Raw genomic sequence first — 72089 nt, 5'->3', positions numbered from 1 at the left:
CGTACCATGCCCAACTAACACAGAACATGGAATTCAAAAACAAAGCCCATTTAATGGAATACCAAGGTGCGATGCAGATAACTAAATAAAGCACTACACAAAGATTGATTCTCAAGAGAAAAGATGCTAAACATTAATCAAGTGGTGATATAAGGAGCTATAAGTTGGTTATAATAAAATAGACTCAACCACCAAAGCAATTAAATTGGAGAGACTTCAAACCGATAGCAGAAAATACTCACCGATTCAAGATTAATAAGAACTTGAGAAAACTAATCAGGTTCAATAAAACCAAACAAAAATCCACACATGCAAACAGAGGGAAAAAAAAATACAGCAAACACAAGCCAATTGAAATGGTTAGGAACTTATGACTAAAACCCAATTCATAAAAGCTACAAAATTGAACCAAAGAATACCTTGTGAGGAACTCTGTCATTTGGGCCATATAGAATTCATTATACTCCAATGTCAATCCCACGGCAAAAGGTAAAGCCTCAATCCAATACTTGCGTCCCTAGCAGCCTCAGCGAGCTCACCCACCACGTCACCACCGCCGTTCCTCCACGGGCTGGAGCTCATCCAGTAGTTGGTGTACTCAGTGGGCCACAAGTAGAAGCCATCGTAAGTGTTGGCAATCCATCCTCATCGGAAACGTAGGTCCATTAGTGTTGGCCTACATCTTGCATCTTCGTTTGAAACCCAGAAACAAGCTCAAAACCCTGGAAAAATTAACCGATTAACCGCATGCCTTCGATTTAAACAAACCGAAACACATAGAGAAAGAGAAGAGGAAACAAGTACTGATTAGTAAGCAGATTCGATTGGGTGAGAGCCAACAAGGTTGCTCTTGACGCTGTTAAGACCATAACGGAGCTATCGTTCTGGATCCCTCCAATTTCATACTCAATGTTCTTGGGTGCCTCCTCCTTCAATTTACCCATCAAACCCCCAAATTGAGTACCCTAATTTCAACAAAACGAAAACCCCCAATTTACCACCTTCAAGAACCCTAATCCAGACTTTTAAAAGATGGTGGGAAGACGGTGAGTTGTGATCGCTAAGTGTTTTGAGAAGATGGTGTTTTGATGAGAGACCTTTGATGATGCTGAGAGAGCTGCTCGAAGAAAGCGAGTTAAGGAAACGGCTATTTTGACAGGGTGTTGACGGAGAGATAGAAAATTCAATAGACCTAGCTAATTAAGTTGTCAAAGGCGCGTAATTAATTTTTGCTTTATGAATCAGACAACATAAAGACCAAGTTTTGTTGTCTGATTTTGAACAAATTAAACTTGACCCAAGTTTCAAAGAGGGAGAAGTTTCCGCTATAATATGCAGCCATAGTAACATGCTAGGCAATGCTCATTTACACAACGAAAACAACTTATTTGGTTGTGGGATCATCAATCTGGTGCTATATTTCAATCAAAACTTTGAGGTTTTTAGGGGGCTTGAGTACCATTTTGGGCCAAATAAAGGCACATCCAAATATTTCCCACTTTATCACACAACAAAAAGTAAAAAACCATTGTATCATCTTTTGCATGCTACTCTCATACAACAGTATAGTTGTTGTACTATGTAGTACCAATTTGGAGCCAAATTTGAGTCGATCTAGGAGGGACATCTGCCGTTATTTTTTTTATGATTCACACAACATATTATTCTTGTAACCGTTGTGCAATGACCTTCTAAACAAAAACTTCAGAATTTTAACCACCTTATACAACGTAAGTTTAGTAAAAATGTTGTGTGATTCATTTTTCTTCATCACGCAACACTTTTTTTTTTTCGTTGTGCAAAAAGTGTTGTGTGTTAACGTTTTTGGTGTAGTGAGTGACTACAATGGCTGGATCATCAAAATTGATTTATGGTAGAGGTCCAGCCCAATTTTTGTTGCCCAATGGCACAACAATGTCACCGAAGCTCTATATTCTCCTAGGGCTGAAAGAACCCTATCGAGTTTTAAAGATATAAGAGCCAATGGTTTTCATATAGAAACACATTGTAAGAATGGACAAGAGTTCCTTTGCATAACTTCTAATGACTACGGACATAAACGAGTCTTAGAAAAACTTATGTGTCATACTAGTGAGTTGTATGTAACCACCATTCAAATTATTGAATCTAACCATGTCATGAGAGATAACTTATGAGATTCTGACACATATAGGCTTTGGCATGACCATTTGGGACACCCAAGTCATGATATGATGATCTGTATATTAAAGACTTCACACAAACATCCATTTTTTAGAATAAAAAGAAGTACAAACCGAAATTTGATTCAAGGAACGGCATCTATGCCTCACGGTACCGTGCCTATGCAAGTCCGACCATCTAAGACTCGCGCGGCCTTCCCCTTGCGGCCTAAAAGTGGCTTTGACGCCGCATATGCCTCATTGACTCTGTTTTTTACTTATAAAGTCAATTGTGACTCCATGGCTAAACCAAAATCCTCATTGGTTACTTCTAAAACCCATCTGTCATTCTGCAAAGCTTGCTCTTTAGCAAAATTAGGATTGAGACCATCCTATTCAAAGGACATTAAAGAAAATATTTCATTCTTACAAAGAATCCAAGGTGATATTTGTGGACCTATTCAACCACCTTGCGGACCATTTAGATATTTTATGGTGTTGGTTGATGCATCGACACGCTGGTCACATGTCATGCTTTTGTCCACAAGGAAAGCTGCATTTGCTAAACTCCTAGTACAAATTATTAAGTTACGGGCTCACCACCTTGATCATCCTATTAAGTCAATACGTCTTGAAAATGCTGGGGAGTTTACATCAATTTTTTTGATGATTATTGCATGTCCATTGTGATTAAAGTTGAACATTCAGTTCCTCATGTTCACACCCAAAATGATCTCGCAGAAGCTGCCATTAAAAGACTTCAAATGGTTGCTAGAGCATTGGTAATGCGCACGAATCGCTCTGTTTCTGCTTAGGGCTATGCAATATTGCATGCAGCTGTGCTTATTTCTCTAAGGCCCACTGCCACTCAACCCTTTTATGCTTCCCAGATGGTGACTAGTTATGAGCCTAATGTTTCACACTTTCGCATATTTGAGTGTGTAGTTTATGTGCCAATTGCGCCACCAAAGCGTTCCAAAATGGATCCTCAAGGATGATTGGGCATTTATGTTGGATATGACTCTCCAACCATTATCTGTTATTTAGAAAACTTGACAAGTGATCTCTTTACCGCTAGATTTGCGGATTTTCACTTTGATGAGACAGTCTTCCCGTCGTTACGGGGAAGATAAGAACAAAAATATTCAGCAGGAATGACAGAAATTATTGTGGTTTGTCCCCACTTTGTCTCATCTTGATCTTTGAACTGCACAGTCCAAAATTGAAGTGCGGAGAATTCTCGATCTTCAAAACGTAGTAGATTCGATGCTTGATGCCTTTACTGATATCGCTAAAGTGACGAGATCACACATACCTATTGGAAACGTGCCTGCAAGGATTGAAGTCCCTAAAAATATAGGGCATGACACCATACCTAGGAATATTGGGCATGGTGCTGCACTCCTAATGAAGTTGGTATTGTGGCTAAGGTTGGGCCCCCTGCAAGGAAGCGCGGGCTACCCAAAGGTTCAATGGATTCTCGCCCAAGAAAAAAAGCGAGTTTGGCACAAAATGATCCATTAATCATCGATATAAATAATCCGTCTCATGAGAATATTTCGGATTATGGTTATGTCTAAGAGACATCATTGGGGGAACGCTCTAATGTCAGAACCAGCTCCAGAGAATAGAGAGATCTCAATGAATTACACTAGTGTACATGAGACGATGAATATAGATTCTATTATCCTTGATGATGCCTTTGCATATTCTATTGCTCAAGGAATTATAAAACATGATGATATCGAACCTCGCTCCGTTGAAGAATGTCAACGAAGAGCAGATTGGCCTAAAAAGAAGCAATCCAGGCTGAATTAGATTCACTAACAAAGAGACAGGTATTTGGGCCTATAATGCAGACACCCCTAAGTGTAAAGCCTGTTGGCCATAAATGGGTCTTTGTTAGAAAGCATAATAAGAAAAATGAGGTTGTAAAATACAAAGCTCGCCTCGTGGCACAAGACTTCTCACAACGCCCTGGAATCAACTACGAGGAGACATATTCTCCCGTAATGGATGTAATAACGCTACCTTATCAGTTTGGTAGTTTTGAAAAAACTTAACATGCTGCTTATGGATGTGGTTACAACATATCTCTATGAGGATCTAGATTCATATATATATATATATATATAGGTTCTAGCTGAAGTTCAATTACCCGAATCAAGTGGCTCTAGACACGGAGAGCGTTTTCTATAAGATTAAAAAGCTCACTATATGGATTGAAACAATTCGGACGGATGTGGTATAACCGTCTAAGTGACTACTTGATTGGGAAAGGATATGTCAACAATGAAATATGCCCATGCGTGTTTATTAAAAGGACAAGTTCGGGATTTGCAATTGTAGCAGTTTATATTGATAACATGAATCTGATTGGAACTCTAGATGAGTTAAAGAAAACTGCTAAGTATTTGAAATCCGAATTTGAGATGAAAGATCTTAAGAAAACACAATTTTGTCTCAGATTAGAACTTGAGCACCGTAGTGATGAGATTTTGATCCATTAGTCAGCATATATTCAGAAAATTCTAAGGTGCTTTAATGAAGATAAAACAAAGTCTATGAGTATTCCCATGATTGGCCATAGTCTTGAGCCCGAAAAAGATCCGTTTCGTTTAAAGGATGAGGATGAAGACATTTTAAGGCTGAAGTGCCCTATCTAAGTGCAATAGGTGCATTATTGTGCTTAGCTCAATGAACAAGAACCGACATCTCATTCGCATTGAACTTGTTAGCTAGACGTAGCTCTATGCCAACACGCTTCCATTGGATTGGTGTAAAGACAATCTTTCGATACTTAAAAGGTACAATTGATATGGACTTGTTTTATCCATACATAGAATATAAGAATGACGGAAGTATGGGATCGGACCCCATAAGGCAAAATGCTGCCGTCTAAAATGCCATGATCGGCCAAGTTGCCAGCGCTGTTGCCGCCGTCGTCCATGGTGGCCGGTGTCCTCATCCTCCCCTCCATCAAAACGAGGGTGATGTTTTGATGGATTTTGCTGATGCAGGGTATCTCTCTGACCCTCATAGAGGTCGTTCTCAAACAAGTTATGTCTTTACCATGGGAAGCACTGCGATATCTTGGAGGTCTACAAAATTGAATCTTGTTGCTACTTCCTCGAATCATATAGACATTATTGCTCTACATGAAACTGTGCGTGAATGCAGATGGTTAAGGTCTGTAATTAGACATATTCGAGGAACTTGTAGTTTAAAGTCTACCATAGATGAACCTACGTGCATTTACGAGAATAATGCAGCCTGTATTGAACAAATGAAGTTAGGTTTCATCAAGGGTGACAATACCAAGCATATATCACTTAAATTCTTTTACAATCAGTAACAACAATCATTTCTAAAGATTAAAGTGAACCAAATCCGATCAGAGGATAATATAGCAGACTTATTTACTAAGTCGTTATCTAAATCCACCTTCGAGAAACATGTGAAGAGCATCAGATTGAGAAAATTATCCGAACTCCCAATATTGTAGCAATCAGGGGGAGATGTCAACATCAAGGGGAGGAATAATGTCTACATGTTTGATCTCGAAGAGTGAAGGACATGTTGTACTCTTTTTCTCCTCCTCAAGGTTGTTTTTGTCCCACATGGTTTTTATTACTTGAGTAAGATTTTTAATGAGGCAACGACCAAAGTGTCATCACCAAGTTTGAGCGGCACAAAGGGGAGTGTTGAAGAATATTGACTTTTGGTGTACCTGTCAAACTAGGATTAGTTCTATTATTGTAATAGGAGAGAAGATTCTAGATTCCCAATTTAAGTTAGAATAGGAATCCTTGTATTCCAAAAAATTATATTTTTTCATCCCTATATATAGGACTTCTATTATCAATGAATGAATACACAATTCTCTCATCAATCTCTCTTTGCATCCTATAACATCCTTAAACAAGATAGTATTTAATTGTGGAAGTTTTCATGCTATAAATGTTGATCGATTGATCTTGCACGTTACCTATAAATATAGAATTTGCATTGTGTTTAATACTTTGATTGCTGCCTATTAAACATGCATGGAATTAAGACCAAAAAATTGCTAGCTAGGGAGTAATATTGTGTAGTCAAGAATGAGACATCAAACATTGTGTAAACAAACTGGGGTCATGAATGAAATTTTTTTAACTAAGATCAAACATGTAGACATCATTCCTCAAAACTGAATGTGGGAAATTGCAGTGGCGGGTTGTGAGGTGAGGAAGGGGAAGATCGAGGCGGTGGCCGGATTGTGGTTTGTCCCTCGCTGGCCTGGTCGGCGGATTGGCTTGGTGGTGCAAGGTTGGAGATTACTGGGTGGTGTCGTGCTCGTGGCGGTGTGGTCTGGATCTACTCAACTCAGTTCGATCTAGATCAAGTCTATCCGATCTGATCTGGGGATGGAGTTGTTATGCAGGGGGGGGCGCATTTCCATGGCATGGCAGGGATGGCGAGATGATGTTGGGTGGTGCCGTGGTCATGGCGGCACGGCTCAGTATGATCAAATCGGTCTGATCTAGGTTGACTTTGTTTGATATGTCTTAATAAGCATGTTAGACAGGGACAGTGCGTTCCCGTGTTGCGATAGGGATGACAAAATTGTGAGGGTGGAGGTCCGAGGAATCTGGCAGCGCAGCGCATATGGTGGTTCGTCAGTAATGGCCAGGATGGGATTGCGAGAGGCTTGGTTGGTGGTTTGGGTCTCCCTTATTTCCTGGATTGAGGCTTGGGCTTGGGCCCTCTTTTTGGGCATAGCCTGGGCTGGTGGTTTTATTTATGTTTTTAGTTTTATTTATTTTAACTGGTTAGTGTTGTCACGCTTTTGGCATGTAATAAGTCCCTACATGTATCTTGTAGGACTAGTTGGGCTAAATGTCTATGTATGCACTCTATGTGCCTTGTCTGGTCTAGAGAGGTGTCGATCCATTATTAAATCGTCGCAACCTCTTAGTGGCAGAATGAAACTAAGTGTCGTCGGAATTACTTTCTGGCGGTAACAGACTAGGAAAACTGTGCTTTTGGTAATTATGCTTCTTTGTAATCGAGTTATCTTTCCAATATGTCACCGCTTTGTCAAAGCAAATTGAGTATCCAGTAGTGCACTTTTTGCTAATTGGTGCTTGTTAGAATACATGTATTTTGTAGAGACTCCTGATATTATTTTAGGACAATCTCTAGATGCTTATTGTAATAAGAGGTTTAGGCTCAATGTCCCCACCCCCACCCCACGGTATTCAATAGTTTCATTAATCAAGACTTGAGGACAGCCGCATCAGCCCTATATTCAAAAAAATAAAAATAAAAAAGGTTGGGTATATGAACATTTTTGTTTCAAAATCAACAAAAAATTACATATTGTTCTCGAATCAAATGCAGGTCGATATTGGTGAACTTATCTAGAAGATTGATGAATATGTCACCTCTGACATACCAGTGAACAATAGTGAAAGTTTAGCTAAATGCATTGCAGTCCTAACTTCATCAGTTCATCTATATATGAAGGACCCAGAAAACACTCAAAACATCATATCGTGGACCTCTCTCTCTCTAGCAAAAGTCATGACAGCAAAGGGGCAGGAGACCATGTACTAAAAACACTCTTAAGGGTGGCTGGAATGCCGCCATTTTCATCATCTGTAAATTATTATGCTATTCGAGAGCTTCTATATATCAAACTATGGAGCATGCATGCCATTATATTGATTATTCTACTATTAGATAACTTTCACCCAAACCAACGTTGGAAATATTTGGAGCATGGCATATACACTATGCAAGATATATACAAATATTGTATTTATTTTTATCTCATGTACATATAAACATCGATCTAATATTATACTTTAATGCAGTTGTAGAGGCAGCAGAGAGATCTCGGACAAAAAAATCGATAAACCAAGGAACCGGGATAAACCGACCTGATTTGGCCGGTTCGGTTCGGTTTTGTCTCTTAATTTCAGTTTTCAGTTTCGGTTCGGTTACGGATCCCAAGTTTTGTTTCTTGTTTTACCCGAACCGAGAGAGTGCAGCATATATTTACACTTGCCTATATACTATCTTTTTCTCTAATAAAATACAAACCCTACTCCCATTTCTCTCTCTATGTCGGCCGCCCACCTACCTCCCTTTCTCTTTCTCTATTCTCTTTTTCTTTTTTAATCATACTCCCCTAGTCCCCCATCTCTTCCCTCTTAGCCGCAACCATATTCTTCTTCTTCTTCTCTTCTCCTCCTCCTCCTTCACTTCTTCTTTGTACCAACTATTCCAGTCTTATTCTAGTCTCACTTCATTGAAGATTGAGATGCCCAATTCATTTGGAAAGCCAGAAACTGATAAACCCCCAGTCATCTTCTAATCTTCATCCCCGATCGGCGATTCCCAATTCGAACTTTAGAAGGAGATGGCTTCGAATCCTTCAAGTGATGAATTGTTGTGTTCTTTGATGGAGAAATTGAGAAAATTGCAGAACATAATGTGGCTGGGAAGCTAGGAAACTGGATATCTTTGCTGCTGTTTTGTTGTGTGTATAGGAATCGGTTACAAGCCATAACCAAACCGAACTAAACGGTTCCGGTTTCAAGTCGGTTCCGGCAAAAAAAAGTAACAACACCGAACCGGAAAAACATCATCTGTTCCAGTTCCGGCAAAAAAATCCAAAAAGAAAACCGATCCCAGCCCTAGCAGAGAGGTTTGCATATTATGGCTTGTCTAGTAACCTCATTATGTACCTCACACATTATGTCCACCAGCCCACAGCCATGAACGTCAACACATGGGTTGGTGTGTCCTCACTCTTTGCTCTTCTTGGTGCCATAGTAGCCGACTGCTTCCTTGGTCAGTTCAAGACCATAATTTTCTCCACCTCCATTTATTTGACGGTAAATTTCTTGCCCAATTCCGGAGTCATTTAGGGAGTCCCAAACACCTCATTGTGCTGAATCTTAGTAAATACTACTGACTCTCTTAGTGTACCTTCTAGCTAACGCTGTGTTTTATCACAGGGAATGGTTTTACTATGCCTATCGGTCTCCATGATTCCTATCCATTATCGTGAAGTGGTGTTCTTCGTCGCACTTTACATTTTGTCCGTAAGCGTAGGTGGGCACAAGCCATCCGTCCAAACATTTGCCGCAGATCAGTTTGATGAGGACACTCCTGATCAGAAAAAGACAGAGCTCATTCTTCAACCGGTGGTATTTAGCGATAGTACTTACAGGCACTAGTTCAACACTAGTGGTGATCTACATTCAGGTTATATGGCTTCATTCTCGATACATGGATCTGCGTCTGTGTCTTTTATTCATCATTGTCAAGTGATCTATTCATTCAAAAACCTAACTGTGAGATCCTTATAATTAGTTATTAGTAATAGGACCTAAAAAGTAAAAATTCATGGACAACAACAAGAACTGATATTGTTTTTGGTTAGTAAATGCATTATAATTACAAGTCCTTTTTTATTTTAAAATAAAATATCGACTGCATAATTGATTTCATACGTGAATATATAGTACGTGTTAATGAATGAAAAACCCCTACATGCCAACAGTAATGACAGTCACTAACTAGTAATGAAGTTGTAATAAGCTAGCTAGGTAAGTAAAGCGATCTACATACATGCACGTATAGCTATTATATAATTTTTAGAGGAAACAAATATCAGTTATTTAGGTCATCATACTGTGATTGCACAAACAAATGTAAAAGACGCGGCAAGAACCTATGCTTGTTCTTTGCCCATCCTTCCATGCTATGTCACGGGTATATATATATATATATATATATATATATATATATATATATATATATATATATATATATATATATATATATGATAAAATACTGTTTACTCCCTATACTTATAGGATCTCGACGTTTCAGTCCCTACCGATTCATTTTCACCTAAAAAGTCCCTGAACTTTCCAATTTCATCTAAAAAGTCCCTGCCGTCAATTTTCGTTTACAAAATCTGTTATCTTGCTGACGTGGCACTATTTCAACAGTAAAATGACTATTTTACCCTTATTGACCCCAAAAAAAATACTCTTTTTTTTTTTTTTTAAACTCTTTTTTCTCTATTTTTTTAATTTGTTCTTTTTTATTCCTACTTTTTTTTTAACTCTTTTTTCTCTATTTTTTTAATTTGTTGTCTTTTTTTTTTCCTACTCTTTTTTTAACTCTCTTTTCTCTTTTTTTTATTTATTTGTTCTCTTTTTTTTTTTTTAACCCTCTTTTCTTTTTCTTTTTTCCTACTCTTTTTTCTCTTTTTAAAAAAAAAAAAACTTTTTTCCTCTTTTTTTTATTTGTTCTCTCTCTTTTGTTTTTTTTTTTCTTCTCTTTTCGGTTTACCTCTTCTTCCTCTTCCTCCTCTCTGCTCTTCGGCCTTCTTTTCCTCCCTGATTTCAGCTCCAGTTTTCGGCGAGCATCACCACCTCTCCTAATCACCGTTGGCGTGCCCGCCGCTCCAAGCAAGTGCTGGCCATTCCACCATCCATCCATCATCCCCGTCATGCCAGCAAGCATCACCACCTCTCCCAATCACCCCTCTCCATACAGCGGTTCCAAACCAAATCGGAACACACCCAAATCAAATCAATTCACGTTCCACCTCCCTTTCTTCGGTGCCAAAACTGTTCAAACATTTCTCTCTAAAGTTAAGATCAGAAACAGCCAAATAGACCAAAACATGGAGACTCGCAGGAAAACTCAAATATCTTATCCTCTTTGAATCTCTATTGGCTTATCATCTTAGCAAACCAACACCAAAGAAATGTTATTGACGTCGAGAGAAAGCTTCTGATATAGCTCCGACACCACGAAGGGGCCAGAATCTGAAGGGAAGAGAACCCGACCATTCCGGCTTCCAGGTGTGGCCGAAAACTGGAGCTGCGATCAGGGAGGAGGAAAATAAGGCCGAAGAGCAGAGAGGAGGAAGAGGTAAACAGAAAAGAGAAAGAAATATATATATATATATATATATATAAAAGAGAACAAGTAAAAAAAAAACAGAGAGAACAAATAAATAAAAAAAGAGAAAAGAGAGTTTTTTTTAAAAAAAAAAAAGAAAGAAAGAAAAGAGAGTTAAAAAAAGAGAGAAAAAAGAGTAGGAAAAAAAAAGAACAAATTAAAAAATTAGAGAAAAAAGAGTTAAAAAAAAAAAGTAGGAATAAAAAAGAACAAATTAAAAAAATAGAGAAAAAAGAGTTAAAAAGAAAAAAAGAGAAAAGAGAGTAAATTTTTTTTTTGGGTCAGTAAGGGTAAAATAGTCATTTTACTGTTGAAATAGTGTCATGTCAACAAGATAACAGACTTTTTAACGGAAAATTGACGGCAGGGACTTTTTAGGTGAAATTGGAAAGTTCAGAGACTTTTTAGGTGAAATTGAAACGTCAGGGACTGAAACGTTGAGACCCTATAAGTATAGGGAGTAAACAGTATTTTGTCCATATATATATATACATACAGCCCTTCTTGGCTGCGGACGTCCGTTCCTAAGCTAAGGAACGGATTTCAAGTTTTGATCGTTAAAGCATCCTAAACTGCAATTTACTATTATAACACACGAACGGTTCCGGTTCGACAGATTCGGTTCATTTGTGTAAATTCCAATTTTGGATGCTTTAGCGATCATCAATTTGGCTGAAAATTTGTAGAGATGATCTATACATTAGGACCTAAAAACTGAATGGTTAAGATGTGCAAATATGATCGAAAAGTGGTTCAAATATGGAAATTTGTACATTTTGCTTAGGTAAGGATATCCGCACCTGAGCAAGGTTGTATACGGATATCTGCTCTAGATAGGATATATATATATATATATATATATATATGGATCTGAGCCTAGGCCAAATGTAACCTACAAATGAGTTACTCATTGCAATCCATCGAGGATGGATGGAAGTGGAAGTTGAATGTGATTGTGCAGTTCTTGTAGCTGCAGTGGCACGCATAAGTGATGACTGTTCTGAGGTAGGTCGTATTGTAGACGATTGTAAGACATATATGAGTGCTTTCAATTGGTTACAAGTGCGACACATTTACCGTGAAGTAAATGGCGTGGCTAATAGGTTAGCGCTTCTTGCTTGTTATTCTTATTCTGATGAGTTTTGGATTGAGGAGGCTCCTACTATTATTTTGAATGTACTATTTGAGGATTTATGTAAAGCTTGTTAGAATATTAGAATAGTATATGGGGGCTCAATTTGGTCTTTCCCTGTCACATCAGGGTTAATTACTTCTATCTATCAATTTCTAGTTAATTAGCAACTAATCTACATTAGCTGCATGATTAGGTTGCTCATGCTTTACAGCTCACATACACGTGTTTGTCTTTCAGTAGCTCACATGGTGTATAAATAGGAACCTCTCCTTCTCATTCTGTAACGTTTAGCTCCCTCAGTAATAGATTCAATATATTTTCTCTCTCAAAATATCTCTTCCATTTACAGAACTATCAAAGTTTCTAATGTAGCCCGAAATTTAGGCTCTTTATACTCTCTGAGGCATAATGTTATATTTTCTCATCAATAAAGTTGGGTGCAGGGAACTATATCCCTCACCTATTTCCAGTCAAAAAAAAGAAAAGAAAAAAAGAGAGTTGTGGTGTAGAAGTCCAAGAAGCTTGATAAATCTTCTAGTGACTCAACTATTAAGGGTATTAGAGACCCATAAGGCTACAGTCTAGAAAAACATCTGCACTGTAACCAAACCATAGAAAGATAAGCCATTTGTCTCAAGCAAGTGACCACAATGACGCAACAGAAGATTAAAAGATTCCTCGGTCACTGCCTTGGCCTTTCGTTTTGATGCTTTAGAGAAAAGAAACACTAATGTAAGCAACAACAGCAAAAAACATATCATTCTCTAAGAAATGAGTGAGGATAAAAAGCTCGAAGTTCTTAAAATGAGAAGGTTAGGTAATTGCCTAAAAAGCAGCCTATCAGTTACCTCAGTCTCCATACATACTAAGGAACTGCCTGCATTCTTTTGCCATTTATCCTTATTTGAATTCATATTTTGAACTTTGATTCTCTTGATCTTTCATAATATTTTCAAAGACCAAACTGTTGTTAAGTGATAAATAGTAACTCTTAAGATCTATGGTGTTGAATCATCCCATCTCATTCATAAAGGTGGACAACCAAATCATTCAGAAAAAAAAATGGTTATTATCACAAATGGTACCTGAACTATACCTCAATTTTATCGATGGTACCTGAACTTCAATTTTGATCACAACTAGTACCCGAACTTTTCGATTTCATTTTAAATGGTACCTAGAGCCACCCTCGGTCACTATTCTGACTAAAAATGGCATGGGAGGCGATCGTAGTGATGATTTTTGATGATTTCAAGGGTTGCGATCATATATAGTGATGATTTTTTGGTAATAGACTTGCCTTGAACTTGTTTTTGTATTTTTTATTTTTTTAGATTTGGGTTTTTTGGCCGGAATAGTGACCGAAGGTGGCCTTAGGTACCATTTAAAATGAAATCGAAAAGTTCGGGTACTGGTTGTGATCAAAATTGAAGTTCAGGTACCATCAATAAAATAGAGGATAAGTTCAGGTACCATTTGTATAATAACCCCAAAAAAAATAGAAATAATTTGTATCTGTACCATGTTTATATTCTTCTATTGGTATCAGACAAAGGAAATTAGTATTTTAGAAACCATTAGTTTTAATATTTTCAATTGATCACAAGAAGATTTGAGCCTGCATTAAAAAAGAAAAGAAAATCTCTCTGAACTTTGTAGTATAGATTGGCATGAGGTTAGAGAAGAGCAAAAAAATCAAACAGCACACAAAGCCTAAACAACATCCACTTAAGTGCCAATTTTAACCATGACATTTTAGAAAGAATGCTTGTTTTCATAACAATGCATTATTGTGCTTATTTGCTTTTGCAGGTTCACTGGACTCACAACATGTAGTGATCTTTGTCAAAATATGCAAACTAAAGAAGGGAGACAAAGTATCTGTCCCTGCAACTTCTAATCAGTTGGGAATTTGGTAATATGCTAAGGTTTTCGGTTCCTAGGTTAGTAGATGTGCAGGAAGCAAAGCACTACCTCAACTGAATTTAAACTTGTTATAGGTAGCAATGCATTCAAGGACAAAGAAGAAGCTGATTTAGAGTCAGCTCTCCAAAAGGTAAATGCTAACTTTCATTCTCATCAAGGGTACTTTTCTGATGGGATTAACATCTAATTCAACAATGTGAGGGCTGAAATGCTAGAAGCTGCAGTTGTTAACCTGAACACCTTTGGCAGAGTTTAGGTACATAAAAAAACACTTGTGCTCAACCACATATTCAACTATTGTTCACATTTAATAGACTACTTAATATTCCTAAAAGCTAAGTTAAATGAAGTCAAAGAATATATAAGTTGCAGTCCCAGAAACTATATCTGCTCTCAACTCAGTCCAGTTAACAATAATATGATCCACCAAAACCAATACTCTACAAAGCCTCTGAGTGACTACCCCAACACAATGCAAAACCTCATTCAACTCCAATGCTTTTGAGAACCCAGTAGTTACAATACAGTCAGCTGGTGTACCCCAAAAAACTCACCGAAAGCAAGCTGCATGATAAGCCAATCATAAAATAAGAACAGATATTTCAGAGTTTGAAGTTCAGTCTTTCATTCACAGAACAAATATATTTTAAGCTATATGAAATTAACAGAATACCATGTAGTTTAGCTATAAATAAACAAAGGCTTTCTTACAATGATAATCATATAATTCAGAACATACAACGCCTCTAGCAAATTCTCATGTTTATTTCTTCCAAATTCACATCAAGTGCTATTCACTTTTTCTTCATTTGTAAGCTCATTCACATTCACAAAAACACAAAGAAAAAATAAAGTCAAACAGATATAAATATAGACCCGCATGAAGCAAAAGAACTAATCAGCAGGCACTTAAACAGAAAAACATGAAAATAACAAAACATAGAGCAAAAACACACCTCAGATTAAGGATGGATCTAAAGGTCCAAATCCTTTTTTTTTTGGGGCATCAATTGAGCATAATAAAGCAGCTGTAAACCATTGTGACATCAAATCTCATTTAGCTACTAATCTCATCTCATATCTACTTACAACTTAAACCTCTTATATCCAAAACCACACAAAACTTAAAACCTCGCTTTGTTTAAAGATGAAATATGCCAAAGTTTTTAACTTGTTTAAAACTTGTATCATAATCTCAACAGAGGCATATATGAATCCATCTCCTCTCATCCCTAAACCCATCAAAACTTAAACTGACAACATATAGTATATTTAGAAAGGGGCAACCAAAATCTCCAATTCAGGAGCATAGTTACTTAATGAGGCCATACATAACTACATATAATTAATTAACCTCCCAAACCCAAATATCTACATTTGAAAGGAAACACCTCATTGGGTTTCTCACTAAATCTTTCTACTATGCATCCTCTTCCCTTAAACAACTTCAAAGTTACTGAAAGCATCACAATGGACAAAACAAGGCTTCATGGTGAAACCACAGTGATACATAGGATAGACCAACAATATTCGAACTTTATCTCTCACTTAAAAGCGAGCCTATAAGCTATGGAAAAAACATAGTGAATAGACAAGCAAAACTACACTCGTTAGGGCTCATACTTGTAGCCCTCAACTAATCACTTGAATAGACAAGAGTCTCAACCATTTTAGGGGTCAAACTTACCATAAATGTATCCACAATTGTCTTCCCAAGACTGAATACACTTTCAGAGGCTACTATTAATGCAGGTACAACCAAAACATCCCTTGCGATCTGTAATAGAATTGGATATCTCTGTATATTTTCTTTCCACGAATCCAACAGTTGGAAACTTGCATTTGTTGGCTCTAGCAAGTATTTACCAACTTCGTTATTGATCTCAACAACATCTTTTTCCTCCCAAAGCGTTATGAACTCATGCATACTTGCAACATGGCTATCCTCTTCAACAGCAGTTGCATCTGCAGTGTCAAACTTTAGCTGAGTCATTGAGAAAGTAGCTTGTGCAGCCACAGGATCATTGTCTGCATACTCAATGGAGAGCCACAAAACATGCTCTTGACTTGACTTCATTCACCATCATAGCCACCATCCTCTTGTCTTGCTGCAGTTTTGGAGGATAAAAAAACTAAGTACAACAGCTTGTACTTTTAAAAACAAAGAATTAATTAGTACTGAACCAACTTTGATGTTAAGTAATAAAAACTGAAAGCAAGAAAATGCATTAGCAGAATGCAAAATGTAGAAACTAGTACTAAATTGCATAATGCAGTTTAGTACTAAAAACAAAATGATGTAATTTCATTGTGATTCAAGGTAAATACCAACAATCGATGATGTTCCCGAATACGTTGTGTGCCCTTTGTTGCCGATAACTCTCTACCTGCTACAAATCAAAGTAAAGATAAGAGGGAGATCGAGGTTGCCAGTCTTGAGCCCTCTGAAGCTTAAATCATAATCAATCAAGACCCCATCTTGTTGGTGGCAACATTGTGATTATCGATGAGGATCGATAATGGACCACGTACCAACGTCCTAGATTTTGTCTTGGCAGAAGAAGGTGTGTTTTGCCGGTAGTGATTGGCAGCAGTGTGACCATTCCAACGTTGTGCCGAGTGTCTTTCAAGCTATCGGCACCTAGGTCTATAAACAATTAATCGGATCTGGAGCACAAACGCATTGGTAGGGTGCTTAGTGTCTTTCGGCTCTGTTTGATAGGAGGTCCTACCGACTTTATCTCTTTGAGGTTCTCGTAAACCTTAAGATAACTCTAGTGCTACGTAGGGCATCTCTTTTGTTCTCATACTATTATTCATTGTTCTATTGTTCCTTTCTTTATTGGTTATTATGTGTATCGCCGACACTAAAGTCGTTTTTGTTTTTGCAAGCAAGAAGCCACTTAGAGGACGAAGGGTCAATCCTTCACATGACGACCGAATGGGGAGCTATGAGTTGTTGCGTGGGCTCGTACTGGAAGGAAAGCAGCCAAAGGAGGATTCACAGTTTGAATCCTATTTCAATGAGAGAGTTGGTGGAAACAAGAGAGATGGACATTCGATTGGTATCGATTAGGAGAAGGCTGCAAGGTGTATCGTTCTTGCCAATAAGATTTTTCCGCAAGGTGATTGAAGTGAAGGAAATGACTTTGGAGATTGTTTTAATGTCGAGACCACCTATTGGGCCTTATGATTTAAGTTTGGGCCGAGATTCTTTCATTTAGGCCTAGAAGGTTACCGAAGTTTAGTGAGGTGATTGTTTGTTGAAGTTTCGAATAGGATAAATTGAGTTGTAACAAAGTTTTGGATTTTTAATTTTTATGAAATCGAGTTTTGGGCCTAGGACGAAGTCGAGGAGTAACTTAAAAAAATGATTAAAAGAAAATGTTACGAGCCCAAAACCGAAAGCAATCAGTTAAGAGAGTCTCGTAATTCGTCACAAGGGTAAATTAGGTAATTCTCACACACTAGTATAAATAGGAATAGAAAGCCCTAGAGACCCCAAAACTCTCTTCTCTCCCTCTCTCTCTCTCTCTCTCTCTCTCTCTCTCTCTCTCTCTCTCTCTCTCCCCCGACCTCTCGCACCTCCAGCTACCGCATGCAACCACCACAGTTTCAACCACCATGCCTAGCCGGAAAGACTACTTCCAGTCACTTTCTCCACTCACCGCCGCCACCACTCGATCCAGCACCCAAAATCGACCAAACTCAAGCCTCACCTCTCGACATGCATCTCCTACAGCCACTTTACACGACCATCACAGTCGCGACACCACTGCTCCTCCACTTTCTTCAATTTCCAGCAATTTCCTCGCCCTTCCGCCACCATAGTTCTACTCAGCCAGCAAAGCGGAGCAAAACCCAGAAACCCCTCTGCCAGCCGACGCCGTTCGAGCATCATTGGAGCTCTCGGCTCCGAATGTCTTCGTTTTCCGGCCTCCAGTCCAAATCGAGTGAAACCACCATCAAGAATAGAATCAGCACCTTGTCAAACACCAAATCCTTAGGGCCCCGACCTCTAACTCCGACCAGAGCCACCTCGTCAATCGCACACGCCACCGCAAGCGCGTGAGAAATTTCTTGCTCCTCCGCTCACGTTTGTTGGAGCTTCCGACCGCCTTTATTAGGTAATCTTCATGTTTCACTTTGATTAGAGCTTCTGGTTTGACATGAAATGAAATCCCTAATTATGTCATTTAATTGGGATTGTGTGAGGTTTGTGGAATCTGCGTTTTTGAAGAATTGGGAGAAGAAGGAATGGTTGGGTCAGTTTCGATATGAATCGGAAATGGTAAGGTCTAAAAGCAGACTCTAATTTGATTACAAGATTGATCAGTGGTTGGTTGTTAATCCTTTGGTGCCTTAGGTGTTAAAATGATCGTGGTGGTGAATTGCTGCAGCGACGAATTGGTCTCTGAACTGGAAAAGAAGAATGGTAAGGCGACTGTGCATCTGGGATCTATATAGTTGTGTGCTGTTTGTATTAATAGAAGTTATGGCATTACTGAGTAAACAAAATGAGATATGGTTATGCTGCTTGTGTATTAATTGTTATGTTGGAAACTTGGCATGAATAAGTATGAATCGGCTTATTGAATAGAGGAGAATTGTCTTGAGAATTAAAAGGATGAATTTGTTATCGACGTCGAAATGTAAAATAAGAATGGAATCAGTGGTTTGGTCAAATGCATGAGAAAAGTGGTAAATAAGAATGGACCGGATTTTGATAAGTGAATTAATATGTGGGATGTTCAATTTAAGGTCCGTGAATAGAAATATTCCAAACCTATCATATCCCGGATTTACCGTAGAATGAAATTATTCGGGAATAGTGGTTGCTATTTAATTGCTTAAGGTTTAAAGGCTAAATAAAATGAGGTCAAACCGGTTGACCGAAACTTTAATATGGGAAGAAGTGTGATCACCATATCTCGAATGAGCTTACTACGTTAAGTGATTTGTTCAGAAATGGTTACTATTAATTATTGGTTTGAGATAAATTGATAACTTGCAAAGGAATTGAACAATTTGAAATTGTAAATTAATTACTTATCGGAAATAGTTTTTATTAAAGGATTCGAGCATGTGCACATGGGATTGGATGAAGTATCAAAAGTCAAAAACAAAGCTAAGTGTGGACGAGCACTCCAATTTCAGGTAGGGTGAGCTGTCCCTTCCTTGTTAGAGGCTTTTCAATATATGTGGAATGCTATACTAAGATAGTATGTTGCCTGCAAGTGCGTTTTTGGTTGTTCATTAGTCGATTCCTCATGATACTTGTGTTTTCATAACTGATAATTGCTGATTGCGAAAACCGAGGCTAGACTTGCATGTTCAGACCCATTGTATGTTTGTACTTGTGACCTTAAAGTGAATGGGACCTAGACGCGTTGCTTCCTAGGGATCCCACAGTATCGATAATCATGAACCTCCGGAGGGGGCTGTGCTCCTATGTTTGTCGAGGAAGGGTGGGTACCGACAGTGAACCAGTCATAGGAGACTCAGGGCCAGGAAATGGACACTTTCGCTACTTGTAGTCACAAGGACTACAAAGTAGTTGGCCGGTTCTCGAAGGATGACGAACCGGGTTGGTCATCAATTTGTATAAGTTTAGCCGGCAGGTAAGTATCTCGGAATTCTAAGTTGTGTGAAACATGCTGCATATGTTTTATAAAAGAGAACAAATGTTTGTGGTTGCCTCTTTTTAAAGTATATTCAATAAATGTGCACAATATTATGTAGTAAATATTTTCAAGTATATTATTTTTCAAACCTAGCATGGTTGGGTCGGCCCTTACTGGGCATGCGAAGACGAAAGCTCACCCCTACAACAGTGTGCAGGTCTCGAGCATGTGGTCGGGGAGTGTACAGAGGAGGCACATGGCCCGGCTTGGCGCATTCTTCTTTAATTTTATCAAAAGAAGGTTTTGGTCCTTTATCAGATTTTGAAGTCACTTATTTATTTACTTTTTAATTGTTTCTTACTTGCTTATTTACAAAATTTCGGGAGGCTCGCAATTCTGGGGCGTCTCTCTAATACTTGAATTTACTTAATGATTTGTTATTATTTTCCAAATTGGGCTCCTATTGTAAGCCCAAATCCTTTAGCCCACTTTAAAGTCCGCTTTGAAGATATGTTGTTCGGTTGCTAGAATGATTTGTCCAAGAAGATGTTTTGTAAACCAACAACCTAAACCCAAAAGGCCTTGTGATTTCAGGTTGATGAGTTATCAGGATGTCATTCGTGACATGTCGGTTTCTCATTGGCTGGGGGCTGAGGTGCTGTGGGACCCCCTCTCTCGGGTCACCACAACACACATCTAAAGGCACTATCCTACCCTTGTAGTTAATTATTTCTTGCGCTGCACACTTCCTCAACTTCTCCAACCTAGCAGGACTTGATCTAATGTACTTTACACAGTTTCTAATCCTCTCAATTGAGGAATCCATGCTCCTCCATTCCATCCTTGACAATTAAGTTAAGGATGTGGCTGCAACATCTTATATGCAGAAATTGCCCACTCAAAACCAGCTCTCTTCAATTCTCTATCTTATCTCTCATGTAATCTAAAACTACTTGATTGGGAGATGCATTATCCACGAAAAAAGTAAAAACTTTCTCTATTCCCCACCCAATTAAACAAGTCTCAACTAGTTATTTTATTGTATTTTCCCTATGGTTTGGTATCACTAGGGTTCGATTCACCATTGAACCCAGCCTTTTTATCCTATATCATCTATCGTACTGACTATTGTTGGTACTCCAATTCTGAAACCATTACCGATCTGAGTTCACCGGTATACCGACTAATCAGTAACCGAGATATCAATTTGGTATCGGTTGGTTTTCAGTTTCAACCGCAAGCAAAACCACCATGGAAGCCGGCGAGTTTGAACTTTGTCTGCATATATAGTTGCAAATCTGGAGGAGAAGAAAGAAGATGAAAAAAACAAGGATAAGAAAGAAGAAAGAGAAGAAATCTGAGGAGGAACAACTGAGGAGTTTGGGCAACTGAGATTAGCACTTAAAAAGAAAAATAAAGAGGAATCAAAGAAACTTTGAGAGGTTTTGTGACTGGAAATTTGGAATTGAGAATAAAGATAAAGAAATATGTCTTTCACAGAGTCTAAAACACGAGAAGCAGAAAGATAAAGAAATCTGGGCTAAATGTATATAATTGTTAGAGAAGAAGAAAGAGAATGAAGATTTGGGAGGGGGGAGGGAGTGGGTTCGCGGTTGTTCGATAAGGAAGAGATGGATGAATATGAATGGTTTGTGGCTCAGTGTGTGGATGGGAGAGAAAGGAAAGGAAGTTTAATTAGGCTTATATATAGCGACTAGGGTCTGTTCTGTACACCTCCAAGATATCACGTTATTTTCCTATAGTGAACACTTAACCAGTTTGGGAATGACCTTTGTATGGGTCAGAGAGATACCCAATATCAGCAAAACCTTCCAAAACACATGTCGTTTTGGGATGGGGATAGTGGTCGGAGGCCAGTGTTGGCGGCATTCCTAGTGTGTGATAGGTTTGAATCCATCATCTCTCTGTAAGGATAGAACAAGCCCAAATCAATAGTACATCTTAAGTATCGAAAGATATCTTTTACATCAATCCAATGGCGTTGCGTTGGCGCAAAGCTATATCTAGCTAACAAGTTCGTGGCAAATGAGATGTCTGGTCTTATGCATTGAGCTAAGTACAATAACGGTGCAGAGGTCGCAGATGGTGGCTTGGTAGATAGAGACAGAGAAGAGGAGGAGAAGAAGAAGAAGAAGAAGAAGAAATAAAAAAGAAAGGAAAATTAAAAAAGACAGAGAACAATTAAAAAAAATTCAAAAAAAGATGAATGAGGGTATAATAGTCAATTTAGGTCTATTGAGGACCTGTTGTGTGAGAATTAGAGAGAATAAGGACTATCTAGTTTAATTTAAAAGGCGAGGGACTAAACTGTTTTTTAAGCAAAAGTTTGAGGAGTAACAAATATTTAATCCTTATTTATTATTATTTTTTTTGCAAAACTCATTTTTCATCAATGAATTGGGCTATGAGAACCATGCAGTCGATATTTTGGATTGAGTCCAAGTGCTAGTGGTTAGGGACACTTTCTGACCATAAATGGCTAAAATAATTTTGATTTTAGTTCTCTCCAATTGATAAAGATTATAGATATCCTAGTAACTAACAGGGAGATGGAGATGGCATAGATGGAGGAGGTTCTAGATTCAGATCTATATAGAAGTTTTAGAAAGCAAATTGTTTGTTTCATTTTAAAATGTGCTCAAGATGATTAATTTTAGCACTTTCCAATTTCCTTGTTTCCAATCTCATTGTAGTGCTTTCCAATCTCAGTAATTTAGGTCATCATCATATTGTACTTTTGCAAAAAAAAAAATTAAAAAAAAAAAAACGTTAAAGATGTGACAAGAGCCTATTGCCATATATTAATTATTCGCTGCCCATCCTTCTATGCTAGGAATCAAATTTGCTCACCACATAAACTCAAGTGGTGATACCACCACCATATATGTAGCCGCCACATATAACTCTCACTAACTCTGGTTAACTGTTATTAATAATTATCTTCCTTTTTTTTTTAATATGTTTTTCTCTCACCACGGTTCATCCATATCTTTTCCTTTCTCTCTCTACTATATTCTTTTTCTTCATCTTTGCTATTGATGAGAAAATTTTCTGAGTTCTACTCTTCCACTACCTCTTTGAGTCTTTGGTAATATGAATTTCAAGAAACTATCATTACTACTATGTTTTTCTTTTGTTTTATGGATTTCTATATATTCCGATCTTTTTACGTCCTTCCGGTTTGTTTTTTTTTTTTTTCTTTCGGAGCTTTGAAAAAATTTGATGAATTGATGATAATCGAAATACCTAGAAATTTCATAAACACAGATGATCATATTTCCCATGAATTGATGATAATTGATGAACTGAAGTGCCCTTGGAGTATACCCAGAAACCAACACACAAAAAAAGTGTGATGAATTGATGATAATCGAGATGAATTTTGGAAAGTAGTAGTAGAAGGAAAGAGTGGTTGAAAAAAGATGCGGCTCGCAAGAGAGAAGATGATTTGTTTGAGAGAAATTAATTGCTTGAGAGAGGATTGATTAAGAAAGAAGAAGAAGGCAGAACAGAGAAAAAAAGTGAAATCAATTGGAATGGATGAAACGCCATTCTAAGAGATGAAGAGAGAGATAAATATAAAAGAGTTATAAAACTGAAAATATTTTAACCAGAGTTAGTAAGAGTTACACGTGGCGGCTGCATATACAATGGTGGTATCACCACTTGAGTTTAGATGGTGAGCAAATTTGATTCCTTCTATGCTATGTCACTGGGATTTTATGTGTGGTTATGGAATTAAACTTATGCCTAATGTGACATTTGAGTTACAAATCAGTTGTGGTGTAGAAGGCCAAGAAACTTCGCGCGCATGCAAGACTTTTTTAGTGACTCCAATATTCGTAAGGTGCGGCTATTACCACCCTACGAACCACTTTGTTCACCCTACATGCTCTTCTCACCCTATATGTATTTTTTTAGTTCAAATTTACTTTGTCTACATGCTCTTCTCACCCTACATATATTTTTTTAGTTTTAAGTTTGCTTTGTTCACCCTACATGTTGTTCCCTTTTTTTAGAATGCAAGAAATCCTCATAACCAAGCTTAAAGGATCGACCTCCTCAGGGAGCTCGGCAAAACCCATTATACAAGAAGCAAAGACGAGGGCCTTCCAACTCGATCTTAGGATATATGTTCTTCAAGAAATCAATACTCAATTCTATGATAATGACCTGGAGAAGAATTCTAATAGGTATGTTGTATGCATATGTTTGTTTTCATATAGCAAGAGAATCCAACTTGAAGAAGATAATGACCTGGAGAAGAATTCTAATAGGTATGTTGTATGCATATGTTTGCTTTCATATAGCAAGAGAATCCAACTTGAAGAAAAGAAAACAAAAACGTGATTACATCATTTTCAGGCTCCAAGTAGGTGTTTTCAGACTCCATTACTGTTAACATAACATGAGAATGATTGAACATGATGAGTGTTTTTGTGTTAGGGTTTAATGATGATTGAAATGATTAAGCTTCAAGTTTAAATATGTGTCCTATAGGGAATAAGAAAACAAATTGAAATTTTTAATAATGTTTTAGAGAAATGGGAATTGAGAGAAAATTGTTGTGTGTTCTCATTGATAATAGGGTCCTCTTTATATAGAGGATTACAATGCATAGAATCTGAATTGTACAAGGAAAGATAATCATACAATGAATGGATATCTCTAAGATATTCTCCGAAATTATCTCTAATTAAAACCCTATTACCACAAGGTCAAGTAACCTAGAGTTTGGGCTAGACACATATTTTGGATTTACTTGAACACTCCCCCTTGTGTCGCCCAAACGTGGTGCTTCTCTCGTTGCTTCATTAAAAACCTTGCCAAGTAACAAGACCCAGTGGGACAAAAATAACCTCGGTCGAAGGGGAAAAAGAGCACAACACACCTTTCACGTTTCGAGACCATACATGTAGACATCTCCCCCTGATGTCTGCATCTCCCCCTAATGACTACGGTCATGGGAGTTCGGATAACATCCGCAAATGATGATACCAACATGTTCCTCGAAAGTGGAATTTAGGCAATGACTTAGTGAGCAAGCCTGCCACACTATCCTCAGATTGAAACTAGTTCACTTTGATCTTGAGGAGAGTTTGCTATTGCTGATTATCCTTGGTGTTGTCATTTTTGATGTAGCCTTGCTTCATTTGTTCAAAACAAGCAGCATTATCCTAAATGCTCGTAGGCTCATCTGTGGTAGACTTCAAACCACAATTTTTCGAACATGCGTAATTTTGGATCCAATCCATATACATTCACGAACCACTTCGTGAAGAGCAATGATCTCTGCATTGTTCAAAGATATAGAGACTAGGGTCTGTTTTGTAGACCTCCAAGATATCATGGTCTTTTCCGATGCTGAACACTTAACCAGTTTGGGAATGACCTTTGTATGGATCAGAGAGATACCCAATATCAACAAAACCTTCCAAAACACATGTCGTTTTGGGATGGGGATAGTGGTCGGAGGCCAGTGTTGGCGGCATTCCTGGTGTGTGATAGGTTTGAATCCATCATCTCTCTGTAGGGATAGAACAAACCCAAATCAATCTTACATCTAAAGTATCGAAAGATATCTTTTACACCAATCCAATGGCGTTGCGTTGGCACAAAGCTATATCTAGCTAACAAGTTCATGGAAAATGAGATGTTTGGTCTTGTGCATTGAGCTAAGTACAATAATGCGCCTATTGTACTTATGGAGAGCACTTCCGCCTCTAGCACATCTTCGCCATCATCCTTCGAACGAAGAGGATCCTTTTTAGGATCAAGAATACGGACGATCATAGGGGTGCTTAGAGGCTTGACCTTGTCAAAATGCCTAAGCATCTATCAACACGGTGCTCAAGTTCCAAACTGAGGCATAATTGTATTCTCCCAAGATCCTTCATCTCAAACTCGGATTTCAAGTGTTCAATGGTTTCTCTTAACTCTTTAAGGGCTTCCAATGAAGATCATGTCCAACATGAACCGCGATCGAATTCGAAACTTGTTATGGAAAAGCATGGGCATATCCTTTCCTAATCAAGTAATCATCTTAGTGAGCGTTTCAACCTTATTGTAAATGCGTTCCGTGGTCTAGAGCCACTTGACTTGGATAAGTGAAGTTCACCATGAACCTTCATGTATATTCCGTATCTAGATCCCTATAGAGATACGTAGTGACCACATTTGTAAGCTGCATGTTCAGTTATACGAAAACTACCAAACTGACAGGGTAGTAGAGTGCAATGACTTCCATTATGAGAGAATATGTCTCATCGTAGTCGATTCTAGGGCGTTTTGTGAGAAGCCTTGCGCCATAAGGCGAGATAACTATCTCTTTTTCTCAACACGCTTTCTAACAAAGACTCATTAGTCAATAGGTTTTATGTTAGGAGGTGTTGGCATCACTGGCTCAAAAACCTTCCTCTTCATTAGAGAATCCATCTTAACCTGGATCGTATCTTTCCATTTAGGCCAATTTTCTCTACGTTGGCATTCATTCATCAACGGAGCGTGGTTCGATATCATCGGACTCAACAAACTCATGCGCAACGAAATGCTTGACTACATCATCAATTATAATGAAGTTTCTATCCCACATCTCATGTACACTAGTGTAATTTTCGTAGAGCTCTATATTCTCAGGAATAGGTTCTGACATTGAGGCGTCCCCCAACGATAACCATAACCCGAAACATTCTCATGAGACGGATTCCGAGTATTGATGATAAAAGGATTGGAATGTGCCAAATTATCATTCGAATCCACGGGCCTCTCACACATCCTAGCTGGGGCCATGGCCTATAATGCCAGAGTACCACTCTCTTTAGCATTGGCGCCATGCCTACCTCCGTGTAGGGTGGCGTTATGTCCTCTCATAGGGACGTTCTTCCTTGCAGACACGTTTACAGCATATTTGTGTGATCTCGTCACTTTAACGGGGATCAAGATGAGACATAGTGGGGACAGGCCATGACAATTCTTGTCATTCCTGCTGAACATCTGTGTTCTTATTTCCCCATAGCAATGGGAAAACTGTCTCATCAAAGTGACAATCGCAAATCTAGCGGTAAGGAGATCGCCTTACAAGGGCATTAAGTGGCGGACTATTGTTGGAGTATCAAATCTAATGTAGTTGCCCATTCGTCTGTAAGGACCTGTCATAGTGTGCAGTGGCGGCACAATTGGCACATAAATGGCTCACTCAAATGTGCGTAAGTATAAAATACTTATACCCAGTCACTAGCTGTAACGCAAAGATACATTGAGTGACGGTAGGTCATAGATGAATTAGCATAGCTGCATGCAATATTGCATCACCCTAAGCAGATATAAGGAGATTGGTGTGCATTACCTAATGTCCTGATTACCATCATAGCCGTTTCCGCGAGACCATTTGGGTGTGTTCATGGGAATATGATGTCAAACATCAGTCCCATTGCAATAACCATCGAAAGTTTTCGATGTAAACTCTCTAGCAATGTCAAATTCAATTGACTGAATAGAATGATTCAAGGAGTGAGCCCATTGTCATATGATATGTGCTAGGAGTGTAGCATGAGCAGCATTTACAAGTGGACAATGGCACAACACGTGACCAATGTGTTTGCGTGTCAACCAACATCATGAGATATTTAAACGTCCGCAAGTTGGTTGAATCAGTCCATAGATTCTATGTAAGAACATAATGAATATTTTCATATCCTTTACATAGGATGGTCTCAGTCCTAATTTCCCTAAGGAACAGGCTTTGTAAACGAGCGAGAGGCTTTAGAAGCAACCAATGAGGATTTTGGTTGGGCCTGAGCGTCTGAAACGCTATTTGAAGCAAAGTTGGTGATTGGGGCATCACCTAGGGCGTCATCACCATGATGTACGCTATCCATGGTGTCATGGATAAGGACTATGCCAGCCCTATGCTGGTGGTTGACGGCGGCGGCAGTCACACTTAGTCCAGGAATTAACTTTTGATTCATGCTTCATGTCGCTCAAAGGAAAGGATGGCCATGTGAAGTCTTTGGTAGACGGATCATCATATCATGACCAGGATGACCTATCCTGTTGTGACAAACCCAATATGTGTCTAAATCCAAGAGATCTTCTCTCATGATTTTATTGGATTTAATAGCTCGAATAGTGACATAGAGTCCACTAGAGAGACAGATAAACTTCTCTAAGATGCGCCTTTGTTAGCAATCGTTAGAGGTATTGTAAAGGAACTCATTTTTTCTCTCTACATGTGTTTTCGCATGAAATCTGTTGGCTATTCATAGGTGCGATTGGCCCTAGGAGCGTAGAGAGTTTCTGTCACAATAATTAAGGTGCCATATGGCAAGTGGAACTTGGGCTATTCCATGTCCTTAAATTAATACTGATAGCCCAGCCATCATAGTCACAAAGTAATATGCTCATAATCAAAATGGAGTCATAATGAAAAGAACTTGAAATTTTATTCATAAGCCAACGGAGTACATCATTGTCTCTTAACCATTAGGAGAATCAAATCTAAATGCTAGCTAATGCAAAACAAAGGTAGTTGTTTGACTTCTTTCGGTAACTCCAAAATAAATATGACCAGGTGAGTAGAGAGATGTCGGTGGAGAAAAGCTCGTTTAAGTACCACTTATCTCAAAACCTTCATAGACATCATACTCATTTTGGATGAGCCTATGTGAAGAAAAACTAAACCAATGGCATTTACTACGAAGTATATGGCAATTGCCTATTACATCTCTTGGAAAAATAAAGACGTAAACAGAATTGGCGATCTATTGATCCCAGCCAGATTTGTAGTCTTCAACCCTTCACTCTAGATCATCTTCTTGAACTTCTTGTTCTACATAGTGAGCATCTCTTGCTTCACAATATGCTTTGCAAGTGGTGACAATTTGTTCACGAGCTCTACAAATGTGTGCCTAATTACCGGATACTCCACATCGAGAACATACATCTCTTTGCTCAGACTCCACTGATTGAGGTGCTTTGAAAGCATCATTTAGATGGCTCTTAGTGTTGGGGGCGTCACCAACATGGCCAGAGGCGTTGCCTCCCTCTCTCTTTCCAATTTGACCTCTTCGGTTTCGTGTTCGCCTATTTTGGCTGTTACCTTCCCAAGTACAGCGATTATATGGACCAGAATGTCCAGAACTATCCCTAAGATTAGGGTTTCACTCTTGGCGGGCTCTCTTAGGGGCGCGACTATAATTGGATTCCAGAATATGCTCTGTTTCCACGGATCTCGAATTATAGTTCTTTACAAGGATGTTGTCATGCTTTTCAGCGACATTCATAGCTCCAATGAGCTCATGACAACCTTGTGATCCGTCCTGTAGTAACGTCGATTCGATTGTTCTTAGCAACCATCAATTCAGAGACGGGGAAGGTAGAGAGAGTCTTCTCAATCAACATCGCATCTGTGACCACTTTACCACAGAATTCCATTAAGGATTTAATGCGAAGTGCTTCCGAGTTGTTTTCAAGAACTGACTTAAAATCGCAGAAGCGGAGGCTATGCCATCTCACTTCTAGGTCAGGAAGCAGGGAGTCACGGAAGTTGCCAAATCTTTCTTCGAGTGAGACCCACAGCCTTCTGGGGTCTTCTTCATTCATACACTCGTACTGGAGCGAATTATCCATATGACGAGTCATTAGGATGATGGCTTTCGCCTTATTTGCCTCTAAGGCTACTCTATTTGCTTCCAAAGCTTGAGCTTACTCTACAGTTAGCACGTCCTGGTTAGGCTCGAGAATCGTATCCAGGATTCCATCAGCCTTGAGATGCTGGCGGACATCACGAACCCACCTGTGATATCCAGAGCCAGTTGTTCCCAATGGAGCAAAGTCCAATTTGTTCAGGTTACTCATCTTGAAAGAGAACAAGAAATTAAGGTTAGTTTCGGGGCATAAAAGGCTACCACGAAAACATATAAAGTTTCTGAGCGTAATCGCTGCCAAGAAATTAGGAATTTTTTAGTGTAATTGCTTCCAAGAAATTCAATTCCAAGAGGTATTGGATTAGATCGAAACAATGACGTAAGTGGTCGATCATAAATTCTCTACAAACTCTAAGTTTGGAGATATCAACAAGCTCCAAGCTTGGAGTGAGCACGAACCCCGACAGTTCGGCTTAATTAGGTCTCCCCTATGATGAAGAAGGGGGGGTTAGAAGAAAGGAGTTTGCAAGTCCCCGAGAAAAAGAAGAGAAGAGAAATAAAAACTTCAAAAATGGGATCTTTTAGTAAAAAATACCTCGAAATAGGTAGCAGGAAAATTTGACTGGAAAAAATCGCTTGAAAAAGTACCAGGAAAAGTCGTTGAAAAATGATCGGAAAAGTTGATTGGAAACGGTCAATGGCGTTAACCAGCGTTGACCGGTGCTGAAGTGGCGGTGGGGTCCAGAGATGACGTGGCAGTGGGTCCCTGTGTTGACGTGCCTGTAGGTCCCGGATGCTGACGTGGCAATGGGCTCGAATGCTGACGTGTTAGTGGGTCCCGGATGCTGACGTGGTAGTGGGTCCCTGTGCTGACGTGGCAGTGAGCCGTGTCAGTGGGCCTCTGGGCTTGGGCTTCTGGGCTGCCTTCTTTTCCTTTTTTTTTTCTTCTACCGGTTTTTCTGCAGGCCGGTTCAGCAACTTTTAGACTGGTCTTTAGAGTTATGTTTCCGGTTCCTTGATCCTGGGATCGAGGTGCTGCTTGTGGCAAAATTTGGTAGCAATTGGAGGTCCAGAAGGTGGTGAACTGGTGCAGGGATCCCTTTTTTTCTTCTTGGAGGGCTGGTTCAATACTTCTGGTGGCGGGTTCAGTAGTTTTCCAGCCTGTTCTGGTGGTTCAGCTGCCGGTTCTGGAATCCTGGGATTGAGGGCTTCAATATATGCGGCGGTGGTGGCTAGGGTTTGAAGGCTACGATTTTACGGTTTCAGGGTTAGAGCTTCGTGCTGATAACATGTTTAAGGAAAACTGAAATTGGGAGAGAATTGATGTGTGTTCTCATTGATAATACGAGCCTCTTTATATAGAGGACTACAATGCATAGAATTTGAATTGTACAAGGAAAGATAATCATGCAATGAATGGATATCTCTAAGATATTCTGTGAAATTATCTCTAATTAAAACCCTATTACCACTAGGTCAAGTAACCTAGAGTTTGGGCCAGACACATATTCAGGATTTACTTGAACAAATAAGATATTATCCTTTATTGTAATTCTATTTTAGGGTATTTTGGTCTTTCAATAAATCAGAAAGTTGTAGGGTGAACAAAGTGGTTCGTAGGGTGGCAATAGCCGCACCCTATATATTCGTATTAGAGACCCCTAAGGCAACAATCTAGAGAAACATCACCACTATAACTAAACCATAGAAAGATAAACCGTTTGTCTCAAGCAAGTAACCACAATGACGCAACAAAACATTAAAGGGTTCCTTAGTCACTGCCTTTGCCTTCCATTTTTATACTTCAGAGAAAAAAAATCACTAACGTAACATAAATAAGCATGCCCTTTCACTAAGAATGTGAGGTCACCGGATGCCAAATTGCGTTAGAAACATGACCTTTTTCCAATCCAGCATTTTCATAACCTGGTCATCATGAGTCCTGCTCTTGTTGGCAACATGGGCGTATTCACTTTGGTAAAAATCTTCTAATATATTACACAGTTTTTGCGCCAAAATTTCATAAAGCCATGAATGGTTGAGTTGGCAAAGTGATATGTTGTTTCCCTTTTTTTCTCTTGGAGGTATGAATTCTTTTGCGTTCTACCCCATTCCGTTCTTTTGTTCCTGTTATTTTTTTTCTTGTTCTTTCTCCATTTTTTTTCTTCCTTTTTTTTTCCCTTTTGTTACCATAATTTATATTACTATTTCTTAAAAATTTCTTACTTGTTTTTTCCTCTTTCCACATTTCTTCTCCCTGTTTTTCGTTAGTTACAGCAATTCTATTCGTATTTATTTAAAATTTAGTCTCAAAGTTTTTGAAAGTAATATTGATAGGGAAAAAAAAATTCTTATAAACAAACCGTACATTAGCCCACCCCAAATTTACATCCTGGATCCGCCACTGGTTGGCAACATCACCGATTGATGTTAATTAGCAAGAATTCTAGCTAATGTTATAGTGTGTTATACTTCATTTTCATAGTGACAAGAGTCTTAGCTTGTGCTGATGGACGTTATGGATATTGTTGAGATATGAGTTATGATCATAGGCTAGATAGTAACTTCATGTGTTTGGTATCCATGATATTGGTGGTCACTGAGTTGAGCTTGATCAGTAGGAAACTAGGAATTAACCCCGTCCCACCAAATTTCTATCCTATATATAGCAGAACATCAAAATTTTACGTCTCTTATCCTACCTAATAATCTTTCCAAATAAAACTCTTGAAAGTTACTATACTTTCAACTCAGATAATTGAATGCCCAAAAGTGAAGAGGGCAAGCACTAGCTAAAACCATTGCATTAAAACCAACACCCAATTCCTTAACCAGTATATTAAAGTTTTATGGACAGCTTTCACTCTCCAAAGGGCCATCTTCAAGATGAAGATGTTGAGAAGAACATCAGCAGCCAAAAAAAATCTTCCAGAGGTGGCTGGAGTGCTGCCATCTTCATCATCTGTAAGCCAATTTATAGCCTCTAGCTACTTCTCCATGTTTGCGTAGAAGTAGTCTCTTAATTGTTTTTAATCTTCGTTTTATGGCTGGGTTTCAGTTGTTGAAATGGCAGAGAGATTTTCTTTCTTTGGCTTGGCTGGTAACCTCATCACCTACCTCACAAATGAACTCCATGAACCAATCCCAACAGCTGCCAAAAACGTCAACACTTGGATTGGTGTCTCATCTCTCCTCCCTATTCTCGGAGCCTTTATCGCTGATTCCTATCTCGGCAGATTCAACACCATCCTTGTCTCCTCCATCATATACTGCATGGTAACAGATACTTAATTAATTTTCTAATCAGACCTTTAGTTATGTGCCTCTGATTATTAATATTTTTTATGTCCTTTAGGCAATGAGTTTGTTAACCGTAACGGTTTCAGCTATTCCACTGCATCTGCGGAAATTAATGTTCTTTGTGGCGCTTTACCTACTGTCACTAGGGCTATCAGGGCATAAACCATGTGTGCAGACGTTCGCGGCCGACCAGTTTTCTGAGGATTCGGCGGAGGAGAGAAAGGCGAAGAGCTCCTTCTTTAACTGGTGGTACTTGGGAATTGTAGTTGGTGGCTCTTCTGCCGTTTTGGTAGTTATATATATCCAGGTATTTTTCCTCTTTCCATATTTTAGTGGTTACGTAAGATGACACTTGAAGTCCTATACATAAAATAAACTCTTGCAATGAAACATACTCAAAAGATGAATCAGTTCGATTGTCATATGTGAAAGGTTTGAGTTCAACACAAGAAAGTAAGAAACTATATATGTATTTTTGTATAAATAGAAAAAATAAAATATGAATCAGTTATGAAACAGAATTTTTTTTAACATAAATACTATACTAAAGAGGGGTAAACAATTAATTAAATCACAAATAACAGAAAAAAAAAATTGCATAAATGTTTATACAGAGCAGTCACTTAAGGGATCGTTTTTTAGAGATTGTAAGAGACAAGTGCATTTGTCTACTGATAATAAATGCACAATTTTAAATTGTTATAGTTTCAGCATTTAAAAATTTAATACAAGTGGCTGAGATTTATTTATCCCTCGCAGTTCCTTTTAGAAATATATCAAGTATTACCCCCTTTATTTTTAAATGTTGTACAGATAATTTTTTTTTTTTGAGTAAAACATCAAGAACTTTATTGATTAATCAAGATGATTACAATCAAAAGTCAAAGCATCCAGAATACAAAATGGAGCTTGGTCTATCCATACCTAATCAGTATTGGATTCATAAGCCATAGCAGCTAGTCTATGTGCTACTGCATTGGCAGTTCTAGATGCAAAAATAAAATTCGGGTTCCTTACAAAGTGTCGACTATATATGGTGGATGTCAAGCAGAAGATTGGCATGTTCATTGAGCTCAAAGTCATCATCTCCAATCTCTTGTATGGCGACTTGAAATTTGACAGTCACTTTCAAGGCATGCATCGTGCGCCTCGGGTTGAAATTTTTCATTTAACACATCTTGCTTCCATGTTCTGGTTGCACTACGAATCAAGTCTGCTACCTTGCGATAGTAGTGTGCACCGGTCTGTGTACAAGATACTTTGGGCAAGCAGGAATTATTGTATAGATAAATGAACGTCTACCAAATAGAGAAAATGAGGACGAAAAATTGTTAGAGAAGGGTATATGTATTGGCTGACATATTGGAAGGTTACATTGAATATTTATTTATTATTTTGGGTCTGGGAGGTTACATTGAATATTATTTTAAAAAAATAATTAAAAATGCCAAATTTCCAGACATTTATGGGTAAATTTCTAATGTCAGGACAATGTAAGCTGGGCGGCAGGGTTTGGAATACTCACGGGCTCCATGGTGGTGGCATTGATTCTCTTTCTGCTCGGAATCAAGAAATACCGAAGGCAAGGACCCTTGGGCAGTCCCTTCACCAAGGTGGCCCAGGTATTTGTCGCCGCCCTCAGGAAGCAGCACATGGAGGTCACAACAGGTCAAGATTTAGATGAGTATTGTCAGCAACAGCCACATACTACGTTGGTCCATACCAACCAATTCAGGTTTATACACAAAACTGCATGTATTAGTCTTACTTTAATTTGCTCTTATATACATTTCGAGTTCTGATTTGTTGGCCTTTCGTTTTCTTTCTTTATCTCCCATGTCTTCTCTAACTAGTTGAAATAGGTGACCACACTAAGATAAAAAAATTGACATCTAGATTGATCCCACTAGCTTAATTAGTGACCACCTTCATCTCGTGACATGTCATCATATCTTATCTTATCTTTTTTCCATTTCTGTATACACAGAAACTGCAAACCATCATTATCACATGCTCTTCCGTTTTACAAATTTTGTTAATCATATAAGTTTGACTAATTAAGAACACTGGGGACTCTATGCACCCTCATACTGAAATAATATAAATCCATGATAATAATTAATACCATTAGAAACTCTTTTAGTTACCATTCATCAATTTTACTAGTCACCATTACGAATGGTACTTTCTTACTAGTTACCATTCATTATAGTTTCCCTAAATCATCTCTGTAAAAAATCAATCGAATTAGAAATCGTTTAATTATCTAATTGAATCAAACAAATGAATGGTTCTAACAACAGTATTTACTACTATTATGATGAACCGTCCATGTATTTTATAGAAATGAATAACTAAAAGGTCTTCAATTAGATTGATTTTTTTACAAATCTAATTTTGTATGATGTTATGCAACTTGAATGATTAGATTAGAAAATAGACAATTATTAGGCTCACCCCTTGGGTGAATGAGCATATTCACCATCTTTTGCAATTAAGGCATAATAACTTTATAATTCTAATCTGACCATTCATGTTGTATAATGTAATACAAAGATTAGCTATGTAAAAAATCAATCAAATTGAAGACCTTTTAGTTATTCATTTCTATGAAATATATAGACGGTTCATCATAATAGTAGTAAATGTTGTTAGAACCATCCATTTGTTTGATTCAATTAGATAATTAAACGATTTCTGATTCGATTGATTTTTCATAGAGATGATCTTTAAAGGCTTATTTAAGATATGGACCATTGGATTATGAATTTATTAAGTAAAAGTATGTTAATTGACAATGTGGTGAATATGCTTGTTCATCCTAGGGGTAACCTAAGAATTGTTCTTAGAAAATTATAAAGTTGAAATGCATTAATCACAATAAAGGGTGAATATGCTCATTCACCCCAGAGGTGAACCTAAGAATTTTCCTTACAAACTCTTTTAGTTCATGATAATGTCTTCTTCTTCTTCTTTTTTCCTATGTCTCCTTGAGTTGTAATTAAGCTTACTAGTTGAAAACTCTAGATTTTTGGACAAGGCAATGGTGATTGACCACCAGGATGCATCAAGCGAGACCACAAATCCTTGGAGATTATGTTCACTAAATCAAGTGGAACAAGTGAAGCTCCTCCTGCGCCTCATTCCCATATGGATGTGCTGCTTAATGTTTGCAGTAGTCCAATCCTTTGTTCAGACCTTCTTCACCAAGCAAGGAAGCACAATGATCCGATCAATCGGATCAATTCAACTTCCCCAGGCTTCACTCCAAATCTTTGTTGGCCTCACCATTGTTGTTGCCATTCCAATCTATGACTGTGTTTTTGTCCCCATTGCTCGAAAATTCACAGGACATTCATCAGGAATTACCATCCTACAAAGAATCGGCACTGGCCTATTAATCTCCATCATGAGCATGGTTGTTGCAGCTGTGGTAGAGGCCAAAAGGGTAAAGATTGTAAGAGATCACAACCTCCTGGACAATCCGAAAGCAATAGTACCAATGAGAGTTTGGTGGTTAATTCCTCAGTACATGATATGTGGTTTGTCTGATGCATTTGCATTTGTTGGAATGCAAGAGTTGTTCTATGATCAAATGCCAGAGGCAATGAGAAGCTTGGGAGCAGCATTTTACCTCAGTGTTGTTGGGGTTGGATTCTTCTTAAGCAATGGGATAATAACTTTGGTGCAAGCAATCAGCTCAAAGGGTGGTGAAAAATGGATTACTAACAATATCAATCGATCTCACCTGGATTACTTTTATTCGGTAATCGCAGGACTGAGCGCGTTGAATTTCTGCTTGTACGTTTGGACTGCTAAAGGATTTCTATACAAGAGAATCGAAGCCAAAGAATGCAATAAGGAGATAGAACTGAACTGATATGTATGATCAAGAGCTGATCAAGGCTACCAGTACGTACATTAATTAGTCTAATAAAGACTTCTTTGTACACTATTGTAAGCTAAACTCGGTACCAGACAAAAGAAATGAAGGTCTTACTAATTTTATGCATTAATATTAGTAAGACCTGCTTAACCCTCCCACTCACTCAAAATAAATAAGTAAAAAATAAAAAATTAACTGAAAGTTTCAAATTTTTAAATACAGAATCAATGCTACGTACATATTTTCTACGTACCCAAATCTCCAAGAATAATTCTTAGATTCACCCTTAGGATGAACGAGCATATTCACCCCCATTGTCGATTAACATACTTTTATTTAATAAATTCATAATCCAACGGCCCATATTTTAAATAAGCCTTTAAAGATTATCTCTGTAAAAAATCAATCGAATCAGAAATCGTTTAATTATCTAATTGATTCAAACAATTGGATGGTTCTAACAACACTTACTACTATTATGATGAACCGTCCATGTATTTCATAGAAATGAATAACTAAAAGATCTTCAATTTGATTGGTTTTTTACAAAGCTAATCTTTGTATTACGTTATACAACATAAATGGTCGGATTAGAAAATTATAAAGTTATTATACCTTAATCGCAAGAGGTGGTGAATATGCTCATTCACCCAAGGGGTGAACCTAGCTAATAATTGTCCAATCTTCAATAATATCACAACTTAAATTAATTTTCCATGTAAAACTTCAACTTGTGATCTTCTTACCGGCTTTACATATATAAAACAAAGTGATGCGGAAAGCGTGAACACGATAGCAAGAGGCTCCGTCAAGCGTCGAAATATATATGAGATAAACTCTAATCCACTAGCAATTACGGGCACAACCATAAGAAACATAGAGAAACTTCTCTAATATTTGGTTTATTTTTATTTTTATTGAGAACTTGAATGAAAATTACAATCTAAGAGGTGCCTTATATAGGGCACATAGCATAAACCTAATACAACTAGAAAACAAAAAGAACAATTTATTATATACTAAAACTAGGAAACCTAATTAAACATCATTAAATAAATGTCAGAAATAGAATCCTAGATACTAAAGAATATTACACAAATATGTATTTGGAATCCCAACCAAAATGTTGCTCAAGAATCCTGATATATCTAAAAGAGTAATTTATGATTAATTTCATCATTAAGAAGCCTATTTAAATACCAATTTTCAATATTCATATCAAATGATTCTTCTTAATGCGAAGACGCTTCTTTCTTTTGAGATTTTTTTGTTGAAATTGGCTAAAATCTTGTCCTACATCAGTTTATTATAGACTAAATCAGAAAGTCAAGAAACTTGATATTAGAGAATTGAAGGCCAAGGTAATACCTATTCAAAAGGTTTTAAAAAAAAAATGAAAAACTCTCTTGAGAGGTGGAGAGTCTCACTAGGGTTTCTTGGCGTTGCTCTAGCAGTTTTGGTCGGAGGGACTGGATTTCCTGTCTTCTTTGATCAATCTGATGAGGTGGGTTGTGATGACCTGAATTTTCGTTATTTAATTATTGCAATTACTAATGGACCAGTTGTACGAATTATGGGTGTGATGCTTTATTCGTATATCATTTGTGAAGTGCATTTATTTTCGGACAATTTTTTATTTGAAATGCATAGTTTTAGGGGGGGGGCTTGAAGTTTGACTTTTTATACATTGAGTTTCTATGAAAAGTTCCTTCATGAAAGTTGTAGAGCACGTCGATACAAATTCTTGGACATGTGGTATGTATAAATCAGAGTTCGTATGCGAAAGTTATAGCCATTGGAAGTTTCAAATATTTTTGGAAACCACTATAAATAGAAATTTCTGTTTTCAGAAATCTACTATTTTCATTTTTGGAAAGTTGCCTTTTTTGGAAAACCCAAAACCTCTGTTCTCTCTCCTCAACTGTGACCGACCCGACCATTACCCGGATTTCCAAGCTGGCCGACGTTCCTTTTTCCGGCGGTGAAACCAACCCAAATCGCTTCGCCTCCTCCGTGTGGTCCTCTCTACAGTGGTCTCTAGCGGTGATTCTCACCCACAGTGACGTAGCAAGGCGACGAAGATTGGAGTTGTCAGACCCGACTGGTTCTCTCAATTACGGCGACGAGAGAGCTTAAAACCAATCTTGTTGAGCTCGCATAAGCCTCCGTTATCAATCCTTGGTGGTGGTTTTGGTCGATTCTTGTTATGGAGTTGCAACCATAGGTGAACAGTTGATTCTGGCTTGCGAGCTTGATTTCGGCCGATCTAGGCCGAATTGGCCAAAACCTCAAGTATTAAAGTTTATCCTCGTGGTATAAAGTACATTTTGGACGGTTGGATTGTTGTGGTTTTGAGTTTAGCTGGCGGCGGTGTACCACCACCTGTGGTGGCGCTTGGCGGAGTTTTCGGCCATGTCAGGGGCAGTTTCTAGGTTTATATATCATCTACTCGTCAATACGAACATTTTGATATGTAATACGTAATTTTTGGAGATTGTATGATTTTGTTAGGATTTTTACCGGTTTTGATTGTCTCGGTTTCGATCCATGAGGATCTGACCATTCGATCGACTTGTAGTTTTGACATATCGATCGTAGGAGTGTTCCAAAGACTTTAGGTGGTCTCGAATAAAGTTTTTCCTTGATTGGTGTTACTTTCGGGTTGTAGTTCGATTGGAGGATTTGGAACTTTAAATCACTTTGTGATTCGTGTAGTGAACTGAGACTATATTTTCCTTAGGTGCTTGACAGAGTGCGTTCTGTAAGTTATCTAGTTATGTGAAGACGCAGCACGAATTTCGGGGTGAGTAATCTCATAATGTTCATTTATGAATGAAGTTACCTTTATCGTTTTGGGAGTTATTTATTTAACTGTAAACTTTAGCTGGTATTAGTAGGCATTCCTAAGTGGATGACTACGTGTGTGTGTGTGTGTGTGTATTTATATGTGTTGGTGATTTTGTTGGTTGATGAAAACAATATGCATGATTGTGCACATTTATTGTTTTGAGGTGTGGCTTTTTGAAGAACAAATGATTGTAGAAATGTTGATTTTCTATTGTTTTGAAAACCGTTGAGATTTGTGTAACATTTTGAGTCATGTGCAACTTCTTTAAATGTTTTATTTTGAGGGACAGAAAGGCCTAAGGAATTAAGGTCACAGGGTGACTGTGACCTTACGCAGTTAATCGAGTAACCACGCCTTTGGCCGGGCGAGTGGTTATGATTCAGTTAGAGCTCTAGTCTGTCTGCTAGTGTATCTCATAGGGTAACAGAGTATGGTTATTTCTAACTCATGCGTATGTGTTTTAAGGAATCAAGGAGTGAATTGCTTTCCTTATTTACGATTTGAAAGGAATCAAGGTATGAATTGCTTTCTTTATTTCATGTTGATAGAAACCAAGGTGTGAGTTGCTTTCTTTTATTATGTTTTGAAAAGAATCAAAGAGTGAGTTGCTTTCCTTTATTACGTGTTTTGTAAGGAATCAAAGTGTGAGTTGTTTCCTTCAATTTGTTTTTGAAAGGAATCAAAGAGTGAGTTGCTTTCCTTTATTACGTGTTTGTAATGAATCAAAGTGTGATTTGTTTCCTTCAATTCATTTTTAACAGGAATCAAAGTGTGAGTTGTTTCCTTATTATCAGTGTGAGTTGTTTTGTTGTTGGATTGAGTTTTACTCATACAAGATTTCATAAACTTACCGGGTTTGTTGTGTGGCAACCTGGTGCACCATTCGATGGTGTAGGTGTGAATCTCGCAAGTCAGGAAAATCGTGGCTGAAACTGAGACATTAGATTGATAACTTTATGGTAGGAAGCCAATTTTGTGACTTTACCGTTGGTAAGACTTCCGCTATGTAGTAAGCTCTGAGGAGCATTTATGTTTTATTTTGTTGAGACAATTTAATTCGTAACTTGTGTAATATATGACTCTGCGGAGCGAATCTGTATTGACATAGTGCATTTAGGGCGTCAGTATGTACTTGGTTTAAAAAGGAAAAAGTTTTTAGGTATTTTGTATTGATGGCTGGACCATCACGTCTGTATAATTATGAAAATTATATTGATTTTTAATAATGTTTAAAAATCAGGGCGTGACATGGGTGGCGGTGGAATTTTATTTCGAAGTCAAGAGGCAGTTTTGGTCGGCCTAGATAGAGGTTTCGAGGTCGGTGCTCCTGCACGTCAATGGGAGCTCGGCAGTTGCGAATCTTTGGCCTTCTCTGCCCTGGACAGTCGTGCGTGTAGCCGGCATGGGTGGTGGCTAGGTTGAACAACAACGACCTTGTTTTGGGCTCCGAATTGATATGTTTATGCCGGTCTGAGGAAGACGACCGCTAGTAGAGATCTTCTTGGGTCGACGTCGTCTTGTCTCTGCGTGGTGCTGGCTGCTCTTCAATCGCCGACGATTGTGGGGTCAAGTGTTCAGCTTAGATCAGTGGAGATCTGCGATGGTGTTGTATAGTTTGATAGGAACATTTTAATGCGACGTTTTAAATGTTATTTCCTCATATTTACTTAGTTATTTCCTTAAATAAATCCTTCTTGAATAGGAAAGTTTCAATCTTTAGAAAGTTTCTATTTTTAGTAAGTTTAATAAAAGTTTCTATTTTTAGGTGCACTGGAGCAAATGGAGAAGAAATGAGCTTAAAGGCACATGAGAAGCAACGGAACATTGGAAATGATAGAGGAAAGACACGAGAGCTGCAGAAATGAGCTGAAACGAAGAAATGAAGTTTTCCTGGTCCAACAAGGAAATCCTGTTCAAAATAAGACTCCTGAGTCAACCAGGAAGCATGGTTGGAAAAATAAAGAGAAATGGCAAAAAATGAGGAGTCCTGATGACAATAAGATACCTGGGTGGACTAGGAGAGCCCAAGAACAAGCTCAAAACGTCCTCTACAAAGGTGATATGGATTGGGAGTCATTTTTGGCAAGAAAAGATGGTTAAAAATCAGATTTTGGGTCCGTATTAAACACAAACTAATTTTGGCCGAATTTCAAGAATATATATGGATAATGACATCTCAATTAAATCCTAAATGCATCTAGACATGATTATGGCCAAAGGGAGACTTCGATAGATAAGGAAGGAGAATTTCAAGGGATTGCAACAAGCAGAAAGGTTGAAATTGAGGGGATAAATCAGAAAATAATCATGTAATTAATGCAAAAATAATCTCTCTTAAATCAAGGTGTTATTTTGAAGGTTTCTCATTGGTTGGATGACACAAGAATGCTGATGTGGATTTATCTGATTGGTTGGAGCTATGTGGCGCAAGCAGATAATTCCTAGAAGTTAAAAGAATGATCCAGAAGGCTTGGACATCCTCCTATAAATAAGAGCATCATTGACACCACTTCACACAACACCTCTCTCCCCTCAGAAAATTCCAAAGAAAATTCTCTCCATTCTCTAGTCTTCAGAAGCTCTACGTCTCAACCAAGGAGGAGAAGAAGTCATGCAATACATCAAGATCCTAGCCTCCATTAACCCTTGTGTCGTCCCTAGAAAATTGATTACTTTCAAGGATCTTCAAGTTCTTTGTCTCCAGGCTTCGCTTTCAAGGTGTATTTCATACTTTCTTTTGTTTTCCTTTGTTTGATTTGTGGAGTTATGAAGTCTAGTTAACATGACGTTAGGGTAAAGTTTAAGGCCGGTTTATATGTTTTGAAATAAAGTTGTGATTTTTATATGTTGATTTTTATGTTGCTTATGTGAGATTGCTTGATTGATTTTGGATTACAGAAAACTTTTGCATGTTTGTGTTCTTTGGTGGCCAACTTAGGATATATGCATGTAATTGGTGCTAGATTTAGGTAAACAATTCACCTAATAGTTTTGTAAACCTATTTCAAAAGTAGTAAAGGATTTGTACAAAAGTCGAAATCAATTAAGGAGGATTGCAAATAGATGAACTTTTTCATACTAGGTTGTGCACTTTGGTTGACCTCCTTTCTTTGTTCTTTATGCGTTGAACATGTTTTGATTAGCTAACTTTTTAGACTATGATGACATGTTCAATAGATTTAATTTAGGTGCTTTCACTTAGATTAAATATTGAAGGAAAGTAAAAAATGGGAAATCATTTGCTTTCTAACGTTTAACATGGTCAACTTCTTTCTCATGACATAGATAATCAACTATAGGAATTGTAAATGGATTTCATGCATATGATTGTGGTTTTGATCCTTGTTCCTTGCGTTCCACCCTTGTATATATGTTTTTACATTTGTTTTATTTTTTTTATTTTAATTTTCAGTTTTATAATTCTAAAACCCCATTTTTGTGTTTACTTGTATATATTTTTATTCTTTGTTTTATTTTTGTAAATAATACTTTATACTTTTAATAATTCTTTATTTGTTTTGTTTTGTTTTTGCAATTACAGGCGTACCATCAATCCCCGGCTAGAACGATCTTTACTTATTTTATACTGACAACAACATTTTGCAGGGTTAAATTGGGCGCTTGCTTTAAGCGTGTCACAGTTTCCTCAAGCTGGGATCCAGATTTGGGATCCGTCAGGCGACCGGTGTGCTGGGCTGTGGCTGGGTGCCCATAGCATTTGGAACCCTATTGGGCCTCGAGCTTGGGCTCTCCCTCCTTTTGGGCACCCTAAGGCTAATTGTTGGGCTGCTTGGATGGCGGTTTTGGGACTTGTCCATGGGCCCAGTTTCGTGTTGTTTTGCTCTTTGCAATTGCACCAAGCTCGACTTTTGTTGAGATATGACGCCAAGAGTTGTCACTTCATTTGTGCCTATTTTGATGTCTCATGGGTGATGTTGAATGCTGTTTTGATGTGGTTCATTGTTTTTAAAATGGTTGAATTGTTTAGGTCATGATTTTTTCTGTCAGCCCCACATGGGTCATTATGTATGATTCCGCTGATCAATAAAAGAGTTGTCATTTCTCATCCCAAAAAAATAAAAAAAGAGGCCAAGGTGGTAGACTCAAATTAAACGTCCCGTAAAATACTAGATTATACTCACCTCCATATATTGCAACAGATTCATTAAACCAACACCAAATAGTCACCAATTAAATTCTATGAACAGCTCTGGCTCTCCACACGGGCATCATCATGACGAAGATATTGAGGAAAACATCATCAGCCAACAAAATCCTTCGAAAGGAGGCTGGACTGCTGCCATCTTCATCATCTGTAAGTGCATGTATATATAGATCTAATTTTCCAACTTTTAAGAGAATTCTAATTCAGTTAGTTACTTGTCGATCTTTTTTCTTTTTTTTTTCATTTTCGTTTTATTTGTTTCAGTTGTCGAAATGGCAGAGAGATTTGCTTACTATGGTATGTCTGGTAACCTCATCACCTACCTCACAAACGAACTCGAGGAACCAATTCCTATGGCTGCCAAAAACGTTAACACTTGGACTGGTGTCTCGGCTCTCTTACCTCTTCTCGGAGCCTTCATAGCCGATTCCTTTCTCGGTCGATTCACCACCATCCTTGTCTCCTCCATTATTTACTGCATGGTACTTTAGGTAACACATAATTAACTAACCAACCTTTTTATTTCAGACCGTGATTACCAATTTACCTTTTCATGTGTTTTAGGGAATGAGTTTGTTGACCGTAACAGTTTCGGTTGTTCCACTGCATTTGCGCAAAGCAATGTTCTTTGTGGCACTTTACATATTGTCAGTTGGGCTAGCCGGGCACAAACCATGTGTGCAGACGTTTGCGGCGGACCAGTTTTCTGAGGACTCGCCAGAGGAAAGAAAGGCAAAAAGCTCCTTCTTCAACTGGTGGTACCTGGGGATTATTGTTGCTGGCTCTGCTGCCATATTGGTAGTCATATATATCCAGGTTACTACCACGTACTCTTCCTCTTGGGTCTGTCTATTTTAGTGACTCGTTATTCTTGTCCTACTCTTGCGGGGTGAGTCATACTTCATTTAACGTCTTCTGATAAAAACAAGATCTTCATACTTCTCTAGCGTTACATAAAATGACACCTAATCACGAAAAATAGCTAAAACATTGCAAATCAGTTACCGAAATGCAGTTTTGGTATTTTGATTGTTTGGGTTTCCACCCCCATATAATTGATCAGTCAAACCAACGCAATGGATATGTAGAAGGAATAAGCCAGTAAGGATGAGTAATTCTTAGAGGACTCCACATTTCGTATACCGTGGACACGTAAGAATTTGTTAATTTCAGGGCTGATCATTTCATTAAGAATTTGTTAATGTGATACTCGTTATTGGGTGCCAGGACAATGTAAGCTGGGCGGCAGGATTTGGAATAATGACAGGTTCCATGGTGGTGGCACTAATTTTATTTCTATTGGGAATCAAGAAATACCGAAAGCAAGGACCCCTAGGCAGTCGTCAGGAAGCGGCACACCGAGGTCACTACCGGTGACAGTTCGGGTGTGTACTTCAGAGATGACACAAGTCCGCAACAGCCACTTTCTTCCGTACATACCAACCAATTCAGGTATATTCACAAAACTGCAAACGCACGAACATTTTGGTTTTTAAGTCTAATTATGATATTGCGCGCCTTTGTGTTCTTTTCCATGTTTGCTTGAGTTGTGAGTTTATTAGTTGAAAACTATAGATTTTTGGACAAGGCAATGGTCATTGACCACTTGGATGCTTCAAGCGAGGCCAGAAATCCTTGGAGACTATGTTCACTAAATCAAGTGGAACAAGTAAAGCTCCTCCTACGCCTCATTCCCATATGGATGTGCTGCTTAATGTTTGCTGTAGTCCAGTCATTTGTGCAGACCTTCTTCACCAAACAAGGAAGCACAATGATCCGGTCAATAGGTTCATTTCAGATTCCCCAAGCTTCCCTCCTAATCTTCGTTGGTCTCACCATCATAGTTGTCATTCCAATCTACGACCGTGTTTTTGTCCCAACTGCCCGAAAATTCACCGGACATCCCTCAGGTATTACCATGCTACAAAGAATTGGCACTGGCCTATTAATATCAATAATCACTATGGTTGTTGCAGCTGTGGTAGAAGCCAAAAGGGTAAAGATTTTAGGAGATCACAACCTCCTGGACAATCCGAAAGCAATTGTTCCAATGAGAGTGTGGTGGTTAGTTCCTCAGTATGTGATATCTGGTTTGTCTGATGTATTTGCGTTTGTTGGAATCCAAGAGTTGTTCTATGATCAAATGCCGGAGGCAATGAGAAGCTTGGGAGCAGCATTTTACCTCAGCGTCACCGGAATTGGAAACTTCATAAGCAGTGGGATAATAACGTTGGTTCAAGTAATTAGCTCTAAGTATGGTGAAAAATGGATTAGTGACAATATCAATCACGCACACCTCGATTACTTTTACTGGGTAATTGCAGCTCTGAGCACATTGAATTTGTGCATTTACGTGTGGATTGCTAAAGGATTTCTATACAAAAAAAGTTGAAGCAGAAGAAAGCAATTAATAAGAAGAAACAGCTAATTAGCTTAATTGATACTTTTTTTATTTATTTGTCAATCACACGGTGTTCTCAAAGGCTTCCTAGGTCCAGAGACTAATCCGTGCTCGGGGGATCTTGTCAGAACGCTTCCTCCCCCCTGGCCACCAAGAATATATTGGGATTTAACTCCAATAAGCGTCGGTGGGATTCAAACCCGGGCTTAATTGATACTTGTTGTCGATCAAGAGGTGATCCTAATGGCCTATATATGTAGTTTTTTCTTTTCTTTTTTGGTCATGTGTATATATGTCATGTGTATGCTTTTGTACCATATTGTGCGAGGCTGCGAGCTAATTACAGTCATTAGTCGTACTAATTAGTAATTACCTCATTTTGCATCTCCACGTGCATCTTGTATGAGGTCTTTCCCACTAATTAATATACATAATTAGCATATTTAGTACATGGATATGGTATGAAAGACCAATGTACATATCAGGGCCGGTCCTAAGTTTTTCAAGGCCCTGGGCAAAAAATATATATACATCAATAAAATGAAATGAAAAAAAGAAATTTTCAGTAATTGACATCTCTAAAGAGAAGCCAAACATCAGTCTACTAAACTTTGAATGTAAATACTTGAGCATAGAACAATAAAACGTGGAATCAACTTTGCTCCTTATTTTTCCTTTTCTGCTCAAGATCGACTTGGAACTCCAACTTCCAATTGCACCTAATATTGAAAATTGAAAACGAATTAGCAATCAACAGAACCCAGAAATCAAGTAACCCAAAATCAAAATACGTATCAAAATTGAAAAACACCTAATACGTATTTTGATTTGTACCTCAGCCTACATTGATGGAAACCCGAAGAATTCGTATGAACACCATAGAAGAACATAAGCATAGAGAGGAGAAAGAGTGGTGATGATAAATGATGAGAAGAAATTGAAGGATTGAACAACCATTGAAACCAATTTAAAGAGAATTTGCTTGATTTCAAGGTTTGGGAGAGAGTAAGAGACGCTGGAATAATGGCATCGTGCGTGCAATTAGAAAAAGAAAGAAGAAAAGATGCTGGAATAATTGCGTCTAAAAATCTGCAATTTTTTTTAACGTTCCTTACTTATTTATATATATATATATATATATATATATTAAATCTTATTTTAAAAATCTGGTGCTCCCTCTTTGTTGTGCCCTGTGCGGTCGCCAATGCTGCACAGCAGCAAGGCCGATCCTGGTACCTATGTGTGTGTGTGTTAGAGAAGTTAAAACGATTCAGATATTATAATTCCATGAAAATAAAGTAAAATTTTCCAGAATCAGTCTAGAGAGGCTTAGTTTTTCCTCTACTTATTACTATCATTTTCAGTACAAAGTGCGTGTGCTAACATATGTAACTCATGAAAATGCAGGATAACCGGAAATAAGAAAATACCGAAAATCATTCAAAATATAGTAGGGTTGCATGTTTAATTGAATCAAATTTATAGACATATGAATTCATTAAACAAACTCGTAATAAAGAAACTCTAGCCTCAGAATATAAATTTAAACATTCTGGTTCCCACAAGCTTTGACCGTTCTTCCTTGGCAAGGATGTTCCACGTGTTTGGTATAGGATTCCAGTGTCTCTGTAGGTTTTCTGATTTGAGGAATACTAGCAACCTTCCCCATCTACCTTTCCTTTCTACCTTTCTCACATATTAACTGACACTTGTCCTCTTATTTCACTCAAAACCATGGCATTTAATGTTTTACAAATTGAGTATTATATTTTCCGAGTATAGCCCTCATTATTGCACAAGCAACTCTTTCTCATTTTCTTATATTTTCATTTAAATCATTCTTCTTCTTCCCGATCAAAAAAATAAATAATGTTTGTTCTTCTCTGTTTTCTCTCTCTGCGAATAGTAGAATATTCTTCTTCGTCTTCCACCTTTTCCTTTATCTTTGTATCATTTTTTTTTTGGTTTAATACCATACCAATTCTTCTTTGATTCAATACCAACCTTCTAGAAACAATTGCATAGCCCAGAGAAGAAATTTCTTTTGTAATATCTAGACTAAAAGAAGTTTCCAATGCCCAGATCAAACAAAGCCACCTAAATTCAAATATAATGAAATACCAATTATAGACCTTCTGGTTTCAATTATATAGCCCAAATCAAATAAGTTTCCCACCAACCACTGCAAGTGGCCTAGTGGTTCTTGCCTAGTTGGGTGTGCTCCCCAACCCAGGTTCGAACCCCGAAGCTGTCAAAGTGGTCAGGCACTGTGCTGCAATGCACAGTTGGAGCATTTCACATGCGCCGAAGGGGTTTATCTTGGGCCTAGGAAGCCTTTGGGTTCTCCTTGACAAAGTCAAAAAAAAAAAAAAAAAAGTTTCCCACCCTCTTGACATAGTAAAATACAACAGCACACATTCAGATCTTAGAATCCTTTTGAAGAAAATATAAAACGCAAAAAATAGAAATAATGATTGAAACCTAGAAGCCTTCATTGTTGTCTCTACATTCCTTGTTCTCATATCATGTAGTTTAATTCTAGGTTTTAAACAAAATTGAATCAGTGTTTGAATAATAGGTCATCAATCTCCTTCAATCATAGTGATTTGTTAATTAATAAAATGATCATCTGAATTGGGGGTTTGTGTTGAACCAAGAGAATGAGAGAGGAATTCTCTCCCGTTAGAGAGATAGAGAGAGAAGAGACAGAGTGGAGAAAATTAAGAATTTAAGTAGAAAGAAGAAAAATTGTAAAGTTAGTTAATATGTGGGAAAGGTAGAAAGGGAAGGTAGATGGAGAATGTTGCTAGCATTGCTCTTCTGATTTTGATCCTTTTATATTTGGATTTAAAATCTGGGGTGGTTTTTGTTTCCGATATGGACTGTGGATCCAACTCTATAGTTATTGTTTTTGAACCGGATATGGACTATCCGACTCCTAGTTATTGTTTTTGAACGGCTACAAGTCCAAGAGTAAAACTAGGATTTATAGCTTAAGGGGTCGAGACATAAAAAGAATCTATGGTACTGTAACTGTTATATCATCAAGGTTGAGTTATTGTCTTTTAATGGCCGAGTCCAACCAAATATTTTTTTGACACCTTTAGGGATCGAATTTGGCGAAATATTATAAGTAGGGCTGGCTTTTAAGACTAGTTGCTCATATTCATGTTATACTGTTGCCAAAATACATTTCTTTTGAATGATCAGAATTAGATTCTATAGCAACATTTTTATTTTCAATATAAATAGTTTCAGAATGAGTCTGCTACTCTTTAGAAATTGCCACTCTTCAATAAACGGAGTATCATCAGTAATGAAACTATGATTAAGTACTTATAAGAATTGGACTTCTGACATTATGAGTTCCATCAGACCAAATGAGCGATGAAGACACATATGATCCAACTTGCAAAGCTTTCCCGACAATGGTCACATCAAAAGTCTTCTCCTCATTCAGTGAATTAAAGGAAAGAACTTTAGGCACCACTTTGATGTCAACCTCAGAATTTGGCAAGATTTTGGCCTTGTATGTAGAGTTTGAAAGGCGAACATTTTTAACTGTTCTATGAAAGCTAATGTTAAACGGTATCGTTGGTGTAACAACAGATGCCAATGAAGGATAGTTGTGATCCTTTGGCGATCCCTTGTCAAAGCTTGTGGGGCAATTCCAATTCAGTCCAGAAATAAGTCTAACATCAGCCTCATCGAACACCATGCAGAGAAAGTTTATATAATCTTCTTTAGAAGCTTCATAGATAAGCCCCGGATCAATAGCTTTCAGAGGGTTGATATGTCTAGATCCATAAGCATATTCACCAGGGAAGTTGCTAGTATTATTCATAGGCCAAGCTGTAGTCATAAGAGATGATTTAATGGCAGTTGGAGACCAATCAGGGTGCATCTCTTTAACATATGCAGCTGCACCTGCAGCATGGGGACAAGCCATGGAGGTTCCAGATAGTAGAGTATATCTCACACACCGCTTGTCTTCAGCGCTCTTTGTGATAGGGGCAACAGGTGAATATGCTGCCAAAATATCAATCCCCAGGGCACTAATATCTGGCTTTATAATTTCAGGTAAAAATTTATTAAGCCCACGTGATGAGAAGGAAGCAACCATAGGTGCAAAATCATCTTTTATGATTTCGCTTCTTAATATGTTGGCTCGAGGATCTTTAGTGGAGTTCATGTAGGACTTGACAACATTATATTCTTCATCCCTTAAAGTTATTGCTGGTAGTGGGAGAACTTCAGAAACTCCTTCAAACGCTAGTATATTATTCTTTAAAACTGTGCCAATTGCACCAGCTCTACGGGCCTCAACAGTTCCAGTTAATTCATCGCATAACACAATCTTTCCTTTTACCGCATCATTATCTATGCACAAATCTTCACAATGCCCAGCTTGGACTTCAGTGTAACGTTTATTACGAACATCTTTTCCCTCTACTATTGGAAAACCTGTTTCATTTGATGTGAAAGAGTTGACAGAATTCCCAACAAGTGTCCTTCCATTTCCAAGAACAACCTTGTCAATGATCCCACGATCTATGCTACTGGCCGCAACTGTGAGCATCCATGGTGCAACACTTGAGACAGTACCACCAATAGGACCATTGTTGCCCGCAGCATTTGTGGTTAGTATCCCTTTTTGTATTGCATGATAAGAACCGATCGCTATAGGATCGTGAGCGATTGGAATTGCCGAAGATGCTCCAAGTGAAACTGTAATGATGTCAACTCCATCAGCAATAGCATCATCAAAAGCAGCCAGGATATCGTATGATTTGCACCTGTCTGCAGTGCAGACACTATATGCAGCAAATCTATCAGAGGGAACTCCTCCTCTTGCGGTACCTTGTGCTAGTCCATAAAAGCTCACATCTTTTACCAAGTTCCCTACTGCTGTTGAGGCAGTGTGGGTCCCATGACCTATTACATCCTTTGCCGAGTCTGATGACGAGTAAAACCGAGCTCCAATGAGCTTGTTGTTGCAAGTGAAATTTTGACCACCTTTACAAGTACCTTTCCACTTCTTGGGAGCAGGACCGAATCCTTCATCTTTAAAGCTCTCCGATTCATGCCAAATTCCAGTGTCAAGAACACCAATGATGACATCACTCTCAACAATGGCATTCCCTCTGATTTTCTCATTGAAGCCCATGAACTCCCATGATCGTGTTGTTTAAAGTTGGAAAGTTGTGCTTGGAAAGACAGAGACTACTTCCTTCATGTTAGCAAGCTCTTCTTTTTCATGTTCAGTGAGATTGGCAGAAAATCCATTGAAACTTCTTTTGTAATTTTTTATTAACAAATTTGCAGCAGATTCTCTCCCAACTACTCTTTGCAGAATGCTAAGGTGGTGAGACAACGGTGAGTACAGTTTGTCATCTGGAAGTGACCCTAAGTACATAACATGAGCATGTCTATCTTCATCAACAGCATTGCACAATAAGATCAAAGTGAGTATGAGAATGGTGAAAGCATAAGAACATAGGAGAGCTCCATGCTTAGCCATTGTTCTATGATAAAAAAAATTAACTAGTGAAGGGTACTTTATACTAGGACAAAATAACTAAAAATCCCATCTCCATATTAATGTAAAATCTCATCACCATTAAGAAAAAAATTCTCTTATTCAAAAAAAAAAAAAAATCTCTTCTAGATTTTCTTTCCTTCCTTTCAGCTTCTTTTTAGACTTCATCAGAAAAGCATCTAAGATTTTCCTTCCCCATTGGATTCAGTATTAAATTCTCTAGGATAACAAAGTATAAGTTGATGATGTCTCAAAAGTCTAATTCTACCACATTTGATCCTTCTAAGTCTCCAATAATGGGGTTCAAAGGGCCAATTCCTATAATTTAACCATTTTTTGATCTCTAACAACAAATTAGAAGAGAGCCAAAGGGCCATAAAAGGGTCATAGTGCTCTTAGCCCTTTGGCTAGCCCAGTCCAAACTTGTGGTCCTAACATGTCAGATGAACAATCAAAACGTGGAGCATTTGAGCCGATAGAAAAAGACCAAATAATGAGCAAGTAGCAGCTTGTCATTGGTTGAATTGAGAATCAAATTCTTCCCAATGGTCAAATGCATATCAGTGGTTATCAATTATATATTGCTCAACATAATTACAATCAATGGTTAGAATTATATGGCCATTAGTAACGTACACCTTAAAAAAATTATTGATTTGTCTCAAAAATTAATTTTGGTCTAAATTAAAATATTATTATAATAAAATAAAATGACAAATTTGAAAAACATAATTTAAAACCATATAATACTTGAAAGAGCTAAAATTTAGCCTTGCCTTACTGGAGACGGTTCACTATTGCATGAATAAAGAATAATATTTCTAGAGAATTATAGCCCTGGCCCCAATATAGCCCTCTCCTACTGGAGATGGCCTAAGTTGTAGTTAAATAAGATTTCTCAATAAGTCTCTATTTTTTTTCTTTTTATTCCCCAAAAGTTTTTTTTCTTTTCGTTTTCAATGTTTTTACTTTATTTTTTTGTTTGCCTTTTGTCAAGATAGAGAAAGAGAGATCTCCGAGCAACGAGACGACGTCACAATCGTTGACCATGCCTCCAGAGTTGGAGTTTCCACCTCTGCCGAGACAACGTTGATAGTGCATTCCAAATGTGGCCACAGCTAAACCGCGAGGAGCCATGACGCCTAGTCGTGATGCCGCGGAAGACGGCGTTGCTTGGGATTCAGATGAGCCTCAAACCATTATCAGAACAATAAGAAAAAAGAGAGAACTTGACCTTGATACTTCTTTGCAATGGAGTTCCAAGTTCTGGGCAACAAAAGTTTTACTGACCCTTTATAAAACTTTTATTGACCCTCATCTAAGCCAGAATAACTCTTTACCAATAAAAAATATTAGATCGAACCCGAGCATGAAGAAACATACAAAGGAGATTGTTGACGTCTTTTCAGACTATCAATAAAAAATTTACTAACCCTCAAATTTTTTTTTATATTAAATGTCAATAAAATTAATTTGTGCTCCTCATCCTTTTCGCCATAATCATTGCTGCTTCACTCCTCCTCTACTAATATGAACACACACAAGAGGTGGCGCGACTCAATTGACTCAGTCACTACTATTTCATTTCACAAATCAATTCACACACATCACGATTTCACATCTAGCTAGCTCACTTACGCAAACTAGCCACGGCTCCTTCGAGTCCTCTCAATCCTCTAGAGCTCCACAAACCCTCACCCACCGGTCTACCACCCTAATCTAAATCCAAAGCCAACTCCAAATCACCCCGCCGAAACCTACCACGACCAGTGACCCCTTCATGGACTTCTTGGTTGCCAATTTCAACAACGTGGGAACCAAGGAGAACCTTTTGATGGGCTCGACGGAGAATGCCTTTGCCACATTACTCGATCTCTTCTCCTATATCGTGTCGGACATTCCGGCCGACTACCTAACCGAGCAGCTCCAAAAGGCCTAGGACCTTGACACGCTCACCACTCTCAAGCTCATCTGCAACCTCTACGGCGTATATGGCTCCAAAAAATTGAAAATCAAACAAGGAAGGCTCCATACAGTGGCGTTTTGGCTCCACAAGCACCACCCTAAAACCCTTATGGGGTCGTTCTCCGAGAGTGTGGCCAGAAGAAAGAGAGGCTGGGAGAGAGACGAGACCATACGAGAGAAAGGTCTAACAGTGAAGCTAAGAGGGAGGGTTTATTGTGTATAGGATATAATGGTAATTAATCTCAACTTTTGGGACTAATCAGATGAGAGGGCACCTGTTTTTCTTGTTGGACTGATGGGGAATGTTTTTGCTATATTAGTTCTTATGGATCAATGACCCAATTACTAAATGCGTTTATACCAAAATATTATCCAAACTCAAGCTTCGATAACAAACTTAAAAATTAAGAACTTACAAAATTTGGTGTCAGAATTAGGACGATTCTCTATCTATTAACGTATATGAAAGCTAGTAATATCATAATTATAGGTTTAAATAGCCTATTGTTAAGTAATATTCTTTGAAATGCTTTTCTTATAACTACTTGATGTTTTTGGATTGCAATTTTCATATTCTTAAATCTCAAGTCTATGACATATATTCCTTAATCAAATTCCCTTGATCTTTTGTTGACTTAAAAATTGTTGATATATTTTCTGCGAGTGGTTGTTACTTAAGGGTGTACAATTGTCGTTTTGGGACACATGCAACTTGTGCCTCGTCTCACTTCTATTAAATCAACTTGTTGCTAGCTTCTATACTAGAAAAGGTGGATTAACTAACAAGTTATTATATTGAGCATTTTTAATGTCATGAAAGAATTTCACCTAAGTTTTTGTTTGGAAAAAAAAAAATTTGAAACACCAGATGATGATTGTTGAGTATATTTATTTACTATTATACTCAACAATGATACATTATAAAGATTTAGGAAGAGTATAACAAATTATTCAAAAGACCATTTTGAGGTCACCTCCGATCAACTTTCATATCTTTTTATTATTGTACTTTTAGTACATTTTTAGTTGATTATACATTTTTGATCCAAAACTTCGGTATAGTTTCCATCGATATCTTATTGTTTCTTGATATTTCCATCAAAATTTCTTCTTCTTTTTTGAATTGTCAATATTTCCATGATATTCAATTTTTTAGTCAGAGATTTTTCTTTTCTATACTATCAAACAAGCAATACTATTACTGAACAAGGAAAAACTACTTCTAAATATAAAAATGTTACTACAAAGTTACATTCAATTTCTAATACAATTTGTTGCAAATTAAGTAGAGATTATAGTGTGAAAGAGACTTCTTAAGCCAAATTGATTAAATTTGAGAGTGACATTGATTCTGACTGTCGAACAATTGAACAAATTGGTTGAAATCTCTTCAATTGGATTCTTTAATTCATTATCCACTCGATTCTTCAATTCATCATCCATTGGATATTTTCATTGATGCACGGTGATTTAGAGAGAGAGAGAGAGAGAGAGAATTAGTTAAAGTTCAAAGAATTTTATAGTATTTTTTAGAATATCGAGGACTATCAATATCGGAACTGTTGAGTTCTATGTTCTAGATTTCAATTAGTTGTTCAGTTTCTAAACATGAGTGCATATGTAAGAGTATGAGTTATTGGCAATGCATGTCATTCAACATCTTGAAGTCTCGGTCAGTTCAAAAGTTAGAAGCTTGAAGGTGTGAAGTAAATTCCAAAAACTCCTAGCTAGTTGATCAAGTACATGTGGAACATGAGTTTTAAGAATTTGCTTTACACCTTAGACAATCAAGAGTTTTAAGAATTTATTTCACACCTCAAACATGAACGATGAACAACAACATAATATCTTGGTGTTGTTGTTTGCATAATGCCCATAGGCATAATACCACATCTCTTTGTGGCATGATGTCACACCTCTATGTTGTTTGCATAATGTCTGGGATGTATAAAATTGTTTAAAAGATGGAGAAAAATATCATGCATATATAATTGCCGATTTTTAAGATTTCTTCTCTTCAGCATTATGTATGAGAATAGACTTTTGTTTGTTCACTGTTTTATTTTGTTCAACATAGTGCTCAATATCAGCTAATGCTTGTTATTAAATTCTTCAGGGAGTCTATATTAGAAAAGTAAGAGGAACATGAATAGAAAGGAAAAGGAGAAAAAAAAAGGCATTCGAGTATTATAAGTCTATAAAAGGCATTATCTTGTGACATATACAAATGGCTGATTAGAGAATGTATTTTGTTGGATGAACTATATCTTGATGATCCAATACAAAAAAATGACAGTCATTATCGAAGTTATTGAGTTCTATGCCCCATATTTCTATTAATTGTTCGGTTTCTGAATATCACTTGGTGTCTGACAAATTTGGACCAAAAGTAGAGGACATCATCCAAAATATATATATATATATATATATATATATGAGAAATGGCTTGGTACACTGCAGTATGAGAAATGGCATGAACTGTGTACACTAGAGCGATCTGTTTTTTCTTTTTCTTTGTACTTGTAGGGAGAGTAGAGTCGGGAGACCGTAACACACCAAAGCAGCTCCAAACATGTAAGGCAATAAGAAATTGAAACCATCGTGATGAGTATCGTCAAGGTCATTACGTAAACCTAAGCGATTGGCATCACGAAGAAATGATCCGATTTGAACTTGATCGCCATGCTTATACAACCTCTTAACAAATACCAAAATATCATCATCATAAGCGTCCATAAGGAACAGACTGTGAATGGAACTCCTCTACACAAAAAAAAAATGTGGAGTCCAATCTGGAAAATATCCACCCCTTTCTTGACAACAGCACTCTCACAGCCACGAAGCAAACCAGTAGCACATGTATCTAATTTCCTAATTTGATCTTCTGATATAAATTTGTTTCCTGTACGGCAACACATGAACATATCAGCATATAAAGTTTAAGCTATACATACCACTATTATGGCCCAAGTATACAAATATGTCTTCATCCCTCAAATCCTCAAGTAACTTTTCAACACCGGGTTCAACCCAGCATACCCCAATGGACATGAAATGGAACTATTAGAACTAAAGAAAGATTTGTGTGCAAAGTAAGAGTTATAAGAGAATAAAATTTACCTTTATATGAGACTGAAGATCACTCTCAAACTTCTCTTGAATATTCTATAAACACCATCCTCATTATCAGGATTTGAGAGATTATGAGCTCGAATTGAGTTCTCAAAATTAACTTTGTTGACTATTGTTAGTATATAAGCAAGTAGGGATCATTTAGTCCGGGGATTGAGGGTGAACCTGTTATTTTAATGTCAAAGAAAGAAATATTAATTACAATTATACAATATATACGAAAATTACAAGAAAAGGGGTTTTTGAAAAGTATTTATATTCTAGTCTAATTAAACTATATTACAATGATCGATTCAAACCATGAATTAAGATAGATAAGGGGGAACGAAATATGCATGATGAAGTTAACAATCATTAACACAAAAACAAGTAATCTAAACATAAATCACGGATCAAAATATGTGGATGAAGAAATCAATTAAGAACAGAGATGAACGCATACAAAGTTCTTTTTACTTTCCTTAGTTAAATTAACTAGATGAACGCATCATAGTTAACCCTATTAAACATGCATTGCTAGTGAGAGATCAAGTCATCAACAAAACACATTTAATGCATTAAACACTTAGAAAGTTTGATCGATTTAAGCCAAGAACACAAGTTGGAACGTCATACAAGCATGCAAAACTCTTCATTGATTTACCTAAACAAGTATAGGTTTTCCACTTAGCAATTAAGACCTAGAACGCTAGCATATCTTAATTTGGATTCAATTACATGCTCAATATTCTAAGTTGGCCATCAAAGAACACAAAACACATAAAAGTGGGTTATTCGCACAAAATCAATGAACTTAAATCATCACATATCAAAATCACAGTTTATGTATTCTAGAAACCTAAAACGTTTTCATGCTTCATGATTATTGGAAACTTAACATCAAAAAATAAACTCAATCATATCAAAGCATCGAAATTTCCATTTAAACAAACAAAGAACTCGAATTGTTTTAAACAAAATAGAAACCGAAAACAAATAGTTGAAGTTCATGGTTACACTTTTAAAGGAGCTTCAAGAACGCAAGAAGATCTTCAAAAGTGGCGGATGATGATAAGGCTCACGGCAAGGATGGATGGAGGATGATGAAACTTGCTTCACGGTTTCAAGTCTTGCACAAAGGAAAAGGCCGAAACTTTGAGAGAGAGAGAGAGAGAGGGGAGGGATTTACAATTTAATTATGGGTTTTGAATGATGATTGAAACCAATGTCTTTAAATGATATAAATTAACCATTTAGAATGGGTATCTTGTATGAAATTCTAAATTATGTGCCTGCAATAAGCGAAGTTACCTTTTAAGATTTTCTTGACTGGTAGAAACAACACAATAGGGTTTTCCCCATACATTAAGCATGATATAAGAATCCAAGCAGCAGGACATGAACCGAACAATGGTTTAAATAGTGGAGCATAAGATTGTCTGAGTACAATTATACAGATAATCCTTAACCTGGGAGGAATTTTTCTGAAAAAATCTTCTACAAAGTCTGGGAATCCATCAATAGAGTCAGGTGCAAGGCTGTAAGGTAGGAAGATTAGAGAGAAAACTCTGTTAGAATGATTCACCAGATGAAAAACATTATTCTGTTAATTGACAAGAACAACCTAGGAGTCTGTGTCTTTGATCCCCCCTTGCTAATTACATTGATGCGCGAACCCTGAAAAAACAAGATTGATTGCACAAACTCATTAGGTTTTACTTCTGAAGCAAAGGGGAAGTATCAATTGGCTTGCTTAGTAAACAAGACAATCTGGATAGGAAATCAAAATGCTAGTAAAAAGGGCAAAAATATACAACACTAGGAAACAAGTGTGTGTGTGTGTGTGTGTGTATTGCATACCTGTGAAACTTGCTGCATATTTGAAGCCAATTCTAAAACATTCACACCAAACAACAAACGGGACGGGTCCTTTGATGCCAAAAATGAAAGTACCGCAGCTAGCTAGCAATCGTGAAACCTGTTATGCACCAAGAGTCAAACACCACACACAATGCCAGAGCATAGCAAACGAAAAAGAAAAAATGGAAGATAGAGACCACAAAATGATTAAAAAGCAATGACTAAAAAATCGAAAGTTTCGCGATATTTTGTAGAAATTTTCGTTTTTTTTGGGTGTCGATATTTCCGTGACCATCCAAGTATATTTCGATGGATATTTTGAATTTTGTATCTCATAAGTCTTCTACGTGATTCTAAATTAGTCATGCAATTCAAGGTGTAATGTATGATATGTACAAAGAATGTATATAATATGTAATGGCCTAGCCTCCCATTGGGTTTCCGGCCATCAAAAAAAAAAGATGTTTATTTCTAAAATTTTCAGAGTTGTAGGTGATTCAGCATTTACCGTTTCATCTTAAATTATTACAAATTACTATATAACAATGTTTATTAAGGTTTTCTTTTCATATATAGTAGACAATTGATTAAATAAACATATCTAAAAGTTTTACTTAAAATTTCCATGTTTTTCTTCAAATTTCCATCATTTTTCTTGATTATTTACCGAAATCGATATATCCTCGATATTTCCGTCGAAATTTCTGTTTCCAGGACCATCGAAATTTCCACAAAACTCGATAATTTGGTCCTTGTTAAAAATACTTTCAACTTTTTTTATACAAGCACCTCAAATTCACATAAAGCCAAGTTTGATGCAGATCTTTTTATGATTTTCTTTTTCTCAAATCCACACATAGCCACTTGTTAAAAACGCCTAATAAAATAAAGAGTTCCACTTACGACACAAGAAACCATCCTATACCATCCTATATTCCCTTTTCATAACGTCTACTGAATTCAAAATTTGGTTCACCCAGAAAATATTATGGAAAGTTACTTAGGAGCATTACATTGTACCTGTATAAAACAACTGAAGAACGGAAGTCATGTACAAATGTACCGATGAAAGCTATTATATTCCGTTCTCATAATGCACACAAGTTCTTTAAACACAATAACACATACCTTTATCTCAAATAAAATAAAATAATGAAGAACACAAGTTATGCAGCAATGAAGACCAATATATTCTCTTTCATAATGCTTGAAGAACTAGAAGTTGCTTTTACCCATAAAATATAACAAAAAATCATATAATGCAATATGATTGAACACAGAAATAGTACAAGTTTCACCTTCTGAAATAGCGGAGGCACTTCGCGGGAAAGCACCAAGGCTAGCATCAACATAGTCAAGTTTCCTCCTCTACCAATAACATAACTGGTAAAGAGAATAAGCCATAATTCACTACTACAATAAGTTAATCAGACGACAGATATTTAGAGTTCTGTGATGACCAGCCTCACTGTGGTCTAAACGTGTGTGATTTCACCGTTGTGCAATATTCATTTCCTCAACAGATAATTATATCCGTTGTGTGAATTCTACGCAGGCATGTGCCTAACATGGCATGAGCGGGGATGCCTTGGCATTGACATGGCCATTCAGACAACAGAGATAGTTTTATTTCTGTTGTGTGTTATGAATCTCACACAACAGAATTTTGTTATTTTCTGTTGTTGGTTGTTAGTTCACACAAGAGCTATATTGTCTTAACTGTGGTGTGAATATTGTAATCGAATTGGCTAACATCTAGTAACTGTTGTACGAGAAACCTTGATTTTGAATCATTTTACAGTCAGACAACATATTATTCTGCATTGTGTTGTATGACTAAACCTTGGACAACTGAGTTTGCCTCATCAAATGAACAATATATATTACCGAATGAACAGTACATATAAAGCCACATTGATCCATATAATTAGTGTAACTATATGAGTTGCGTTTGTCAGGTACAACTAAACATCCAAACTAGATAATTAAACTACCAAACAAATAAAGAAAGCATTCCTAGTCTAGCTAGACCCATGCATGCATGAATCAAAGCTGATAATTGTTGTATGTCATATCTATCAGCACATGCAGAAATTCATCATGTTGAAGTAGCTATACATGAATCAAAAGCTGATACAATATCCTTTGACATCAACAAAACCTTCATGTGCCATTTTATCAAGCATCTTGTGCACTATATTCTTACTTGCATCACCTCCAAGGTTATTATGAAGCTTTGCAAGTAGCACATACTGCAGCAGAAGAGCATGATACATACAGTACCTACAGTAGAAAACTAAACTCATCTAAATGAAAATGTACAAAACAGAAATTCAATGAGAAAAACTCTAATAGCTAGATTTAAGTTTGATCATCTCTAACAAGGGGGGCAAACAGAGCTTTCAGTTTTTGTAAAATATTAAGAGCTTTAGCTTTCAGATGAGTGTTGTACTTTCTACATGCCTAAATTGTTGAAAAGAAAGAAATAAGCATCACAAATAATTTGAATAGTGAAGGGAAAGCAAGAACACAGATCGAAGAATGCATAAAGAGCCAAATAATTGACTATGTTCATATATTAGCCAGTTCAGAATTTAAAGAGAAAGAATGCAACTTGCAGAATATAGGCTTTATAATTCCAATCTATTCAAAGGTCAGTATGAAGAATATATGGCTGCACATCATACAATTGAAGGGGCATCAAAGCTATAAATCTGTATTGAAGATATCCAATAGAAACAGTCACGATTATCAAATGTGTGCTATGAAACCAATGCAAAATCTTATGGTTGCATAACACATAGTTTTACTGATTTAAATAACTCAAGTTATCGATCTTGTTCCATCAACTTCCCACGTTGGCTGATATTCAAATAACTAAATATTTACATCAAGAGATACCATATCAAGTATCCAATACCTATGATAAAGTATATTGAAAACAGTTTGTCATAAGAATTAGTGAGTGGGGAAATTACGATACCTATACCATCCATGCCATTAACCATTAACTATATCATTTTTATTACATGTGTGTTTCCATTAACATCATGCTTTATTGTATATTGTTTGCCCATACCACTTTCTGTCCTTGTCAACTCTGCACCACTTGGTCGATTTCTCGATGACAAGTCACGGATTATCTTTGTTTTAGATCTCAAGCATTGAGGCCTACATTAATTTTTAATAAATTATAATAATCTGCAAATTTAGACCGAGTCACAGACAGAAAAGTAACATATCATACCTGCATCCTATACTTCCAACCCTGAGCTTGAAGAGATTGACTTGTTTGGAATATCTGGTTTACTAACCGAGCTATCAATCCCTTTTGATCTGGATTTTCTGGTCTACCCATCATGGTATATGTTTTACTAGATCCCGATTGACCATATCAATTCCTGAGCTATAATTATGTTATCAGATGTGTCTACCAGGAACAAAGCTTACTTGGTTGGGGCTGATCAATTTTTTCAAAAAAGGCCTGATCCTGGCAACCAAGACCTTTGATATGACTTTATAGATGGTATTGCACGAACTTATTGGTCGAAAGAATGCCATATTTGGGGACTAGCAACCTTAGGAAGTATGATTCAAACCTGCAGGGAGGACACCAGAAATAAAAGAATTCTTAACCAGATGGACAATTTCAGTAGCACAAAGATCCCAATGTTTCTGGCAAAAAGCAGCAGGAAATCCATCTGCACCAGGGGTTTTAAGACCACCAATCCCAAAGAGAGCACATTTAACCTCGGTCTCAGAAATAGACCTCTTGAGCCAGAGTAAATCATGATCTTCTAACATAGGAAAGAGACGAGGAATGATGAACCTGGAGTCCCCCTTATGAGATTGAGTAAATAAATTTTTTTTTAAATCCAGCAGCAATGTTTTTCATGGTAGGAGCATCAGTACAAAGCACATCCTCTTCATTGAGAAGACCCTCAATTTTATTTCTTCTTCTCAAAACCAAGGTAGTCAAATGGAAGAACTCAGTGTTCTTATCCCCATCCTTCAGCCATTTATCTCGAGATTTCTGCTGCCAAAGAAGAGCTTCCTGATCTCTTATCACTTCATAATCTTTAATAAGTTGGTTCTCAACGTTTACCAGGAAAGGGTTGCGATATATGCTAAGAGCTTTCTGAATACCATTAAGCCTAGCTAATAATCTTTTTTTCTTCCTGAAGACATTACCAAACACATTGAAGTTCCACTCCTTGAGAGCATTTGATAAAGTAAATGAGTAAGTGACCTCCATCTCCCTCGCTCCCAATGATCTCGGACAAAGTCATTATAATGCTCATGGCTCATCCACATAGCTTGAAATCTGAACGGCCACAATCTCTTAGCATATGAAGCAGAGATTCAGTATGGACATGACAAATAGGGCATAAGTCATCACCTGTAAACCTTACCCTAAACAATCAGCCACAAGAAAATTTTTAGCTTAGGGGGCATACACAATCTCCACAAGAACTTCCAACAAAAGTCAACGTTCTCCTTAACAAGGAGGGATACGTAAGCAGATTTTACTGATAAATGGCCATTAATTAGATGTTCCACTCCAGATAATCTTATCATCATCTCCACCAGCAAAACCCACAGGCAAACTCAAAATTTTATTAATAATATCTTCAAAAAAAACTGTTCCAGGAAGCTAATATTCCATCCTCCATTGGTCCAGCTATCCCTAACAGAGATATTAAAATCAATGTTCTCAAGTAGCTCTAGCGAGGTTAATCGGGGGACCATTCATCAACCAACGATCACTCCAAAACTTAATAGAATTACCCAGACCAATTCTCCATATAACTCCTTTTTTAACAAGTTCAGCTCCAAAAAGTATGCTTCTCCATGTGCTAGAACATTGATGAGGTTTCTTGTACCCGTTTGTCAAAAGGTTTCCATGCTTCAACTACTTTTTCTGCAATACTCTACTCCAAAAACCATTTTCACCTTGAATAAGCCTCCAACTAGCCTTAGCTAATATCGCTTGGTTCATGTGAGTAGTAGATTTAATGCCTAATCCATCAAACTCCTTGAATTTGCAGATCATATCCCATCGAATTAGATGCACTTTTTTCTTTCCATTGCAATCACCCCATAAAAAATCTCGATTCAACTTATCCAGAGATGAGCAGATCAAGTTAGGCAGCTTGGCAGTTTGCATGGCATAGACAGCTATGGATGAGGTGACAGATTGAATCAGCGTCAGTCTTCCCGCAATGCTCAGAGTATTACACTTCCACCCAGCTAGCCTTCCCTGCACTTTATCAACAATGCTAGCATAAGTGTGTGTAGTAATTCTTGAATGTATCAGAGGCATGCCTAAATACTTCCCCATATTCTTTGTTAAGACTGAACCACAAAGTCTACTGATATCCCCAGCCAAATCATTGCCAACATTAGGAGAGCAGAAAATCAGCGACTTGTCAAAATTAACTGTTTGTCCACATAGATTGCAGAATACTTCTAAGCACTGTTTCAGAATACTTGTTGATGAGTATTAGCTTCAGCAAAGAGAATTAGATCATCTACAAAGAAAGATGTGATATATGGGATCCAGAACCAGAGGCTCTAACAGGTTTCCATTCCCCAACTTCAATAGCAGAATTAATTAGGTGTGAAAGCTTTTCCATACAAAGGACAAACAAATAAGGGGATAGAGGATCACCTTGTCGTAGACCTCTTCCTGCCCTGAAGGTAGTAGAAAGTTCTCCATTTATGCAAACTTGGAAGCTTATGGATGTAACACATTCCATAATGAGTTTCACCATATACTATCTGGAAAGTTAGCCTCATATAAAACATACTCAATAAAATTCCAGTTCAATCTATCATAGGCCTTGGATAAGTCGATTTTCCATGCAAAGAAGCCCTTCCTACCTTTCGAGTTCTTGAATTTATGCAACACTTCTTGAGCTATTACAATATTGTCAGCAATATGCCTTCCATGTACGAAACTAACCTGATTAGGACTGATGAGCTATTTTAACATAGGTCGTATCCTGGACACCAAAATTTTTGAGACAACCTTATATAATGTGTTACACAGACTTGTGGGTCTAAATAAAGCCATATCTCTAGGACTATCCACTTTAGGAACAAGAGTAATCAATGTATGGTTTAGACCTTGAGGAATCATACCTGATGAGAAGATCGACTGAATAAAACTACACACTTCATTTGCACAGAGACTCCAGTGTTTTTGGTAAAAAATTGAAGGGTAACCATCAGCTCCAGGTTTCTTAAGGCTTCCAATACCAAACATGGCAGTTATAACTTCAACGTTATTAACATCTCTCTGCATCCAGCTGGTCTCACTTCTAGAAAGCTGAGGAAATAAATAAGGAATAACAAATATGGAGTCATCACTTCTATGATAGGCAAATAGGTCTTCAAAGATTTTTGCAGCAATGTTTCTCATAGTCTCAGCATCCAAGCATAATTTTCCTTGTTCATCAAATAACCCTTCAATTTTGTTTCTTCTCCTTCTTACCATGGTTGTCAAGTGGAAGAATTTAGAATTTTTGTCTCCCTCCTGCAACCACTTCACTCTTGCTTTTTGTTGCCAAAACATAGCCTCTTGATCCCTTATCCATTCATACTCCTGAATTAGTTCTTCTTCCAACTTGACAAGATAAGGATTATTTCTGGCATCCAAAGCCTTTTGGATTCCGCTGAGTCTAACAAGTAATCTCCTCTTCCTTCTGAAAATATTCCCAAAGATATTAGTGTTCCATTCTTGTAGCGCGATGGGACTGAACTTTTTCAATGAGACAACATATTCTCCCAAAAGGAACTCTTTGATTTTTCAGTTTTCTCTTAATTTGACGTATCCATTCCTCTGCAGCCATTGGATCAGGAACTCCATTAAATAATGGTGGTTGACACTTGGCGGCATTCTCCTTTTTTTTTTCTTCTTTTTTTTTTGGTTGACGCTGGATCATGCTTCAAAAGAGAGTGTTTCTTGGGCTGAGTTGGGATCCTGATTCCAATTGTAGCAGGAGATTTGTCATTAGTAACATCCTTAAGAGCCACATTGACTTTGGTGGAATTGATCACAGTACTCTTATGTGGACTCGCTGCATAAGTGGTTGATTTAGTAGCAGTCTCTTTAGTAGTCTCACCATTTTGAGCCAATTTCTCCTGAACCTTTTTCCAAACCTTGAATCCTCATAACTCTTCCTCCAGCATCTTCTTGATTAGAATTATTACTTTTCCTGATCGCACTAGCCATGTCCCGTATGGCTTCAAGAACTCTAAAATTGTTGTTGTCATGTCCTTCTATTCCAGCCATCTTATAAAAATAAACAACCAAAATGTTGTTTAACTAATATCTAGTTGATGCTACTCAAGTTCCAAGTCTAAGAACTCTATTAGTCAAAAAGATTTGACAACAAAACTTGTTATGTAATGCTACTGGAAGTCATAAAATCAACTATAATAGCTCTTAAAACAAATCAAGATCAAAACACATATAAAAAGAATATCAAATATGACGGAGGTAATAGTCAACTATTATCTATATATATACACACTCACAAGTAATTGTAAGGAATAGACATGAATTCCACACATAATGAATACAACTCGCAACAAAAATATTAATGCAAATTTGAACTAATCAAATGTATTCAGGAACACACTAAACCATACAAGATTATAAGCCAAATGAAAAGTAAACATAACTCTGGAAACTTTCAAAACTCTTTGGTATGAATGCTACACAAAATTTAGATTACTACTAATCTTATGCTCCGACATATCTTAGGAATCTAATCCCTAAGCTCTGATAACTGCCCATGCACTGGGAATCTGGGATAGCTAATGCACCAGATAACCTCCCTGCTTCTTCTCTTGCTACCGCACCCAACCCAGACCTGCCCTTCTTCAAGTCACTTGCCCCATCAAATTTAGTTTAAAAAACATAGGATCCAAACGCATCCAACTGTGAACCTGCTGATCCTCATTGGTAGTATCCGGCCTCTTAGTACCCTGCACTCTTCTTTGCTCCTGAGCACTGGCATAGTCGTCCAGCCATTCAGATACTCTATGAATCAAATCTGCAGCTGCACACGCTGGCTTCCCATGTACCAGATTGTTTCTATCTTTCCACAGCCACCAAACCAAGAGACAAAAGAATTCTACTTCTCCCTGTTGCCCAACCTCTACGACATGTGCAAGCAAATCTTGAAACCCCGGTTCCTTCCACCACTTACACACACTCCTCAGCCAAGTATATTTCCATATTTTCTTCACCTGTGCACACTCCTAAAAACAATGTAACACTGTCTCCTCACCACCACCACACCGTACACACCCCCTAATACGACCAATTTTGCGCCTCATCATGCACAGGGTAGGAATGCGTGGCAAGCCCGCCATAGCAAAAGCTTGAATTTGTTTGGAATGCAAAGACTCCAAATTGTCCTGGAGTTAGATGCACCATTCCCACACACACTGCCTGATCCCAACTCCTTCCTTTTCATCTCCATACCTAACCAATAACCCGACTTGACTGTATACTGCCCATTAGTGCAATAGTGCCAAACAACCACATCACTTCCACCACTTTCAACTAAAGGAATAGAGAGTATCCTCTCAGCGTCAACGGGAAGGAAATGTGAATTAATAAAGTTTGTATCCCACTCACCTGGCTGAGTCATAAGCTGTCTGACAAGAGTATCTTCATGTAGGAAACGAGGGGTAATTACTTTAAAATTCCATGGCAAAGGAACCCACCGATCACCCCTAATTTTCACCATCTCACCATTTCCAATACGCCATCTTACTCCCTCACAGATCAGATCTCTTCTCCAAAGCAAACTTCGCCAAATATAAGAAGGTTTAGGCCCCAACTTCACATCAGCCCAACTCTGCCCCCAGAAGTATTTGATGTGCAGAATCCTGCTTACTAAAGAGTTAGCATCCAAAATCAACCTCCACACCCTTTTTGCCAACAAAGCCTGATTAAAACAACTGATATCTCTAAACCCCAGACCACCCTCATGTTTGTGTTGACAAAGAAGCTCCCACTTTGCCCAATGTATACCTCTCTTAGCACCACTCTTCCCCCACCAATACTTAGCCACCTTAACTTGATAAGTTCTACACACACCTTTTGGTAACATGAAAACTGTCATAGTGAAAGAAGGGATTACTTGAGCCACGGCCCTGATAAGGACAGATTTACCTGCCTTTGAAAGTAATTTATTTTGCCAACCCTGTAGATGACTATCCAATCTTTCATGGATTATTTTGAACATCTCCTTGTTGTTACGACCTGCAACGGTTGGTAACCCCAAGTATCTCTCATGGAAAGGCACTTCTGGAACCCCCAACATCTGTAGCAACTCACCTTTTCGCTCCTCCAACACTCTCAGACCGAAAGCAATTGATGATTTCTGAAAATTAATTCTTTGACCTGCTGCATTCTCATATAAAAGTAAACACTGCTTAAGGAAAGTAACCTCCTGGATGTCAGCATTCCCAAAAATCAGGCTGCATCAGCGAATAATAGATGAGAAACTTTTGGCCCATCAGTCGCCACCCTCAAGCCAGCAATTGTCCCCTCTGAGTCAGCCTTTTGAAACAGTCCAGATAAACCCTCCGAACACGACAAAAATAAGTATGGGGACAATGGATCCCCCTGCCTCAACCCCCTAGTTGGTTTAATCCAGCCTGCAGCTTGGCCATTCCATAACACACTGAAGGAAACCGAAGTAACACAATGCATAATGAGCTCAACCCACCTTCCATAAACCCCAACTGAAGCATTATCTGACGTAAAGACATCCATTCCACCCTATCGTAAGCGTTGTTTATATCCAATTTCAAAACACATTTCGACCCGCCCTCCACCAACTTAGCTCTAATAGAATGAACCGTTTCAAAAGCAGCGATAATATTATCATGAATGCATCTGCCAGGAACAAAGGCACTCTGGAACGGGGATATTACCTCAGGAAGAGTCGACTTCATTCTGTTGACAATAGCCTTAGACATCAATTTATAAATAACGTTACACAGACTAATTGGTCTGAAATCAGTTAGTGTCTGTGGAACATCCACCTTAGGGATCAGAGCTAAGAGAGTATGATCAGAAACTGTCATATCTGCACCTTCATTAAGACACTTCAAACAATCCCGGCTGATATCATCCCCAATCACTTGCCAGTACTTTTGATAAAACTGGGCCGAAAAACCATCTTCACCCGGTGCCTTGTCCGGCGGCATTTGCTTCAACGCTTTCTCAATTTCTAACTGAGTGAAAGGCTGTGCAAGCTTACAATTCATGGTATCAGTGACTTTACGATGAATAGAATCCAACACCAACTCCATGTGATTACAACCTTCGGTGGCAAAAAGTTGTTCAAAATAGCCAATGAAAGCTTGTTGGACCCCTGCAGCACTCTCCTGCCAGTTCCCATTCAAATCCGATACCCCCAAAATCTTATTACGTCTTCCCCTTGCTTTAGCAAAGCCATGAAGAAACTTTGTATTTTGATCTCCGTCCTGTAACCAACAGACTCTTGATTTTTGCTTCCACATCAGCTCTTCATGGTCCATATATTTCCTTGGATCAGATAGCACTAGCTTCCTACTCTCCTGTACTCCCTCCTCCAAATTATCAAACGGGTACTGTTGAAGCTTGGCATTCAACATCTTAATCTTTCTCAGAATGTGACCCACCGTATTCTTATTCCAACTTTGCAGAGCTTGAGCAACTCTCTGCAGCTTAGTAACAACCCCTATCTGTGTAGAATCCTGCAACCACTGCTCCAAAATAATCTTCTCACACTGTTCTTCCTTAGTCCAAAACACCTCAAATTGGAATCTTCGGTGAAATCTTGTTTGACTCTCCTGTTCCAAGTGTCTCCTATTAGAATATATCAATAGTGCTAGATGATCAGAAGCACTAACATCCAAATGAAGCTCATGCAAATTCGGAAAAAGATCTGCTGCCCTCTGGTTCACTAGGCATCTATCTAGCCTTTCGAGAGTGTCACCATGTTTCCAAGTAGTGGGTGGTCCAGAAAACTCAACATCCTGTAGACCACAATCATTAATAACCTCCCGAAATCTACGCATTTGAGCTTCGGGTCTAGCACCTCCTCCCTTCTCAAACATACAAGTCAACTCGTTGAAGTCACCAAATATGATACAAGGACGGAAGGACCAGCCACAGTTGCAGCCAACCGTCTTAGTAACTTCCAAGAGAAAACCCGAAGGTGCGTTTCAGGATTACCATAAAACCCCGTAATTCGAACTGGACCATCTGCCGTGAGAACTTCAGCATCAATGTGCCCGATTGAAGAACTACGAATGTGAACTGTAAGATTACTCTTCCAACAAAAAGCTAGTCCAGCCCCATTCCTTCCTACTCGTACGAAACCCAATACCCAAACAGATATTATACACTTAACATATCCAAAGTTGAGGAGAAGAAGACAACATATTCGGGAAGAATCACCTTCTTTTTCTTTTAAGATTTTAATAAAAAAATGAATAAAAATTAACTAGGGATGCATGATTGAAAAATGCAATACCAGATTAAATTTTCCTAGTAAACATCAACCTCCAGAGTCCAGAGTAAAGAAAAAATATAAAATTGTAGCAGAGAATTGTAACCGGATTTATATCATCTTTGAAGTAAAGTTTTAGTACCTTTTCACCTGCTCTCCCTTTGAAACATTGTAGAGTGATACAAAGGATGGAGAGTAAGCAAGTTGAATCAATGGCAAGGTAGTTGAAGTAACTCTAGTTTCCCTGAAACTCTTTGCTTCTTGATTATAACAAACTACTAAACCTGAGGATCATCATCATTGAACATCAGGATTTCCCCATTGCCATATGTGCTGGGTTGTAATCCTGTCCCCAAAATTATATTATTTCTCCGAGTCCAAATGACCCAGAGTAAGATTAAGAAGATGTCAGCGCCATCTCCCTCTAGCCTCTGGAAAATAATCCGTACCCAGTCAGATAACGACACAACTTGAGAACCATTCAGCTGCACTTTAATAGGACAAAGAGACCAAAAGCATGGAATAGCAGTACATTCCAAAAACAGGTGCTTTCCAAACTATACATTTTCTGAACATAACACACATGAAAGGTCAGGGACCTGCACCTTTAATAAGGCAGCTCTTGTTGGTAAAAATCCTTTCACTAACCTCCATGAATTGCATGCGCACCTTAGGAGGGACCTTAGCCTTCCAAAGTTGCTTCCAAAACCTATCACAAGACCCTCCCATTCCACTAGAAGAAGATGAAGCTCGACACTGCATGTTGTTTGTGACTCTAGCAATAAGGTAACCCTTTGACATTGCAGCGACCAAACTTGTCAAAGTGCCACACCAAATGGTCAACTTCACCCCCCAAAGCTTATAGGAATCATTTACCTCATATACAGCAAACAGTTGTTCCAGAACCTCCCGCCTCCAGCCTCCAGATTCAACATCTACTAATTCAGCCACCTTTAAAGCCTCAGTCCCCTGCATAACTGGTGAAAAGGGCTTAAAATTGTAAGGGATTGGCACCCAGGGATCGTCCCAAAACGGGATAAGTTCCCCATCTTTAATATGAAATCTGAGCCCTTTACTTAATAATTGCCATGATGCTTCTCCCAAGTGTACGACGCACCCTCAGTCAATTTTGTATGCATATAATCTGAGTCAGCAAAATAACTAGCCTTTAGGAGTTTAGTGACCAATTAATCCGGACTACACAGCAACCTCCAACCCTGCTTAGCCAAAAGTGCTTGATTAAAGAGTATCATGTTTGAAAATCCCAAGCCACCCTCAGATTTTGGTACATACAAGTTCTCTCAAAATGCAGTTCTCCTGAAGCAAACATTGCAAACCTGCAGGGCAAAGAAAAAAAAAGGAAAAAAGATTCAAAATCAGTCGAAACTCTTCAGAGACACTAAATAAGGCAATATGGTACAAAAGAGATACAGATAATGAGATAAAGAGAAAGACCTTTTACAAATTTGAGCTTGTAAGATACAAAAGACCTCCAACCGAGAAGAGTTGGGCTGTACCAAGGAAAACCAATCTGTCCTGCATCAGTCATCGATCGTGCCATCTTCGAGTATCTGCAATCAAAGAAACCCAATCAGGTTGGTTTCCATGGTACTGACAGAATTTGGAGAGCTCCTGTTTTTCATTTGTGTTCAAAGTGATTCTCAAGTTCTGTTGAATGAAATCCGGAACTCTAAAAAGTAGAAATTGGTCAATTTACCCTTTAATTCCTGCTGTTCGTCGCCGGAGCAACAGTTTTGCCGGTGTTCGCTGGAGATGGATCTCCCGTGAAGCCGATGGGGTGGCTTCCCTTGCCAATCTGAGGGTGGGTCTTCAAAGATGGGCAGCTTTTGATCTTTGCTGGTGTTTTTTTTTTTTGTTCTGTGGCTTCGCGTTTCTTTTGTTTTTGTGGGCTGTTGCCTTCCTTTCCCCTTTTCCCTCTTCGCTTTTCGCTTTTGGGCTTCCATGCATACCAGTTATGACCAAAAACAGAAAGATGAGTAGATAGGTAAACTTAAAATAGAAAGA

At 37.8% G+C, this 72089-nt stretch overlaps 3 protein-coding genes, 1 long non-coding RNA gene and 1 pseudogene across 5 annotated transcripts; 2 read left to right on the top strand and 3 right to left on the bottom strand.

Annotated features, from left to right (window-relative positions):
• Positions 1-32155: 32155 nt before the first annotated feature.
• Positions 32156-36804, top strand: LOC112189321 (protein NRT1/ PTR FAMILY 5.4). Of its 2 annotated transcripts, none has more exons than XM_040510069.1 (5): positions 32156-32398; positions 32523-32740; positions 32820-33071; positions 34252-34499; positions 35792-36804. In XM_040510069.1, exons 1-5 carry the CDS (start codon positions 32314-32316, stop codon positions 36642-36644), a joined length of 1656 nt encoding a protein of 551 aa, XP_040366003.1. In that variant the 5' UTR covers positions 32156-32313; the 3' UTR covers positions 36645-36804. The 2 variants fall into 2 exon arrangements, with proteins under 2 accessions (XP_040366003.1, XP_024184392.1); XM_024328624.2 differs by having other exon boundaries at positions 32164-32428.
• Positions 36805-42093: 5289 nt separating this feature from the next.
• On the top strand, positions 42094-46335 carry LOC112201003 (protein NRT1/ PTR FAMILY 5.4). Its single transcript, XM_024342011.2, has 7 exons — positions 42094-42216; positions 43040-43813; positions 43928-44145; positions 44228-44479; positions 44891-45036; positions 45074-45115; positions 45239-46335. Exons 2-7 carry the CDS (start codon positions 43699-43701, stop codon positions 46053-46055), a joined length of 1590 nt encoding a protein of 529 aa, XP_024197779.1. The 5' UTR covers positions 42094-42216; positions 43040-43698; the 3' UTR covers positions 46056-46335.
• A 3057-nt stretch (positions 46336-49392) lies between these two features.
• Positions 49393-51585, bottom strand: LOC112200995 (annotated as a pseudogene).
• A 6492-nt stretch (positions 51586-58077) lies between these two features.
• Positions 58078-59957, bottom strand: LOC121051789. Its single transcript, XR_005806935.1, has 4 exons — positions 59838-59957; positions 58540-58657; positions 58304-58356; positions 58078-58217 (listed from the first exon to the last, which is right to left on the bottom strand). It is a non-coding gene; the product is annotated as an uncharacterized LOC121051789 (long non-coding RNA).
• Positions 59958-62118: 2161 nt separating this feature from the next.
• LOC112200986 lies at positions 62119-62794 on the bottom strand. The gene is made up of 2 exons (XM_024341995.1): positions 62452-62794; positions 62119-62333 (listed from the first exon to the last, which is right to left on the bottom strand). Exons 1-2 carry the CDS (start codon positions 62792-62794, stop codon positions 62119-62121), a joined length of 558 nt encoding a protein of 185 aa, XP_024197763.1.
• Between the last annotated feature and the right edge of the window lie 9295 nt (positions 62795-72089).

The sequence above is a fragment of the Rosa chinensis genome, chromosome 1 (genome assembly GCF_002994745.2).
Source record: "Rosa chinensis cultivar Old Blush chromosome 1, RchiOBHm-V2, whole genome shotgun sequence".
Taxonomy (NCBI): domain Eukaryota; kingdom Viridiplantae; phylum Streptophyta; class Magnoliopsida; order Rosales; family Rosaceae; genus Rosa; species Rosa chinensis.
The sequence above is the reverse complement of the archived record's forward strand: the minus strand, read 5'-3'. Positions and strand labels throughout refer to the sequence as shown.

Coding starts and splice junctions, on each gene's coding strand:
- LOC112189321 (XM_024328624.2), top strand. CDS start 32,314: ATGGACAGCTTTCACTCTCCAAAGGGCCATCTTCAAGATGAAGATGTT. Junction 33,072..34,251: donor TGGTAGTTATATATATCCAG/GTATTTTTCCTC, acceptor TTCTAATGTCAG/GACAATGTAAGCTGGGCGGC. Junction 34,500..35,791: donor GTCCATACCAACCAATTCAG/GTTTATACACAA, acceptor TGAAAACTCTAG/ATTTTTGGACAAGGCAATGG.
- LOC112201003 (XM_024342011.2), top strand. CDS start 43,699: ATGAACAGCTCTGGCTCTCCACACGGGCATCATCATGACGAAGATATT. Junction 43,814..43,927: donor TGCTGCCATCTTCATCATCT/GTAAGTGCATGT, acceptor TATTTGTTTCAG/TTGTCGAAATGGCAGAGAGA. Junction 44,480..44,890: donor TGGTAGTCATATATATCCAG/GTTACTACCACG, acceptor ATTGGGTGCCAG/GACAATGTAAGCTGGGCGGC.
- LOC112200986 (XM_024341995.1), bottom strand. CDS start 62,794: ATGGAGGTCACTTACTCATTTACTTTATCAAATGCTCTCAAGGAGTGG. Junction 62,334..62,451: donor CAATGAAGAGGATGTGCTTT/GTACTGATGCTC, acceptor CTATGTTAGAAG/ATCATGATTTACTCTGGCTC.